General features: G+C 38.5%; 1 protein-coding gene and 1 pseudogene across 3 annotated transcripts; both read left to right on the top strand.

The window, feature by feature from the left end:
* Positions 1-2,987: 2,987 nt before the first annotated feature.
* On the top strand, positions 2,988-3,537 carry LOC110330865 (annotated as a pseudogene).
* Positions 3,538-20,130: 16,593 nt separating this feature from the next.
* On the top strand, positions 20,131-47,836 carry Vstm2a (V-set and transmembrane domain containing 2A). 3 transcript variants are annotated; one of them, XM_021210782.2, is made up of 5 exons: positions 20,131-20,490; positions 22,344-22,510; positions 23,954-24,004; positions 25,557-25,893; positions 43,493-47,836. In XM_021210782.2, the coding sequence occupies exons 1-5, from the start codon at positions 20,412-20,414 to the stop codon at positions 43,567-43,569; spliced, it is 711 nt and encodes a 236-aa protein (XP_021066441.1). In that variant the 5' UTR covers positions 20,131-20,411; the 3' UTR covers positions 43,570-47,836. The 3 variants fall into 3 exon arrangements, with proteins under 3 accessions (XP_021066441.1, XP_029401212.1, XP_021066440.1); XM_029545352.1 differs by having other exon boundaries at positions 43,355-47,836; XM_021210781.2 differs by having other exon boundaries at positions 20,132-20,490; positions 43,615-47,836.
* Positions 47,837-56,861: the final 9,025 nt, after the last annotated feature.

Below are 56,861 nucleotides of genomic sequence, written 5' to 3'. Positions count from 1 at the left end.
AATTCCCTAATTCCCTGTTTACAACAGAAAAAAATTTTCTCATTTTGTAGACTGCTGCTTTGTACAAATGATGATGTCCTTCATCTTACAAAAGATGTTGAGCTTCAGGAAGTCCCACTTATTGATTGTTGGTCTTAGTGCCAGTGAGGATGGTGTTCTGTTTAGAAGTCTTCTTCTGTGCCAAAACATTAAGATTATTCTTTTCTTTCATCCCTATCATATTCACTGGTTTTATATTGAAGTCTTTCATCCACTGGGACTTGAGTTTTGTGTAGAGTAAGTATGGATCCTTTCTAATTTGTGGTATTGTAATTTCCTTTAATTTTCTCATTGTTCTAGCTAGTATTTCAAGTTCTATATTGAGTAGATTTGTAAAGAATGAGCAACCTCATCTTGACTCTGATTTTAATATTGGTTATATGCTATATTAAAGTATGTTTAGACATACTTTTTGTTTGTTTGTTTGTTTGTTTGTTTTGTTTTTCGAGACAAGGTTTCTCTGTATAGCCCTGGCTGTCCTGGAACACACTTTGTAGATCAGGGTGGCCTCAAACTCAGAAATCCACCTGCCTCTGCCTCCTGGGATTGAAGGCGTGCGCCATCATGCTCAGCTCTAGACATACTTCTTGAGTACCTAATTTCTCCAGATTTTTTTTTATCTTGAAAAGGTGCTGAAATTTTTTCACAGACCTTTTTGGCATCTAATGAGATAATTAGGTGGATTTTTTTTCTTCTAGCTTCTTAATATGATAGATTGCATTTGTTGATTTACATAATATTGAACAATCATCTTTTTTTATATGTTCTTAGATGTAGTTTGAAAGTATTTTAAGTATTTTTATACCTATATTCCTTGGGGAATCTGGTGTGTATCTCTTCATTTGTCTTTATGTTGTTTGGGTATAAGGATAGGTGACTGAGTCTCACAAAATGAGTTGTGCAATGTTCTTTCTGTTTCTATTTTGTGGAATAGTTGAAGGAATATTTGTGTTAATTCTTCTTTGAAAGACTGGTAGAATTAATGCTGTGCTAAAACCATCTTACCACAGGCTATGAAGGGTGGGAGAACTTTTAATAACTGCTTCTCTTTCATTAGAAGCTATGGGTCTATTTAAATTATTTATCTGAACATAATTTAATTTTGGTAGGTGGTACCTAAAAATAAAATTATCTAACTTTTTTAGATATTCAAATGTGGTTGTGTATAGGTTTTTTAAGTATGATTCTGGATTTCAGAGTCTTCGTTGAGAAGTCAAGAGTAAGTCTAATGTGTCTGCCTTTGTATGTTACTTGGCCGCTCATAATTTTTAATACTCTTTCTTTGTTCTGCATGTTTAGTAGTTTTGGTTATTATGCGGTGAAATAGGTTTCTTTTCTGACAGTCTACCTGGTTTTCTGAAAGGCCAAGTATTATACTTTTTGAGTCAACTTTTGAGAGTGGTTAGATAGATAGACAGATAGATAGATAGATAGATAGATAGATAGATAGATTTCTACTGTTAATCATAGGAATACTACTTTTCTGTTGAATTCCTTTTGCATAGTTATATCTTTTAATGCTGCAAGATATATTCTAAAATTTCTTGAAGCAACAATATTAGATTTAAACAAGTTTAATTATTTAGGCAAGCAGGTTTTTGTTTCACCAATGGTAGAAAAATTGAACAAAATTATATTCAGGTTCTCAGTGCTCAGTTTTAATGTGTTATATGCATTAATACTTCATAGGTACAAGTTTTAAAACTGACAGACACAGCATTAGATATCGCAATTAATGCAACTCAACTTGTAAATAAACAAATCAAAAAGAGTGTCATGAAAGACAAAAATTTAATAACCAATTAACAAACATAACTAAGTTTTATTAATTATAAACAGTACAATTGTTTGATCATGGAACGGACATATTTAATACAATGGATTAGTGAGGATTTCCTGACAAGAAATTAACATAACTTTACACTGAATTAGTATAACCTTGTAAAATCTACAAAAGAGGAATGAGATAACATGGTGCTCAGAAAGAGGAAAACATCCTATACACTAACAAGAAATAGTTGTTTTATAGACATGAAAGAGAAACATAACATAAACTTCTATGGCAGTACAACAGATAAGACTAATGAAACAAGCAGGAACCTACTTACAAAGTATCCTTCCCATACTGTTAGAAAAATTATTTTAATGACCTTGTGGAAAGAATAAAAAAATACAGTTTGTACTTTTGAAAATAGCTTATTACTGATTAGTGGGAAGGACAGTGAGTAGCTTCATCAAGACTGATGAAACAAAAGTATGTCCAAAGGCTATGCTGCCATCCAGGTAAAAGATGTAAGCAAACTGGTGATGATGCACAAGAAAGGTACTGAAATCCAAAGTAGGATAAACACTAACTTGGGAAAGAGGTAAAACAAACAGAAGGTGCTAGGATTTTTTTTCCAGCAATTGGAAGATGGACAAATGCCACAAAGTCACATGAGGTAACAGACCTCAGTGGAGAGATTTATTGAGTGTTGAGATGGATATAGAAAAGGCTTCCTATGGAAGATAAAGAGAGAGTAACCCATGAACGCAGGGACTTTAAAAGATATGGCACATATACATCGGGAGCATATGCAATGCACAATGACAGTGGAATTATGCTGCATTTAGCAGCTGGTGATGATGAGACTGCTGATGCTGGATCACTAGGGAATAGGGGAAGCACCTGATTCTGGAATGTGGGTGGTTCTCAGTTTGCAAACAGGAGGATTCAAAAGTTTCCTTACTGAAAAGAAAAAAAGAATTGACAATAGCTCAAATGAATTAGGACGTAAAAAATGAGTACTGCTTTGCTAAGGTTGTAAGAAAAGGAAAAAAAAAACCGTATATTTAGTTTGGTGTGTCTAGGAGATATTAATGTAATAAATTTTTACCTGACAGCTCTAGACTTCAAGAATGATATTTTGTCCTTTCTGTTCAGCCATTCTCTAGTACAGGAGGCAACCATGGCACCCAGCCAGAATGGCATGATCTTGAAACCCCACTTTCACAAGGCTTGGCAGCTGCAAGAAGACAATTGGTTCAACCAGCCGGCACACAAGTTCTGCAGGTGCAAGGCCCGGCAGGCGAAAGCACACCACATTGTCCCTCGTCCCACATCCGGTCCCATCAGGCCCATCGTGAGGTACCCTACAGTTAGATATTACAACAAGATCCGGGTAGGCAGAGGCTTAAGCCTAAAGAAACTCAGGGTGGCTGGTATCCACAAGAAAATAACTCGCACCATCAGCACCCAAGGAGGCGAATCAAATCCGTTGACTCACTACAGGTCAACTTGTATGCCTGAAGGAGTACTGCTCCAAGCTCATACTTTTCCCCAGGAAGCCTTCTGCTCCAAAGAAGGGAGATAGTTCTGCTGAAGAACTTAAATTGGCCACCCAGCTAACAGGAAAAAGGAAAAAGGAAAAGGCCAGAGGCATCACAGAAGAGAAGAACTTCAAGGCTTTTTCCAGGGCGAAGGAACCTGCAGAGCAAGATGTTGAAAAGAAAAAATAATGCAGCCGGGCATGGTGGTGCACGCCTTTAATCCCAGCCCTCGGGAGGCAGAGGCAGGTGGATTTCTGAGTTCGAGGCCAGCCTGGTCTACAAAGTGAGTTCCAGGACAGCCAGGGCTAAACAGAGAAACCTTCTCTCTCGAAAAACCAAGAGAGAGAGAGAGGGGGGGGGGAGAGAGAGAGAGAGAGAGAGAGAGAGAGAGAGAGAGAGAGAGAGAGAATAATGTGTGGTTAGAGAGTTGCAACAAATTTTCCATAAAGCAAAAAAAAAAAAAAAAAAGTGTTTTGTATTGTATGGAGGACGCTGTGTCTGTGCGTTGTCAATGGTGTGACTGGAACCATAAGGGCCGAGATTGTTCAGAACTGAATAAAAAATGGAGAGAAGATGGCAAGGAATAGAGTTTGTAACAGTGCTTGCACTGAATGGAGGACATAAAGAGAGAATTTGCAAAAAGTGAGTATGAGGGCAGACAAAGAAGCAGGAGGGAAATGGCAGACCCTGACTGTTATTGATCAAGGGGAAAATGGGCAAGTGGGAGGTGACCATCACAGTCACTTATATCGAAAGGTCAGGTCAGATAAGGCATTGAAAGAAAACCCACTCATTTTATTTTGGAAGAAAACTTTCTGGTCACCTTTTTTGAAAATTTTGTCAGTAAAATTTGTTGGCCCTGTCCAGACTGTGTTGAATGAATAGTGATGTTTTTGTGGTCCTTTGCTGGATGCAGGCATTGACTGCAGTGAAGAGGGCTGCCCATCCAGTAAGGCACATTGCAAGGGAGAGAGAAAAAAAGCTTTAAAAGATGTTATTTATGTGTTTGTTTGTTTGTGTGTTTGTTTAATATTATATTTGAGAAAGGGTTTTTCTGTATAGGCTTGTGTGTCCTAGAACTCATTCTATAAACCAGAATGGCCTTGACTCAGAGATCCACCTTCCTATGATGGAACTAAAGGCATGTGCCAGCACAACTGGTTGTTTAAATCTATTATTCTATCTTGTCCCAGGAGGACAGATGGGAAGAAAAATGTGGCCAGAACATTATCTGTGTAGCATGTATTATAGAAAATTAGAACATCTCAAATCCTATCTAGAGGACACGCTTGCATACATAACACAAGCCTGCTGCTTGCCTCTGGGTTTGTCCTTTCCTCTTACATGTGTCTGGTACAGTGGCCTCCCTGAGACAAGAGGACAAGGGACACACTCACCCACTCTAGTGCTTAATGAGCAGACTTTCATGTTAACTTTCACCATGGACCTCACGTACTATATATGTGGAAGATAGATAGAGGACAAAGAAAAGCACCCCCTTGCTTGAGACACTGTTATCAGTGGGTTTTATCACACATAAAATTTAGTCATTACTAATAAGATTGCCTTCTAAAAATAAGAGCTTCAACTATGTAGGTAAGTTTGTGCATTTTGTGACAAAGTGAAAGAACTTTTCCTGCAGTTGCCGCTACTTAACATTCGCTATGTCAGCAGAAGGTATTTGTACACACAAAGGAAGAAGCCTGTGCACGGAGATTTCAGGCAACTGACAAGTGTTAGAAATAGTAACAATGGAAACTATGAAGTGACCCAAGCAGAAACAGGGAAGGTCCTCTTTTATTACTGTGAAAAGAACAGTTGTAAGTATGACTGAGGGAATTAGTTAAAATCACTTTTTAGTAATATAAGCTTAATAATGCTGATTTGTAACTTCTTCCCATATATTTTATTTTTAAATATCTGAAAAATTGATGTCCACATCAATAGATCACCATGTAGAACACACCCACATCAAAATTAGAATAAGGTCATCTTTATTTAAGCCTTGTACCATATAACCTTCTTCTCTTTCCCAACACTAGTTTCTAACACAGATCAACCAGTTATTGAAATTTTATTGAATACTACTATCCATTTTACAGCCTTCTGTGTCTGACTCACAATGTTCAATATGCTTACATGCTTTATTCATTTTGTAGTTAAATTTCTTAATTTTCTTTGCTATTTCATAATTTATTGTATTAATGCACAGTAATCCATTTGATATTCTACTATAGATAGACTTCGATTTTATTTTCTACTTTGAGCTATTAAAATTTCTACTGTGAATTCTTAAATTCTTATTAAATTCTTATGATTATTATTAAATTAATTGTGATTAAAAACTGGCACCAAATCTGTACTATTCCCACCAGGTTGCTTAAGAGCCCCCAAATTACTTCAGATACAGACTAACTCGATATTAAATGAGGTATTTAGATTATCTGTCAACTTGACACTTTTAGCAATCAAGCATCTCCACCACCTGCCCCAGGGACCTGGCAACAGCAAGGTTATTACTAGCTGCCAAGATATATAATATATAATATAATAATACAATATATTCCCACTGTCGCCTAGGGTTGCATAGCCTCCCTGCTCATGTGCTACACCCCCTTATAAAAGGCCAGCCCCTCCTCTCCACACTCTCTTCTTCCCTCTATCCTCATCCAGAGGTATGGATCCTCTGTATACCCCTGCACCAAGAAATCCCTCACATGAGATTTGTCACATGGTGTGACTTTATGGCATTGGTTGCATAGACCATACAGACACAACCACGAATCACTTGAAAAGAGAGTCTCAATGAGACAATCGACATTGCATCAGCCTGTGGGCATATCTATATAAGAGTGTTTTAAACTAATGATGTGAGAAAACCTAACTCATTATGGGTGGCACCGTTTTCTAGGCAGGGGCATCCTGACTGTGTCAGTACAGAAACTGACCTAAGCACAAGCAAGCAAGCAACAAAAAGTATGTAAGCATTTGCTTGTGATCTTGAATATGGATGGGACCTGGCTAAAGCCTTTAAAATTCTTCCCACCTTGATTTCTCTGCTACCATAGACCATCACCTGAACTTGTGAGCTACATTAAACCCTTTCTTGCATAAGGGGGCCTTCAGGAGGCAGAAGCAAAGGAATCTCCGTGAGTTCAAAGCTAGCCTGGTTTCAGGATAGGAGGGCTACATAGAGAAACCCTGTCTCAGATCAGATAGATTAGATAGATAGATAGATAGATAGATAGATAGATAGATAGATAGATAGATAGATAGATAGATAGATAGATAGATAATGATAGGTAGATAATAATAGATAGATAGATAGATAGATAGATAGATAGATGATAGATAGATAGATAATGACAGATAGATAGATAGATAGATAGATAGATAGATAGATAGATAGATAGATAGATGATAGATAATTTGACCGTTATAAAGTGCTCTGACATATCACTGTATTTTTATTTGCATTTAGTAATTAACAAAATGACAAAACACCTTTTAAGGTATTCATTGACTAAAAGATAAGATCTTGTAAAATAATGAAAGTAATTGTTTTATTAATCATTTTATTGATTTACATTAACCCCTTCCCAGTTACCCCTCCACAACCCCCTCATCCCATCCTGCCTCTCTCCTCTCCTCTTTTTCTCTACGAAGGTGTTCCTATGTGGGGCAGTGGGCTATAAAAGGTAGTCTGGTTGCAGTTGAGCTAAGACTCGAAACAGTCAAAGACCCTGAAGGGGTACTCTGTTCCTGGGCACCAGGCCCCTGTCACATAGGTAGAGTCACCATATCCCCCCATAGATAGGTTTGTGGCCTTCAGTCACATAGGAACAGTTCTCCAAGCCCTCCCACATGTAGATAAGGTATCCCCAAGCCCTCAGACCAAACCAATAGGAAGTACCTATTGTCAGACGGTGACCCACCCCAAAACTGTATGTAAGGAGCCTGTCCAGAGGGAATAAAGTGTGTGAGAGTTACTCTGTCTCTGAGAGCTTCTGTCACAAGCGCTGTAACTCTGACAGCGCCTGGGGAAGAGATCTGCTCTCCCCAAAACTGCCACCAGAAGCTCCCCACACTCCTCTCTGGCTAGTCAGCCTGGTACCAGCTCAGCCTGGCCCGACTCAGCACAGAGGGACTGGTGCAGCTTCTTGGAGCAACTGAAGCTGAAGCAGCAGTGGAGACTGAGGTGGAGGCAGCTGCAGCAGCTGAGGCGGCGGAGGCGATTCCCTCTCCCTGCTCATGTTCTCTCTCCTTTGCCTGAACCCTCACACCTGGCCTGGCCAGAGATCTCTGTGGACAACCTCTATTACACAAGCCCATACTCCTCCAACCACTTACCCACTCCTGCCTTACCATTCCCCTACACTGGGGCATTGAGCCTCCACAGGACCAAGGGGCTCCCCTCTCATTGATGTCAGACAGGCCATTCTCTGCTACATATGTATCTGGAGCCATGGATCCCTCTTTGTACACTCTTTGGTTGGTGGTTTAGTCCCTGGGAGCTCTGGGTGTCCAGCCAGTTGATAGTGTTCTCCTGTGGGGCTGCAATCCCCTTCAGCTCCTTCAGCCCTTCCCCTAGCTCTTCCATTATGGTCCCTGGGCTGTTAGATGATTGGATGTAGGATCTGCATCTGTATTGGTCAGGTCCTGGTAGCACCTCTCTGGAAACAGCCATACAAGGTTCCTGTTGCCAAGTGCTTCTTGGCATCAGCAGTAGTGTAGGGTTTGGTGTCTGCAGATGGGATGGATTGCTAGGTGGGGTGGTCTCTTGGATGGCCTTTCCTGCAGTCTCTGTTCCATTTTTTTTTTTTTGTCCCTGTCTTTCCTTTTGACAGGAGCATTTCAGGGGGCCATGCCTATCTACTGGAGGTGGTCTCTACAGGTTGTATCTCCCCATCGTTGGGTAATTTGGCTAAAGTCATCACTGTTGGGTCCTGGGAGCCTCTTGCTTCCCTGGAGTCTGGGAATGAAAGTAATTTTTTTAAGTTGTCTTCTTTTGTTATTAACATTAATACTTTTTGTATTGAATATGAAATATTTATCGGTTATTGGTGTTTCAGACACTAAACTCCTATCATTATTACTTAATTAATGGTGTCTTTAGGTGAATAGAATAAACTAAATGGAGTTCAAATGTATTAATCCTTCTCTTTATGAATGGTGATTTTTGCACCATGTTAAGTAGTGTTTTTCTCTGCTAAAATGAAGGCTATTTTAGCTAGCATTATTGTTTTTAGAAATGTTAATGTCTTCCATCGGTATTAAATAACAGTCTACCTGAGTCATTTCCCTGTATATCATAATTTAATGGACAGATATTCTTTTATTCTTTTATTTCCATAAGGCATCATATTGATCAATTACCAATTAATCAAAAGCTCTTCAACTGATCATTTACATAAAATCTAGCCTTTTTTTTTTTTTTTTTTTTTTTGAGACAGGGTTTCTCTGTATAGCCCTGGCTATCCTGGAACTCANTTTTACATAAATAGTTTGGTTTTGGCTATTTTTTTTTTTTTTTTTTTTTTTAGATCCCAAACATTGCACTTCCAACATGTCCCTATCTCCCAAAGTCCAAAGTCCCTTTCCCCATCTCTCCACCTCTTCTCCTCCCAGGATATCCCCAAGCCCCAATCCTGAACCATCAATTCTCCACCAGATTAGCTACATCTCCTCCCACTGAGGCCAGACAAGGAAGACATGGAGACTGAGCTCTGTGTCTGCCATGTATGTGCCAGGGGTCTCCTTCCAGACTATGCATGTTCTTTGGTTGGTGGTTGAGTCTCTGATAGCTCCCTGGGGTACAGATTAGTTGATTCTGTTGGTCTTCCTGTGGGGTTCCCATCCATTTCTGGGTGTTCAATTCTTCTCCCTACTCTTCCATAAGTGTCTCAACCTCCATCCATTGTTTGGCTGTGGGTATCTGCATCTGTTTCAGTCTGCTGCTGGGTAGAGCCTCTCATAGGACAATTATGCTAGGATCATGTCCACAAGCATAACAGAGTATCATCGATAAAATCAGGGACTGGTGCTTGTCCATGGGATAGGTTGGGCAGGTTAATGTTTAACCTTTCCTTCAGTCTCTGCTCCATCACTGCATTTCTTTTAGACAGGACAAATTTTCAGTCGAAAACTTTCTAAGTGTGTTAGTATCTTATCCCCCCACTGGACATGCTACCTTGCCACAGGTGGTGTCATCTTCAGGTTCCATTTCCCCTTTGTTAGACATCTTGGCTAAGGTAATCTGCATTGACTCCTGGGAGCCTCCCCTATTCCAGGCCTCTGCGGTTTCCTTGAGATTCTCCCCTTACACTCCTGGCAACTGCAGATTTCCATTCTCTGACCCTCTTGGTCTCTCTCCAGTCTTTCCCAATTTCTGATCCTGACTTCCCTTTCCATCCCCTCCTCTCTTCCACCTAGTTTCCTCCCTCCTTTTGCCTCCTATGACTATTTTGATTCCTTTTCTAAGTGGGATTCAAGCATTCCCACTTGGGCCTTTCTTTTTATTTCTTTGGGTCTGTGGGTTTTATCATAGATATTCTGTACTTTATGGCTAATATCCACTTACCAGTGTAAATACCATGCATGTTTTTTTTGCATCTGAGTTACCATACTCAGGATGATTTTTTTTTCTGCTTCTATCCACTTCCATGCAAAATTAATAATGTCATTGTTTTTAATAGCTGAATACTATTCCATTGTGTAAATAAACCATGTTTTCTGTATCCATTCTCCACTTTAGGAACATCTGGGTTGTTTCCAGTTTCTGGATATTATGAATAAAGCTGCTTTGAACATAGTGGGGCACATACCCTTGGGATATAGAGGTATGTCTTGTGGGTATATATCACTGAGAAGCAATATAGCTGGATCTTCAGTAAGAAATATTTCCAATTTCTGAGAAACCACCAGATTGATTACCAGAGTGACTGTCTTTTGCAATCCGTCTAGCCATGGAGGAGTGTTCTTGTTCTCTAATCCTTTCCAACATGTGCTGTCCCTTGAGTTTTTGATCTTAGCTATTCTGATTGGCATGAGGTAGAATATCAGAGTCCATTTGATTTGAATATTCCTAATGGCTTTAAGTGCTTCCCATTCAAGATTCCTCTGTTGAGAATTCTCTATTCAGTTCTGTACCCCCCCCCCCTTATTTTTTCTTATAAAGGCAAACATCTAACTGAGGTTGGCTTACAGTTTCAGAGGCTTATCAGCATGGTGGGAAGCATAGCTGCCTGCAGGCAAATATGGTGCTGGAGGAGCCAAGAGTCCTTTATCATGATTTGAAGGCAGCCAGAAAGATACTGTCCTGTGTACTGGGTGGAGCTTTAGTACAGGACCTCAAAGCTAACCCCAACAGTGATGCACTCCCTCCAACAAGGCCACACCTACTCCAACAAGGTCACATTTTACTAATAGTGGCACTTCCCATGGGTCAACTGGGTTATTTGTGTTGGTAGAGTTTAACTTCTTAGTGGAAAGGTATTGTTTAAACTTGGTTTTATCTTGGAATACCTTGGTTTATCCATCTATGGTGGTTGGAAGTTTTGCTGGGTAGTCTGGGCTGGCATCTGTGGTCTCTTTGGGTCTGTAAGACATCTATCAAGGATCTTCTGGCTCTTAGAGTATCTGTTGGGAAGTCAGGTGTAATTCTGATAGGTCTGCATTTATGTTCCTTGGCCTTTTTCACTTAGAGCTTTTAATACTCTTACTTTGTTCTATATACTTAGTGTTTTGATTATTATGTGGCAGAGTAATTCCTTTTCTGGTCTAATCTGTTTGGTGTTTTGTAATCTTCTTGTAAGTTTATGCCCATCTCTTTCTTTAAGTTAGGGACATTTCCTTCTATGGTTTTGTTAAATATGTTTTCTGGCCCTTTGAACTCAGAATCTTCACCCTCTTCTATTCCTATTATTCTTATGTATATTCTTTTCATGGTGTCCCAAATATCCTGGATGTTTTGAGTTAGGAACCTTTTAAATTTTGCATTTTCCTTGATTGATGTATCTATTTCTTCTATGGCATCTTCTATGCCTGAGATTGTCCTTCCTTATTCTGTTGGTAATGCTTGTGTCTGTAGTTCTTGTTCTTTTCCCTTGGTTTTACATCTCCACGGTTATCTCCATTTGTGTTTTCTTTATTACATCTAGTTCCATTTTTTTTTTTTAGGTCTTAGACTGCTTTATTCATTTCCTTTACCTATTTTATTGTATTGTTTTTCTGTATTTTTTAAAGGGATTTGTTTGTTTCCTCTTTAAGGGTTTCTACCTGTTTGCCTGTGTTTTCCTGTATTTTGTTAAAGGAATTATTTATATTCTCTTTAAAGGCCTCTATCATCTTCATGATTTGGGAATTTAAGGCCAGAATCTTGCTCTTCAAATGTGTTAGAGTATTCAGACCTTGCTGTAGTAGGAGAGCTGGGATCCGATGGTGCCAAATTGCATTGGCTTCTGTTGATTGTATTCTTTGGCTTGCCTTTTTCTATCTGGTAGCCTGTGATTTCAGCTGGGTTGAAGTATGCCTCTTGGGAGGAAGGTGAAGTCGTATGTGACAGGTTGGAGCAGGCCTCTTTGGAGGCAAGCAGTGCTGTGGGGGTTGTTCTGTGCACCTATTCACAACTGCTACTGGTGTAGGTGTGGATATGAAGACACTAGAAATTGAATGGATGATTATTTTTTAAAGTAACAGCAGTCTACACAAGTAGAGAACACAAAGAAAACATTCATTCTTGCATGACTTAAGGCATTAAACACACCCAAAAGAACATCCTTTCACCATGCTCAGATACAGTAGAACCAAAAATAGGGCCGCCACATACCCTGGAACTACTCTAAGCCAATTTACCTGTGTATGTTTATTAGAACATACCTAAATCAAACACAAAAGTCCAACTGTTGCTTTTATCTTCTTCTCATACATATATCATGAATGCTGTGTCAAGAATTTTTATTTAGGCTTATTTAAACAGACTCTGGTTTGTCTACAGATGTTCTTTTTGCCTCTGATACTAAAAAGATGCAGTTGTCCAGAAAGCATTTTTTTGAAAGAGTATACATGTGCACAGGCAAACACACACACACACACACACACACACACACACACACTTGAAATTCTCCAACCAGCTAATGCATAAGGCATAGAAGAGTCACCTTCATTCCTCATGATGAAAGTGTACAGAGAACAATTCATAGTCAAAATTTAGATCACCCAGGATGATTAAACATTTTCACGTCCCCTACAGTATATTTCCAGTTATTTCCACTAAGGTAAACTAGATTCTCTACATCATTACGTTTGTTCTCTTGCATGCCTATGTACACATGTACACCCACCCACACTCACATGCATGCATACATACATACATACATACATATTCCATCCTTATGACATGGCACCCTTAGGACTTTTACTCACTATGGCTGAATTCTCACTTCAAAATTCTAAAAATTAGAACTTCAAAATATTCTAACTTCAAAATACTAGATTAAATATTTGAAACATGGAATGGAGTGACCTAAGCCACATGTGGTTGTTTGAAACCCATATAGTTCAGTCTCAAACATAACAGTCTTTATTTTCAGATGGTCCTTCTAATTTTTGGTACCTTGTCGCTGAACAAAATACCCATTGTCTCACTATCCTCACTTAGTTACCTCAGCCTTCAGATGAGGATGATACTTTTAAAATTCTGAAATTGGAGCAAACTGGAATTTGTTGGTTGGTTGGTTGATTGGTTCATTTGTTTTTATCTAAGGTTGATATATTTCAGCTGTTGACTTCATTGTCTCCTAAAGTTGTTGCACCACAGAAATAACTCACTTGGACACTACACCCCACCACTTTGTATTTTAAAGCTGTTTTACTCCACCACTCCCACGACAGTAGTCTATCCGCTCCTTCACAAGCTCCATCCTGTCTTCTCTTCTGACCCTGGTTTAGCCCCTTCTTCTCTTCCACCTTCTCAAACTTAGAGTAGCTGTGTTTTCACTTTAATTCATCTTACTCTTATCTTACATCCTTACTCAGCATGATTCCCCAAGCTTCTAAGCACGTCCATCCTAAAACTTACTCAGAAACACCAAAATGTTCACCCATATTCCTATTACCTGTGCACCAGTGATCCTCGGAAAGCATCTGTTGGCAGAATACCTACCATGCTTCTTCATTGTCATTTTTCCATATCCTTTGTTTACTCCTCTCTCCCCACTTCCACATGTGAAATTGTGGCACAATGTGCTCCCTTTCTCTCCTTCTCCCTCTCCTCTTACCTCTTCCTCTCTCTTCTCACAATGAAAGAGAAACAGGCATAATTTCCACTGTTAGCAATCAAGCCCTCCAAATTCAGAGCAGACGCACTTCCCCGACATTGTTTATTTTTTTCCCTCACCTCCTTAAATTGCAATGCAGATCCCCCAAGTTTGAGTACCTTGTGTTCACATTTCCCTAAATTCAATGTGCTTTTGCTCCTTCTTTGCAATTATGAAGACTAATTGATGATTCAGCTCAGACAGCCACAGTTACTCCCACATGGCCTAGGGGGCTCTCCAAAGAGAAGGTGAGCTGACTCCTACTGTCTGAATATAGAATAGGCTTCCTGGGATCAATCTTTTCTTTCATCCAACCTCAAATAGCCTCACACTGCTGAATCCTGACCTCTCAAAGCAGCCTTACTTCGTCTTTCAGCTTGGACCTTGCAAGTTTCCCAGTCATGATCCTTAATTCATCTAGGCCCTCCCATTCTGCTTAAACTAGCACAGTTATACTATTTTCATCAAAAACACATTAAGCTCTGAGGCTAAGGTGCCACTTCAGTGCCTATACAGGGGCAGGTGCCAGGAGTCAGGACTGTTCCACTGGATTCACAATATTTTAATCACCCTAAGACTTCAATGATATTCACCTAGCTCATGGACTTTTGGGAGTTCTAGCAGTCAAAGTTTTATGAAGTGTAGACCCCTTATCTGAGTCACTGTTTTTCCCTCTTGGTGGCCATTTTAACTTTAATAAAGTACATTATCAAACAGAATCACTTAACAGTTATTTAGTACATTTCTGGCTTGACTTACCTGGGGATGGGAGCAGGTGTTGTGACATTTATACTAAAGTCACATAAGCATCCCTTTCCCAGTATAATTCTATTTTTGAATATGTCTAAGTTAAACTTAAGGGTCCTTTTTTATGTATGTCTCTTGAATACAGTCTCAAGTTCCTAGCACATTTTATTTAGTCTACTTTTTTTGACCTAATTTCTGGGGATTTTTCTTCATATTATGAAAATTCTTAGTTACTTCAGTACCAATAGAATATAATTTTTCCAGTGTGCTTCTGGGGTATTTCAGATTGTGCCTATAAAACACTCCTAAATAGAGCCCTGTATAGTATATTGGGACTTCTTTCATTTCACATGAGTTTTATAAAACTTCAGTCATGAGTATTTACCAGAAATTTGACATTTTGTTTTAATTATTTAAATTAGAATGTAATGTGTTAGCTATCATTTAAGTATCTTTGAACCAAGTCTGTTTTATTGTACCCACCACCTTCTACTAAAAGACCTTAATTTGAAACATTAAATGCTAAAACCAGTAGAGGAAACGATGAGATATGAATGTTAAGATATAGGTTTAGGCAAGAACATTCTGATCAGTATGCCAATAGCTCATGAACTAATTAGCTTCAAGGACGAACAAATGGGAGAAAGAAGCTGAGTGGAACAACCCACCCAGCACACAGAGTGCTGGAAAAGCTTTACCAACTATACTTCAGACACACCATTAGTAACCAGAATTTATAAAGCACTGGAAAGCACACACACACTCACACAAACACACACACACACACACACACACACACACACACACACACTCACCAAAAACTGTCCTTCAACAAATACATTAATAAAATGAACATGCAATTCTCAAAAGAGGACATATAAATAACCAAGGACTGTTTTTAAAGTGAGCAACATTTCTAGTAATTGGATAAATAAAATTAAAAGTACTATACTCCTATAGTATAGCATCTCACCTGGGTTTGAATGGCCATCATCAGAAAATCTAGCATTGTAAGGTGTACATTGTAATAATTAATGGCATGCCCTATTCCACTGCATCAGCACAGTCTGAAGCAGGGATCTTTATTTGCAGGGAAATTGAATAAGGTTGAAGGAGTTTAAAATACCTGTTAAGGTTATAAACTAATACATATATAGGAAAAAACTAATGCCAGGTCTCTGATATGCAAAATGTACATTTAATTCGATAAAATATATACTCAGAGTGTTAGACTGATTAAATGTCTACAAATTGCTTTGTTTCTTAAAAAAAATCAGAAGCATAATGAAAAGTTATTCAAAAATAGATATATTCTGGTTACTTGTATCTAATCAAACCTAATAAATTTGAAACAAAAAACAAAAAATATTGGAGCTAGTAACTATCAGTTAATTTCTAGAGAGAGCAGCTTCACACACAAAATCCTAACCTTTCCTCTTGGCTAGCTAAAGATGCTTTCAAGAGATGCTAATTATTTGCTAATGAAATTAACAGACATATCTTCATATAAGACAATTTTAAGGGAAAGAGAGAGAATGGGAGGGGCTGTACATTTTGTACAGGGCAGCTAAGGTTTTGATATTAACTTTTAAAGAAAATGTGACTCTGTTCTTTGCTTTCTCCAGAGGTCGCCTGTAGGCCAGACATTACAGTTCTAAAATGACATAAGACGGCCTCATGAATAATTTGTATTCTAACTTTATGAACTTCAATTGCAAAGTTACACAGAATTTCCCAGCATAAAAGGCAGATCTAAGTAATTTACATTTTTGTCATGTACAAGAGGAAGAGATAAAGGGGTGTGTGTTATGTGGGGGATTTAAGTGAACCGTAGCTGTGCAGTGGGCAGTTGACATCCGTGCCCTGCTTAGTCTCGCTCAGATTACACCAGTTAGTCTCTCTGCATAAACTGTTTACTTTGCAAAGCACAACCCAAGAGGCAACATGAAGTATGTTAAAGAAAACTATCACTGTCTTGAATGCCAAGTGACTTGTTAACCTTGTCTCAGAAAGAATCATGATGTTTATATGGGTCTTTTCTCAGATGACTTGTAGAATCAAACCCATTTTAGATCTTAGCATCTTGGAGAAGTAAAGTATGAGTTTGCCATACTTTACAGCCATGTGCTCTCACTGGTCCAGCATGAAGCATTTGAAATCTGTAAAATTTCAGAAGTGGACTCTGTTTCTAATGATGTGAGCTGCACGTGTGCAAGAGACAGTCACATTTCTTCTGACATTACCATCCAGCCTTAACTTTAGCATATTTTTCCATTTCCACATGCCAAGAAAACTTAAATGTTATAGCTCTTGGCTTGTATAATTCCGTAGAAAACAAAATTTTATTGTCCATTTTTGATAACTCTAAGTAGCGACTTTCCTGTTGACTCTATTTTCTTCATTTGAAATAAAAATTTCTCTGTAGAATTTTATATCACTGTAACATTTAAGCTTTGCAATACTTCCTTTATTTTCCCAAGTAAGAAATAAATTAATCCAGGCATGAAATTGTGAGTGAAAATGTTTCTTAATACCCTGGAATATTCTTCCTTATGCAGTTTCTATTATCTCCAAAGAAGGTGTTCAAAAACACCATAGTGAACACCCTCAGGGTTGCAGATGGGAAAGCATCTGAACCCAGCTCAATGAATCTGGGAGATGTCAGCAAGGCCCATAAAGGAAGGAGGCTTATCTTCTTGCATCCATGGGGATTAACCTTTGGTTCTGCACATAGATATTTTAAACGTTTTAAAAACTATTCGTGAAGAAAATGTCTATTTTTATGTCTTTAAATTATTCTGAAAATTTTTCCAAATTTCAGTTTAAAAAGAACTGATAATGTAAAATATAAAGTAAACACATTCTGTGCATATGAGAGCAGAAAGTGAGGAATCCTTTCAAGTTCACTATGGGAAAATACCCCCTGCGTACCTCTTAGGGTAAAGAGATTACATGGTCCCTAGCCAGAGGGCTCTTAGTCCTTCCTCTCCCTTTGACTCAGTGATCAATAGATCTCAAAGCTTATGCAAAAGCCTGCAAAGAAACTGTTTGAAAGACAAAGTTAAGGAACTTTGAGTTTGCAAAAACTGCATAAATGCAACCTACATAGAAGCCAGATGGAAAACAATGGAAAGACTCAAAGGGAATAAAAGATGTTTGAGGAGAAAGACATTCAGATAATCCTCTCTAGCAGGAGCTTGGGAGAAAAGAACTGTGGAAACACAATGCTTACATTTTTAGAAATCAAAATAGAAAATATTAAGTGGCATTAAGAAGTTTGAGTCATTTTTATAAGACTACACATTACCCATCTTTTGGGAGAAAGAAGGAAGGAAATGTTTGTTGCACATCTTGATGCAGAAAGCTGGCCTTTACAATCACTTCACCACCGATCTTGGAAATCACAACATACTACAAGGGACTGTTTCAGAAAACTTCTCATTTTTAATTGTTAACATATACTTTGTCTTCAGTAAAGTAAAGGTTTCATATTGAATGAAGGTGTTTGCCAGCATTGTTTATCTTATTTAAGAAGTAGGAACTGATATTTAAGAAAAAGCATTGATCTACACTGGAAAAATTGAAAACAAGGTATCTATGAGACTTTTTTTTTTTTTTGGAAGAATCAAATGGTTTTTTTTTTTTTTTTTTTTTTCAGTTTTTCTTTCCTTCTGCTCTTCCCAACTCCTCCTTTCCCTCCTTCCCTCTTTATATAATCTGGATGCTATCACTTCTTGTTTATGAATTTTGATGGTGTGTCTAATAATCGCTCTTTTCTTTCTTTGCACTTTCAAACTTGTCCCATTGAACTTATCCAGTTCCCGGATTCAATTTGCCCATCTACTGCCATCTGCCTTGCTAAACGGACTCACACAGACCTCTTGTTTATGATGGATCCCTTCCTCCTTACTGGAAACTATCTGGACAGCAGATAATCATGAAGTCAGGCATTAAGCTAGTCTTTACGCGGAATGATGTAAAGAAAGCTAGAACCCTGTAATCTCTTCCCACATGTCAAGTTAGGCATAGCATTTAAATGAGAAGATGACCTGCCAAATGAGCATTTAATGCCTGCAATATGTTGCTTGGTTTTTGAAGAAGTATTGGTTGCTGTGGAGCGTTTGCCTGCACTGTGCTTCTATGCACTGAACAGCTTCTCCAAGACAAAATGTTAGAACAGAAGAAAGACTTTTTTTTAAAGTATGACAAACTTCAAAATCCTTTTTCTATATTGGTTGCAAAGAAGACGCAAGATATGCTTAGCTTAAACATGAACAGATGTAAAATATTCCCCATGCCTGTCTGTAATGGGAGTAACTATATTTTCACAAAATAAAATGTTTTGCCATGAAGTTCATGTACCTTCATTTTTATTTTTATTTTTTTGATAATTTAAATTTCTGATGCATTCAACTGTAGCAGACAAGTGCTTTAAAATACTATGGCCGTGGTAGGGTTAAGTTTTTTTATGACAGGAAAGCCATCAGCCAAGCACAAACTCTTAACTTCAAAGATAGAAATATTTAAACATCATTGGTTTCTGGTAGCATTATTAAGACTAATGCACCTTTCCAATGACTAAAGAAGACTTTCTGTCTATCTACATAGGAAAATATAATAAACATACTTTAAATTATTCTGTGCTTTTTGATGAAAATAAATTTTAAAATGCAAGCTCATTGACTCAGGGTTGAGTTGGACAAGAACTGATAGGAGTTTCTGAGTGTATTTGCTTTTCTAAGATTCTTCATTTTAAAAATGCAGTAGACAACTCAAGCTTTTCCAAAGTAAATGACTAGGCTTATTCCAAGTCCTGAAACTTACTGGAGGTGTGTGTGTGTGTGTGTGTGTGTGTGTGTGTGTGTATGCGTGTGCGTGTGTGTGTGATAGAGAGCAAGCCTGCTAAAATATTGTCTATTCACATAATCCTAAAGACTATTATGTAATTAATGTTATGCAAAAGGAACTGAACAAAACAAAAATAGATCTTGTAAAGAGGCCCTTAATGATTTGCAAAACCCCTCCCCCACCCAGAATACTGTGAGAGGGAGGCAACACAGGCAATGGGTATAAGCATGAAAAAGATGAGACGCATAGCGTTATGGACTTTTCCTTCTGGAGCATTCTCTAATGCATGACTTTTGTACTTTTTGTGCCTTCCATTCGCCAGCTGGAGTGATCTGGTGCCTGCATGAATGGCCTCTCCTGGGCTGTAAGCTGCTCACAATACATTTTGGTGAAATAATAGCATAAGATCATTTTAGCTGGAGCAGTTAATAACTGGTTAAGCGCCTTTTTCCTCCGTGGGCTGTTTTCATCTCCCCAAAGAAGTCACTCCCAACCCATCCCACTCTTCCTCCGTCTTTAACAATGCCTCAACTTCCTCCTGAAATCCCTAACCCCTACCCCAGAGCAAATGCCGAGACCCTAAATCTGTCCTTCTCTCTTTGCAAAACGCCATCTGATCCAGCTAAACCCGAGCTGACTGATGGGGGTAAAAGCGGACTGGAGAGCAGAGATGTGGCAGGGCCCCGCACCCCACCCCCGGCCGGCAGGTGCGCAGTCCCGGCACTCAGAGAGTTAAAGGCATCATTGCAGCCATTAGAGGCAAAGTTGGGCGCCGCGCGAGCCCAGTCCGCGCCGCCCTGCGCCCGCTCCACTCGCCGCGGGCTCGCTGGGCGTGGGGAGGGCGGCGAGCACGCAAGCCGAGCGACTGACGTGGGACGAACTGCCAGGTAGCGGAAGCAGCCAGCCGGCGGCGGAGACACTTCACGCGGCGTGGCAGCCCGGGTCTGTGCCTGAAGCCTCCGGATCGCAGCCAGATCGGTCCAACCCTCGCCGGTCGCAATCCCCTGTGTCCAAGCCACTCTTTGCTCTGAGAGGCAGCATGCGTGCAGTATCGCGCCCCAGGCTCTGAGAGCAGCCTGCGGACACGCTTGCCTGCCTGTCTTTTTAGGTTTGGGGGCTTTGGGCTACACGGATGTGCCCCACTCCCTTGGCATGATGGGGATCTTTTTAGCGTCTGTTGGATTTATGTTCTTTTCCGTGTTATATGTACAACAAGGGCTTTCTTCTCAAGGTAAGTCGGTTGCTTGTAATGTGTTTGTGGTGATGCGTGTGTGTGTGTGTGTGTGTGTGTGTGTGTGTGTGTGTGTGTGTGTGTGTNGTGTGTGTGTGTGTGTGTGTGTGTGTGTGTGTGTGTGTGTGTGTGTGTGCTGAACCAACTCGAAGAATGGACAGACAGCTGGAGAGTGACTCAAACCAAGCCAATAGTGGGTTTAGGTAGTATCAATAGTGTTCATCTGGGCTTTTTCTCCCAAAGTTTATTAATTGCAAGCAAGCCAGGTTTCCAAGAAAAATCTAGTAAATGCCAGCCAGGTAATGGGTGAGTTCCTCAGTGAGCTCATACACAGGTGTGTGTGTGTGTGTGTGTGTGTGTGTGTGTGTTTTCACTGTGCAGGAACAAGGCAGCACTCAGGAATACAAAGCTGCTCTTTGGAAGGGGCTTCTCCTGCCAGTACTCTCTGGAGGCAGAAAGCTTTAGTCCCCTTCTCTGGTCCCTGTGACTTCTTCCCCATGGGTTTACCAGAGGACCCACAAGGAGCTATGAATTGCATCATAAGAGGCAGCAGCCTGCTGGGCCCAGTTGTTCAGGACTTTGCAGGCTGCAGTGGTTGCTTCAACACCATGAGCAAATCACAGTTTTTGCCTGCTGAAGACTACATCACTTCTGCCAGCAGAAATGCCCGGTCCACTAGCTAATGTAAGCAGAAAAGCCTTTTCAGACACTACCTTTGGAATAGTGTCCATTTCTATAAAAACATGAGATGTTCACTCTAATTATTGCTCAATTTGGGGTTTCATAAAACAGTGAAAAGAGACACCCAGATTCACTGTCTTTAAGAAAAGAGGAGACAGTGGCTGTGATCGTTGCTGCCAGCCCTTCAATCACCCTCCTTTCATATGTGTGCCTGTGGTTGTCCCCTTCTCTCTGCCACACATAAAAGGCTCCTTCTAGACAGACATCAGCTCTTTGCAAAGTACCCCTTGGATAAGCTAAGAACAATCGTCTTCTTAATAAGAAAACAAAAATTCCATGTTCAAGGATCCCTCTAGGGAGGGAGGGGATTTTATTTTTGTGACTTTCACATAGACCTATTAATCTTACAAGCTGGCAGTGTCAAGGTTGGTTGCCAAGGGGCCTGACAGGGTCTCTGTGGTGTCTTCCAAATAACCTTTGATCTGATCTAAACACGAGATGTATGATTGTTCTATCTCCTGACACATTGCAATTTACAATGGCTTGAAGGGAACAAATGTGAAGGTTAACTTGTGGAGATGAAACGTATGCCTCTTAGATAGTGTGCAACTTGTTTCACTACTGTGGGCTCCAGAACAAAATTGCTAACCACTGTTTTGAGAGATTAAGAATGGGCATTTTGACATACACTTATAACCCACTTCTAACAGGAAACATCCCAGTTAGTCATAGATTTTTGAGAAACTTAAGAATCTAGAGGCTTCCTCATAGATCATTCTGACAGATGGTCCAAATTGCACCTCCCTGGGTCTCTCAGTAAGTTTTAGGGAATGCTGCAATCTGACAAAAGATGTTTGGATCTAACTCTGGGCAGCTTGGCTAACAGAGAGAGCCATTGGCAAGCTCATTAACCTTTCCATTATCTGGACCTGATCAACAACAAAGTGATTTAGGCACTACACCAAGAAGAAGACATGCAGAGGCAGAGCAGTGGGGATGGGGAACCCCACAGGGGTGTGCTAAGGGCTTGTTGTTGCTGTTTTTCTTTTCTTTTTTCAAGGCCCACGAAAAAGAAAGGCCAAGCAAACAAAAACTTGTGTTGAGTTCTCCAAGAAAGAGACATTAGCAAAGCTGGTGTAGATACACCAAAACGGTGCATTTCTGTCTTGCAGCAAAATTTACCGAATTGCCGCGAAATGTGACTGCAACCGAAGGGCAAAATGTGGAGATGTCCTGCGCTTTCCAAAGTGGCTCTGCTTCAGTGTACCTGGAGATCCAGTGGTGGTTCCTTCGGGGGCCAGAGGACCTGGAGCAAGGCACCGAGGCTGCAGGCTCGCAGGTAGCCATAGCTCAAAGCCCACAGAGCCCTCCCCCGCGCCCCCCCCCCCGTCACTTTGTTAGTTCTGTGCAGGTCTATCTAATCATCAGCCAGGGACCAAGGCACTGCCCATGTGGCTTCCTTGTGCTAGGAGAGTGAGCAAGGCTGAATTTGTCCTAGTGACAGTAAGTGTAAAACACCTAGGAAGTCCCAGGATCTGAGAGAGACTTTCCCAATTTAGACTGGAATTAAAAGGCTCTTAGTAACCGGTATTATGGAGCTGTCCAAACAGGCAATTGTGTCTCTGATACAGCTCAGGACATCCTCCCACCCTCCACCAGCCTTCTGTTTTCCCAACATCAAGAGGGATGTTCCTCCTCTCCCCTCTATTTTCTTCTAGATTCGTTCTCTTTCGTTCTCTCTCTCTCTCTCTCTCTCTCTCTCTCTCTCTCTCTCTCTCTCTCTCTCTCTCTCTCTCTCTCTCTCTCTCTCGGAGGGAGAGAGATGGGCAGGAAGGAAGGAAGGAAGGAAGGAGGAGGTGGGGAGGGGGAGGAGAAAGAGGAGGGGAGGTAGGGGATGGGGTAGGCAGCAGAAAATCAGGGAGAGGCCCTGAACTGGAGAGGAAAGTAGAGCAGGCGAAGAGTAAATGAGGAGGGAGAATGAAAGAAGAGGAGGAAGGAAAATCTAAAGAGAAGCTAGAAGAGTCGTGGTATGAGCGGGAACCCGGAGGCCCACGAAGCTAAAGGGACTCGGACCTGAGACCTAGAGGATGAGAAAGTCTGTAGAAGAGAGCTGCGGACTGGTCACCAGCGAGGGCAGAGATACAGAAATTCTTCCGGAAAACTTCTATCCCACTCCTGTCCGAACCTGGGTTCTCTGAACCCGCAGGCCAGGCAGACTGAACTGCGAGGGACAAGACCTGGCAGCGCTTTGACGCTAGCACCGGGGCAGCCAAGGGGAACACAGTCTTCAGGGATGCAGGGGATCACAGGGACTCTCCAGAGTGTCTCTAGGATAGAGGAAGCCGCCAGAACCTCGGTTACCCTTGGTGAACGGGAACCGCAGAGACCATGGGAATGCTTGGGGACGACAGGAACTCTTCAGGGTGTCACTAGGACAGAGGGGACCACAGAGACCTTAGGGATTCTTGGGGAGAGCCGAGGTCTTAGTGATGCCCAGGGAAGACATGGAGACCCCGGGAACTGCTTGGGATCTGGCGCGGGGACGGGGAAATTCAGGGATTGTTCCAGGGAGCGACAAGGGAGGCAATCCAGCCACTAGCCTGGCCTCGGGACTGAGTGCGGTGGGACCTGGGTCGTTCTTCCGTCTCTTAAATTGCTTGGTCTGAAGCGTTTCAAGAACGGAAGGAGGTGATTTCTTCTAGCAGTTGGGGCGCTGCAGTATCGCGGCGACTGGGACTGAAGAATTCGGGCGAGGTTGAACATTTGCACCCTTGTCCTACAGGTGGAGCTCTTACCCGACAGAGACCTGGACAACGATGGGACCAAGATTAGTGTGAGTGTCACGGGGACCAGCGACAGGGGGGCACATCCTTTAGTAAACTGCCAAGCAGGCCCAAGATGGACATTAGTAGAAACGGCTTTAGATGTAAAACCGTTTAATTCATTGAACTTGAAGAGGTAACTTTACAAATTTAGAATGAAAGGCAGTTCTCTCTTTATACCTCATTAAATCCCTAAAAAATGAGTCAAATTTCGAGTCCATAAATAAAATTGCATGTTTTAACCATGTAAATAATTACAAATTGGCTATAGTATTTTTTTGTTAGCTAGTAGGATGATTGCACTGTTTTTTTTTATTAATCTTGTTCGCACTCACCTAACAATGAAGGCCTGCAATACTTCAACATTAATAATTTTAATAATTCAAAGTAATAGAAGTACCTACTCTCAATATAAAATAAAAATCTCAAGAAAACAAAAATGAAACCATCCACTAGGACTTTGAAAAGTAATGAAGTGGTGTAACTCAATTTGGATATTATTCATAATTCATGTAAAGTACTTCTGAGCCGGGCGTGGTGGCACACGCCTTTAGTCCCAGCACCCGGGAGGCAAAGGCAGGCAGATTTCTGAGTTCAAAGCCAGCCTGGTCTACAAAGTGAGTTCCAGGGCAGCCAGAGCTGTACAGAGAAACCTTGTCTCGAAAAACCAAAAAAAAAAAAAAAAAAAAGTACTTCTGAATACTGTATTCAAATAAACCACAAAACTATAAAACCAAAGTAAATATACACCTATTGTCTGCCGATAATATAAAGATGTGGATTATTTGTAATAATTACAATAGCCATGGCTAGAATATCCTCCATCATCCTTCATTTCTATGTTTGTAAAAGTCAATCATATCCTTAAACCTGACATATGTAATCTTTGAGTCTGTCGGTCATGGATTGACATATAATAAATATCAAATTTAACTGCACATATTTATATAATACACAGTATATATTTAATATTATATTTTAGACATATGATCTTATTATTAATCTGGATAAAATTATTGGAGTAAGTGGGGTTGACTTCAGTTTTGAAAATCAAATCAGTGTTCCATTAACAGCATCACAAGTTTATATAATGACTGGAGCATATTACTGAGCCTTATTCTGTAGCCTGAGTCCTGCTACCCTCTGTTAGTAGGCAATTGGGAAAAAATATTACTAAGTCTATAAGTATTGTCTTCAGCAAAGTGCACCGTCTTTTAAACTATTATGACCAACACTCCCCTACCTCTTGCCCCATATTTGAGGGAGTTGGCATATAGCTGTAAAGAAGAAAAATCTATGCAGTGTCTCATCCAGCAGAGTCAACCAGGCAGAGATCAGTCTGGGAAATGAGGACAGTAGAGAGTCACTCTGGCACTGCCAAAATTGCACTTCTGACCTCTCAAGTCTTTGAAAAGGCTTGCTCATAGAGCAGGATAAATAATGACCTCCAGGTTTGTGCTACGAAGCCAGTAAGATGCTTAAGTCTCCCAACATTAGTACATTTAAAGAGTGGGAATAAAACCTTTTGATGTGAAACTTTGTTTTTCGCCTGCAATTTTTCAGACAGTGAAAGTCCAAGGCAATGATATCTCCCACAAGCTTCAGATATCCAAAGTGAGAAAAAAGGATGAAGGTTTATACGAGTGCAGGGTGACTGATGCCAACTACGGGGAGCTTCAGGAACACAAGGCCCAGGCCTACCTGAAAGTCAATGCCAACAGCCATGCTCGGAGGATGCAGGCCTTTGAAGCCTCACCTATGTGGCTACAAGACACGAAGCCTCGAAAGAACACGTCATCGGTGGTTCCCAGCAGTGTTCACAGCTCTGCCAACCAACGAATGCACTCCACCTCCAGCCCTCAAGCGGTAGCCAAAATCCCCAAGCAAAGTCCACAATCAGGTATGAAAACGCATTCTGAGCCTTTCATTTTATCACTCACAACCCTGCTACCCAGAGCTCAGTTCAGTAGCATAGAGGGATTAATATTAAATGGCTTTTCAAATAGGAGACTGAGTTCGATTGAAATAAGGAGACATGAGCCATTGAGAGCAGGAGGCTGGACGTTCAGGATGAGTTTGCTCCATTAATCCCTGGCACTGTTTCATATCCAGGGATCTGAGAGCTGCACCTTTTTTATTCTCCCCCTTCTTTCTGTATTTACACACTATAAGAACAATAAATCATGTAATGTTGGCTACATTATAAATGCATGTTCATTTTCTCTACAGATTTATGTATCAATAATGACCCAAATTAAGAGGCTTTCACTTAATCAAAATGGAAATGAAAAAGACTCACCATAATCATCCATATATTTAGTGACCTCTGGCTTTAAGCAGAGCTATTCTCCAAGGGCTTTTGATTTTGAAGGAGAAACTTCAGCTGCCTGAGATGAAATTGATGGTGATAATGGCAGGAAGTTAGGAGGGGGGCCAAGGAAGCAGTGCAGAGATAAGGCAGCTCCTACAATGTGCCTTGGATGCCAATTTGGAAACTTAGTCACACATCTCTCGAGTCAGCTGTGCAAGTTAAAGTAATTCTGAACGGCATTAACTTATGCAATCGTTCCACCAATGGAAACTCACTCTACTTCTAACCTTGATGTGGGATAAAGGCTGGCTGGGTTGAGCAGGCTTGTACAAGACCCCTGGCTGTTCTATTTTCTCAAATGCTTTGCCTAACACAGGATAAGGGGAGCATCCTGCTCAAGCACATACCTAATATACATGGAATCACTTGTGATTTATTGCTTCTTTCTTTCCACTTGCAATTTTTCTGGAAGTGAAGTCTAAGATAATACTATCCACCGAAAGCTTGAGATTTCCAAGTGGGGTTTATGCGATGAGTCCTTACAGAAGTGCAGGGTGAGTGAAGTCAGCTATAGGGAGCTATAGCAACACAAGCCCAGGTCTACCTGAAGGTCATTAGCAATAGCCAATGCACACCTCTAAATTCTAGCTTGTTCATATGGTTAAGAAATATATGTGCCAGGTCTGGGGTATAGCTCAGTTATACAGCACTTTATTAATTTGTGTAAAGCCCTGGATTCAGCCTCCAGCATCTTAGAAAAAAAAAATCAATCAATCAATAAAAACTAATAAAATTACGTATGCCAACATGCATCTCCTCTTTATGCTTCTTGTTTGAGTAGACATGATGTAGATTCATCAGGGAGCTCAGATGGGGTCCTGTTCATTCTCTTTGCTTTAGATGCTGATGAGACTCCTGTTACGTTTTAATCACATTAACATAGCCATGTGCTGAATGATGGCTGAACCTTTCTGGAAACCAGTTTTTCTGGCTTCGTTTAATTTTTCTTGTGATCTCTTTTGTTTCACAAATTCAAAAACAAAGCCCGTAGAGCTACTAATGGTTTCATTGTGAGAGTACACAAATGGCTATATCTCAATTACATTTCTTAACTATTATTTTCCAATGATGAAGCTGTGATCTTTTCATCTTCTTTTATATTATAACTCCAAGAGGCTAAACTCTACCTGCAGAATTACAACAGTCCTGGACAGTCAATTTACAATAAAATTAATGAGAACTCTAAACCCTAAAGAGAAGTTATTAGCATATATAGAATATTCCAAGCTAGACACCATAAATCTGTGTGATAAAGTCAAATGGAGCAAATATTACATGTGAGAAACTAAAAAGAATGAAGTGTTCTCTTTCTAAAATATCCTATCCACTTTATGATATAAATTAATGTACTCTAAAAATATGTACTTTATTTTGCTATCTCTCTTGGAGCTGTGATTGGAACTAAATTATGAACTGAATATCTTCAAACAATTTTCAAGTAAAATTACTGCTCATTTTGCATCTTCCCATCAGCCCTGTCCTTAATGCAAAATTGCTTTCCTAAAGGTTAAAGGAGAGAAGGGTGTTCTCTTCTGGAATTCTTTATCCAGTAAAAGCTTTGTGTCACTCCCTTCCTGGCTGTAGCAAAGAGGAACCTAAATTTTCTCAAAACGTTCAGTATTCCTTCTTCTACCAGTCGATAAGGGAAAAATCTCATGTACTTTTATCCACAGCCTCTAATCATCTTGTTCAGAAGCCAAGGCTTTCCAGCCACTCTAATGTGTTGTCTAAGCTTCATACCTGCAAGATTGTCTCATACCATACAGTAATTGAGATGAATATTTACACATTACATAGACATTATACATGTGACACTCCTGTCCCAGTTAGTAATTTTGCTTTGCAGCTTTCACAAAAGACTCAAGTACATCTTATTACCCCACCTCCTTTATTTACTCATTTACCTTCCATGTATGGAAGGCGTGACAAACACAGAAACACAAAAGTGAAAGGCACACTTACTCCTTCTGCAGGACTTGTTTAGTTTCCCATTTGGAAAAAAAAATAAAATGAAATAAATTTTTTTTAATTTAAAAAAATTGTTTAAAAAAGGATATCCATAGATTCCATAGAGTGTGAAGTTTTTTTATGGTGAAGACATAAAATGAAAATCTTTCTGTGAGTGGCAAAGGTCTATAGTAGCCTTTTATAGTTTATCAACAGATATAAAGAGGCTTACATCATCTATAGCACTGGTTCTCAGCCTTCCTAATGCTGTAATCCTTTAATACAGACCCTCAGGTGGTGATGACACGAAACCATAAATTTATTCTGGTGCTACTTCATAATTAAATTCTGCTACTCTTGTGAATTATAATGTAAATATCTAATATGTAGGATATATGATATGTGTCCTCTGTGCAAATGTAGTCAGGCTACTGGAGAGGTCATGACCCTCAGGTTGGAAATTACTTTTCTCTAGCATCATCATATTAACCTGTGCCACAATAAACTAGTTTCTTTGGCTCTTTGTTTTTATTACACTCTTTGGCTTGTCTATTTAGATTCACATGCTTAACTCTAAATTCATACAATTTTCCTGTCAAGTAATTCCTGCATCTTTACAAAGGACATTAACTATAGATAAGATCTTCAAATTGTTTTACAAGTTAATTTAGCTTTAAAGCAAAATTAAGATGAAAAGGAAGAGAGAAAGCTGTCTTGTGACCTACTATACATCCTGTGACCTTCCATATTCCACCAGACATAATAGTGCAACTAGTCCTAGGTTTTTTTCCCCAACAATTTCATCAAAGCTGGGGTGTATATGTGTTCCTTTCTTTCTTGTAATTATTTTCTTTCTCTCTATAAAATCTTTCATAAATGACAAAGTTATAAATTCTTAACTTTTAAAACATTTAAATTTTATTTTTATTTTATAACCAGAACGAAATTTGAAATAATAAGAAAAATATAATGCAAACAGGTAGTCAAAACTTTCTTACTACTTTCTTTTAATCTTCAGTTCTTTAAAGCTCGCTCCAGTTCTGTGTACCTGGGACAGAATTTGTTCATATCAAACCCAGGTTCCCATCATATTTTGATCTACTATGTTTTATTTTTATAATGCACAAAGCTTAGAGAGAAAAAAATGCCATCAGATTTAATGCATGAGCCAATCAGGGCATGAAAATAGAAGTTAATGAAATGTTCTAATGGTGCTCCAAGGAGGAAGAAACATCCTCCCTGTTTGATTCAATAAAGTCTCCTTAGGAGAGGGGGCTCAATAACAGGAGTGCAGTTTATACCTTTCCAGCAGAGACAGTGAAGGAAGACTTCTCTGAGAGGAAAGTGGGGTGACCACGATGTGAAATGTCAGGGTGGAATCTTGTAGCTAACTTTCCAGAAAGTTGGAGACTTCCTCTAGCTCCTTCCTACCCTCCCCCATATCCCTGAATGACCAAGCTAACCTGCCTTTGCTTTTGCTTCCTGTCTCCTCCATTCCCCGTCTGCAATCATTCAGCAGCTATGTTTCTCCTACACTGACCGAGCCTGCTTGCCTCCTTTCTTCTCTTTCCTTCTCCTTCACTGATCATTCCAACCCACCTGACTAATAGACAAATAAAACCCAACGGAAGTCATCCCCTCACCCTCAGTTCTCACTGGGCAAAGCCAGGTCTTTGTGAGTGTTTGCCCAGCTGAAGCCAGTTCCTCCCAGAAGAGTGGTATCATGCTCTCTCCTCTTTCTACCTCAGTCCCTCAGGGTGCTGCTCACTTCTTAAGAGTACTGCTGATGCCTCTGTCATGTCCCTGATGTCCATGGCACGTTCTCTTATAACTTATCCTTTCCAACATCTAGGCAACACTGGTTTCCTTATGGCCCACTTCTGAGATTCTGACCTCTGTTGCATGTGAAGGCTGGTCCCCTGTTCTTTGTCTCTTTCTGATTTATTTTCTCCTTGACATCACTTTCTTCTATGATGCTATTCTTCTGTTATTCATAACTTCTTGATGTTATCCTGTAGTTCTGACTGCTAATTTCATTAGAAAATGTTTTCATTCACAATTCTAATTTCCCTCAGGAGATCCAGACTGGGGTTCATATTTTTCCTTTTAAACATCTCTGAATGTGGATACTCAAAGCCTTGTGACAAAAAGGAGCACATTTGTTGGTGCTCTAAGTAGAGTCTGTTTTCCTTCAGCTTGAGATTTAGTTGGCCTGGGACCAAATGCCTAGTAAATTTTGGGAAAGTTATGCAATTCCAATTCTAGGCCTTATAAGAACTCAAAGGCATCCTTACCTCTTGGGGGGCAGTCACCATGAAGAAGCCATCTTGAACACCCATCATTCCCAGCCAGCTTCTAACCTCAGCCCCAAGTTCATCTCCTACAAGCAATGCTCCCTAATCAGGAAATAAAATCCACTGTTTCTTCAGCAAGATCTCCTTCATCAGTGTGGTCATAGCTTCTCTGAAGCCAGTGTTGTCCCTTGTGTTGTGAAAAATGCCTCTTTTCACTCTGCAAACCTTACGTTCAGGCCAACCTAGGACTGCACTAACTCTTCCTTGGAAACAGATAGTAGATAGTGTAAGAAGTTAAGACGGCCCTACATGCCTAGAAGTGAATATTTATGCCACAATCTCCCAAATGATGTAAACTATGGACAGGGATTCTTGAAGTGAATCCTCCACACTGGCTATGCAAGAGAGCATGCGCCACTTTTCTATTCTAACACCCCATCCAACACCTACTCAGTTATAGCCTCTGAAGACAAAAGGGACATCTGTATGTTTGTAAACTATGAGAATGACTAGTTTTCGAAAGTCATATGGAGCAAGAAAAGAATAAGAGATCTGTTCACAAGGTTGCCAGCACCTCAAAATACTCATAAAGACTTTTCTGTGACTACTGTATTTTTCTAGTATCCAGAAGGACTTGCAAAGCTTTTTTTGCTTCACTCCAGGGATGAACAGCTGTGAGTGGAGAAAGCTGGCGGTGGTTAAGGATGTCTTTAGTATTGTTGCTACGTGTGGAGCCTCTGGTCACTCAGTGGGAATGCTGGTTCTCTGAACTCTGAAACATAATTTTTTGTTTTTCTACCATGATATTATCCTTAGAGCTGAGAGTCAGCTGCTGGCAAAGCTGCCAGAAGCCCAGGGCTCACTGGAGCTCCTCGGCTGCTGATAAACATGGCAGCTCTCCAAGCGTGGCTCGGTACAAAACTCCTTAAATCAGAATCGCAGAATAATTGGAAAAGTGGGCTGAGGAGCTCAGGTCCTTTCATGAAGAGTAATGTGGTATATAAGCAAGAGCCGTTCCTCACTGAGGTACAGAGCTATTGTACAACTCAGATATTAACGTCGATATTTAGGATAAGTTAATTTGACCACTGTTGAGCCAAAAGGCAGCTGCGTAAGTGGATGGCCAGTGAATAAGGAGAAAAACAGAGGAGAGGCAATGAATTGGATATCACAGACCAAAGAATGTACCAGAGCTGCTAAAGTAGGAATTACGTAGATCAGGAGTCCAGACAGGTTAACTTTTCCAGAAACCATTAGCAAATTTTACTAACTGAAGCCAGTTATCTTCTCCCTGAGTAGGTTTCTCAGATCACAGTGAAGGTTCTCTTGAGGTTTTTAAGCCCCCTATTAGAAGAAGCAGAATCTGTCGTACTCTAAACTGGGTTTCAAATGGTGTGTCTTGTGATAGGCTGTGGAAGTGCAAGAAGCTGCTGCTGTGATATAAACATCTTACTGGGTAGATGACAAAAGGATTAGAAGGCTACTAGACATATTTTACCCTTTGGATCAAAAGACCACACATCTTGAAAGAGAAAGGAACGGCAGCATTCCTTCTCCAAGAGAGGAAGATAATCCACACCTAGTTCATGTCTTGGTTGAGAAGCCCAGGGGGCTGGACTCCTTGCCCTGCCTCTGATACCAGCAGAGGAATAGAGTACTACAGTAAAGAAAATGGAGCCATGATCAAAACTGTATAGCTCTGTGGTTTTACTTCTCCATTCTCTAACAGCAAACTAAAGCAAAAGTCCTCAGACTTCTGAGAATTATGTATTAAAGGCTTGGCACTCAATAACATCTTAATAGTAAATGGTAACCAGTTACAATGTAACCACTGCCCTCATTGCACAGGCTTGCATGTTATTACCAGCACAAAGTGATGAGAGTACACTTGATCATCCTAATCTACAGGGCATGTATTTCAGGACCCATGAAATTTTAGATAACACGACCCTACGGATACTGTTCTCTGCTTTTGTGCACATGCTGATAACCCAGTTTAAACTATAAATATGGCATAGGAAAAGATTAGCAAAAGCAATCACAAAGTTAGAAGTGCAATTTAAAAAGCCAAGACAATGTGGTTTCTTTAGAAAAAATATCAAGACAAATATTTTTTAATATTTTTCATTTATTTTTGTTTTGTGTATATGGGTATTTTAACTCCATATATGTCTATGTAACATATGAATGCAGTATCTGCAGAGGCCATACAAGGGTACTGAATTCTCCTAGGCCTGGAGTTTCAGATGTTTGGGAACTGCTATGTGGATGCTAGAAATCAAACCCTGAAAGGGCAACCAATGGTTTTAACCACTGAGCAATCTCTCCAGGCACATAAGACAAATATAATTTTTGGAGAGCAGTTGACCATAGATAAGTGAGACAAGAGAAAGAGAAAACTGTCGCTTAGGAGGAAAGCTGTAAATGGCTGGGTCCACCTGTTGTATGAGACAGATATTTCCCTTTGGGGAATGGAGATGTGATAAGTTAAAGTCTTCTAGGTTTGTCTCTTGTTATTTCAAAGCTTTCTTCCTCCTTCTGTCACAGTGCCATTAGTAAGTGGTAGGTTTCCATCTATACAACCACATCATATTGGCCAGAAGCTATTTTGCTCAAAGTTGTGATTATATCTTTAATGTAAAGTGCAATAAAATTTCAGAGAATTTTAAGAAATGGATCTGAATAAGCAGCAAGGCTTCGAAAGCTATACATATACAGACCTTCTCTCATCTAAATTAGATTCAAGCCTTCAACAAAGTCTTTGAAAAATCTCAAATGATTAGAGATACAGCTAAAATAATACAGAAATGAAAATATTTTCTAAACCCTTAACAGTAAAGAAAAGATTAAGTAGGAAAAGAAAGAGAGGTAAAGCCAATAATGGAAGATGATGAAGGTCTAGTTTGTAATTCCAGATGAATACAGACTGATTCCTCGACTGTCTTCCAGCCTTTTATTGTGGGTGACCTTCCCTCAGAATCACGCTGAGGGATTTATGCTTTTATCATAAATACTGATATGATAATGCTCATGTTCTACGTCATTTCTCAGTTTTGAATAAAATAGTAGATTTTACAGTCTAACAACCAAACTTAGCACGTAGGTGAGGTCAGTACTTCCCACCCTCTTCCTCCTCCCCAAAAGCCTGTACCAGGTGGCCATCTTTTAACCCTCAAGAAACTTGAGACCCAAGGGAGTGGAGAGATGTGGTGGGGTGGAGTAGGGGTATGGGGAAATCCTCTTGGAGACAGGGAGTGGGGGGGAGGTATGGGATGTGGAACAGTCAGAGGGCAGACCTGGAGGGGGATAAAGATTGGACTGTAAGAAAAAGATTAAAGAAAAAATAAAATAAAATAAAAATGAAGAAATCAAAGGAATACAAATGAGAGTAGAGTGAACAAGATAGGAAAATTCTGAAATCTTGTGAAATGATATAAGTTAGAAACAAAAATAGAGGAGAAATTAAAAGAAGCAAATTAGATTCTATTTCCAAATGAAAATAAAATCAAAAATTGAAAGGTCAAGTAAGAAAGCCGAGGCTCTGAAATAGTTAGCAGGTGAAAATGACATTTTACTGTAAGGAATTTAAATGTTTAATTAAGTTTAATGGAAACTTGGAACTTGAAACAATATTTTTGTATAACTCTTAGAAAATGAGGTAAGCATGCCAATAGTAAAATGTGCTGTGATTATGTAAGCTTCTGAGCGGAGGAAGTCATGTGATAAGAAGAAAAACTAAACTAACATACAAACTCAATTCAATCCTGTATCTAAGTATGATGCCGAGGGAGGAAAAAGTCAGAACATAATGGAGACTCCTCAATCGTGCTCAAAAGAAAAGGATGTAAAGGACCCATTTTTTTAAAAAGATAATAAATAACAGGTCACCTATATGTGAATGGAGCAACTTACTGAGATAATTTAAAGCCAAATAAATAAACACTGTGTGCATTTAGATGGCTAGATGCAGTACTTCAGTTGTCAGACTCTTTGCAGTTATCCATATGTTTAATGAAGTTAAAATCCTAAGTAATTTTTCTAAAATTGGACAGGCATGATTGTAGCCAATGCTGCCTACGGTCATGAGATTATCAAGGTCCTAGTGAATTGGACAGAACAACTCTTCCTAAGGACAATTTGATTTGACAAGGAAGGTCAAATGTGGGGCTTTAAATTTGTGTTCTCTGAAATTGTATTTGTGGGAAGTAAGTTCTAGATCAGTAGTGAATCAGATGCCAACTTCTGACCATTCACACTCATGACAAGTTTTCTTATAACAAAAAATGCTCAGTGACTAAAACCAGAGAAGCCAACTGATGAATGTATTAAACTATACGTTAAGAATTATGACGCTTTTAAATCTAAATTTTATAGAAAATTTAATGACAATAGGAAGATTATACACATATATATTATATATATTATTATATATATTATATAATCTAGCATGAGAAACTACAGGTAACAAAGCCCTTAAATGAAACCATATCATATGTAAAACTTTAAACGAATCTGATATATGTGTTAGTATTTCTTCTAGGCTCCACCCAACAGTTACCTGGCAATAGCCAAGTAGGAACCTGGCTTGCTATAAAAGGATTGTTTGGCCTCTCTTAATCTCTCTCTCTCTGACCTCCCCCTCTGGTGTCTCTCTCTCTCTCTCTCTCTCTCTCTCTCTCTCCTTTTCTGCCTCCTCTCTTTCTCTAATAAACTTCATTTCATATTAGACCTGTTTTGTGGCACTGCCTCGGGGGAGAGAAGGATTGCCTCAGCATGGGTCCACTACAGAGCCCCCTCCCGCTGATCTACCACGTTTTACAAAACATCATTATGTTTATAGAAAACTAATAAAACAATACATGAAAATGTATATTAAAAAGTAGAGATGTTAATATTTGATGTTCATATTTATACTGTCAGTACAATAACTTGCTTCTTTGCTATAAATAAAAGTAAAACAATTTAATGATTAAACTGTGCCAGGTGGAAAAACAAAAGTAGGCATCTCATGACAGTGCCATAAGAAAATTAAAGCAATACAGCTATGTGACATCAAGCTCATGACAAAATTAAAATAGATGCATGTTATATATGTTCACATGTTTATAGTGAAGAACTGTTATGAAAGTATTATACTGAGAATTTCATGTAGGATATAAAATTAGGAATATTTTATCCACATGCACATATGCAACACCATACTTTCTGGACGCTGAATACAAAATTTGTCTATCAAAACATTGTTTCTAAGCGGAAAGATTTGAGCTTGATGAATTTGTAAGTCGAGCACACATAATAGCCATAAATAAAATATTCAATCTGTTGCCCTCTCAATGAAGTGGCTCAGCCTCACAATTCAAAGAAATACTAAGAAGATGGGTGTGTGTCAGCACAGGGAATGTCAAGTAAATCCATACACAGGAAGATTTATAAACAAGAGGCATTAGTATTTAATCTGACTATGTTTGACCCAAAGCAAACTGTGAAACCAGAATTTCCAAGTCCTGGTTTCATTGAGCACACAATTATGGAACTATTGGGAAGATAAAGACAGAAGGTAAAATTAAATAAAGCAATTTTATCTTCAAAGTCATAAACATTTTAGTGAACATTAAATAATTCAGTCAGATACTCAAAAGTTTTGCTGTATAAATGTGTAGATAAAGCTCTGACAGAATCTATGGTAATATCAGTTCATTTCTTGTATCATTGATATGTCATATGAACAAATATGCAAAGGCATCTTTTGTAGTCAATTGTAAAATATTTCATTTATAAATTTTCTGATTATGGCTTGAAGGCAACTTTCCCATTTCTAGCCTTAATTAATGTGGAAAGATGCTGCATTAAAGGAGCAATCAATAGAATTACAACTCCTAAATGTAGTAAAAAAAAAAAATGGACAGAACCTGAAAACTCTATTTCAAACCATCTAAAATATTATAGAAGATTTAGAGCTATGAATTATATCTTGGTGTTTTTCACTTTATTTTAGGGCCTCACAGTGTTTAGCTAATAAAATTAGGGTAAAAAGAATGTTTAGGATTTGAAGATTTATGTTTTAATTTATCTGAATGAAAACAACCAGGATACATCATTCTTAAAAAAGATTCATACATTTTTTATATAAATTGGCCACTATTTAAGAAAATAGCTTCTGGCCACTTATATAATAATGGCCAGAGAAAACTGGAAAATAGCACTGGGACCACTCCATTACAGGTTTAATGATAAACACCATGCTGGTATCTCAAGTGATACTTACTGATGAGTTGTATCTAGAAGGTTAGAGGAACATTCTCTGACACCAAGTTTTCTTGATCCTTTGATTTGCATGTCTTTTTTTATTAATCATTTTATTCATTTACATTTAAAATGATACCCCCTTCTCAGTTACCCTATCAAAACCCCCCATCCTATCCCCTCTACCCTTTGCCTCTATGAGGGTGCTCCTCCACTCACTTACCCCCTCCTGCCTCACCAAACTATCATCTCCCTAAGCCTCATTGAGTCTCCAGAGGACTAAGGGCTTCCCCCTCCCATTGATGCCAGATAAGGTCATCCTCTGCTATATATGTATCTGGATTGTTTGCATGTCTTGATAAGGTGACATTTTTAAAATTATTCATAATAGAATTTCTAATTATTTAATGCTGATAGCCAAGAAGATAATCTCTCTTATATAAATATCTTATAAAAAAGTATCATAATTCAGAAAAAATTAAAACAGCTAGATTTATAGAAAAAGAAAAGAGGGTGTGGGTGGGTAAAAACCATAGCACTAAGTTAGTAAAAGCACACATAGAATCTTACCCCTTTGCTTTATATTGAAGGACAGTATTGTTAAAGCCATAGCACTAATGGTTTCTTTGTTTTGTTGGCATTCAGTGCTCCAATAGTTGCCACCTCAAAAAGCAAAAATGTGCTGAACAGCAAAAGCTAAATTGTAAGTTCTGTGAAATTATCATTTTACAAATCGTGGTGACATCATTTCAATTTCTTTAAGAAGACTGTGAAATTTGAAGTTATGTCTTAATAACTGCTGCTCTTCTTCCTTTCACAATTTCATTCTGAATTCCTCCACTGTCTTTTTTTTTAACATGAGATATTTTCCTTCTTTGGTAAGGAATTTCCCTTGACAGTCTTGAGGATTGAGGTCTGTACAAAAACAGGAAATGAATGAGAAGTTCTTTATTTTACCAGTTAGTGAGTAATTACCTAAATATATTTGCTGACTTCTATTTCATCAATGCAGGTATCATTAAAACACATTTCTATGTCTGCTACATTTAGCATTCAACAATTCTAGCTGTGGTGCACTTTGTATTGGCTTCTTAACTCATGGTCAGTCTTCATGCTGCTCTTAGGTAGACAGATCATGTGCAAAGCTCCTGTCGTCACACTCCAGTGCCATTCTATTTTTCTCCCATTGTCTTCTTCATTCCCCAAATACATAAAGGTCTCTTATAAACCCAACACATTAGAAATGGAGACAGAGAAAACTTAGGTCTAAATGGCAAGGCTTTTAGATAATACCCCAATCAATACAGAATGTTCCAGGTTTTCTCTTTGCCTAAAATCAGTCACTTCAAAGTTTAGGTATCTACAGTCTAAGGAAGACTGGATCTGTAAGAGGAATGTTGCTTCCTTCCAACTAAAATCATTGTAAAATTACATCTTTTATAACGTTTATAAATTTATTCATTTTTCCCTGTGTGTCATGTGCTCATGAACACACATGCATAGACACTGGGCATATTCCTCGATCACTTTCCACCTTATTTATTGAGCCAAGGTCTCTCAATTGAGCCCACAATGCATTGATTCATCATGTCATTTAGACCTAGAATAGAAAGACAATTAAACTTTCTCTTTGATCCTCAGTAGAAAGCTCTCTAATTAGAAAAGGCTGTGGTTTACCATCCAAAGGAAAGCAAGGAAAGAATCTTAAGTTGCCAACAAGCCAGCATACAGCAAAGTCAGTAATTTAAGTATTAAGTCAAAATGATACTCACTTCTTCATAAAAGCTAAATTTCTCAAAGAAATTGTCACTGGACCCTTAGGATTTTGAATAAAAAGCTATCATTCTTAAAAATATTTTAGGATAAAAATCATACTATTATTTGATATTTCCCCTTAGTAGTGATTTATTACAAGCTATTTGGAATAAAGTTGTCTTCAAAAGTTAGCTCAATTCGTTCCCACAGTCATTTTCACTTCTTAAAGCTGGCATCTGTAATAAAGAAAAGTATCTCAGAAGGACTGGTCTTTTCTGGGGCTATAAGAACAGAGACAGACTTCTCAGACGACAAAATATCAGACTACTGCTATGTTTATCTTGGAGGAATTCTGGTTATATGATGAGTATCTCTGACATTCATTCTTGCAAAATAAATATTCTATATTTGGACTAGTGGAGCCATATAGGCAGAGAATAGCCTTCCTTCTCCTTTTTTTCTTGTTCCTGTTTATGATATTAGGTAGTCAGGGAGGAGAAGAAGAGGAGGTTCTCAGGCAGCACATGTAGAGAGCCTTGTTACTACACCGAGTAAAAGTTGTATGTGCGTAGGAAAGTCATGCATAAAAAAATTCTAGGTCAAAAGAGAGTAGATATTTAAATGACCTTTGCATGAGTTCAAGTTTGAAGTACATCTTTTCACTTCTCACTTGGTCATTTGATACGTGTTCCTGGTGGTAACTCTTCCAAACCATGAGCTATGTTATTCCTTCCATCCCATAGCTAATTAATAATGGCATATTCAAAACCTACCCTGTCTTTTTTTTTTGTCTTGGGTCAAAACCTTGGAAAAAGAAATTCTTAGCCGAGTTCGGTCCAAATAATGGTGAACCCACACCTCACTTAAACACTTAAGAGACTTTGAAGAAACTAAACTCTAAAAGTTTACTTTTTGAAAAGTTAAAAACAATGTGCCATGTGTTACCTGAAACATTATAAAGCCATAGCTAAAATTCACTTGGGCATGGGGATGAATCCATATCCAATATGTATCAAGTCGTAGCAAAAAAAAAAAAAAAAAAAAAAAAAAAAAAAAAAAAAAAAAAAGAAAGAAAAGTATGTGAAATAGGTTTATCTCTTGAGCATACTCTTCAAATGATGCCCTAACAAAGTTGAGGCTCTTGAATCACTGCCACTAACCCCAGAGCTCAGTCAGGAGCTTGTCATGGCTCTTAGCTGAGTCTACTCAGACTTCTTGTATGTGATTTTGCCCTAATCTGTTTTCTGTGTATCTCAGACTGAATGACTTTCTGTCACTGAGGATTGTGTTCTTAATCTGAGCATTAAGCATCTGCTATTGCTCTGAGGAAGAAGACTCTGTCTATAAATGTTTACTGTCTTGATACATCCAGCTCTTACATACATCTCACCTGTTTTGTAGATCATAACTTTGTGCAGTTCAAATAAATGCTAATGGAAAGTATGATGTGGGGCGGGGAAGCTAAATTCTTCCATCTGGCAGAGGAGAGTAGCTTGGGGTAAGAGGAAAGAAACAATTTACCTGCTGGCACAGACTCAACAACTAAGGAGAAGATGGAATATAACCCTCTATAGAATGTGATCTCTGTTGATGACCTGGGACAAAGCATAGCTGTTGGAACATTTGATATCAGAAGGCTATGCAACACATACCATTGCTGGCTCAGTTGAGGAAATTGCCAAGTCTTGACTGTTGAGCTTGGGTCATTTTTGAATTTATTTAAAAACAAACAAGTTAACTATTCTATTATTTAACAATAACGACAATGGTGGTGGTGATGATGATGATGGTGGTGGTGGTGGTGGTGATAGTGATGATGATGATGATGATGATGATGAAGGAATTGCTAAGACTTTTTCTTCATTGCTCCTTGATAAGACTCATTTCTCACACCACAGAGGATTGCATGTTTGTCTGCATCTTTGGAGACAATGCAAAATTCATGAGACCTCAAAGAAATGGGAGCTAGGCTTCTGCATTTCACAGACTTTTAAGACGTCTTGTACATCTCTTTTCTGTTTACAGTAGAGAAAATATCTCCAGCAGGTTTCACAGACATGGGAATAACACCCGAAAGTGCCCTAGAAATGTGATTAAGGACAGTAGAGTGTGGAGCAGGTGCCATTATTGGCTAGCTACATTCTAAGGGGCATAACTTCTAAAAGTGTAAGAAAGCTCTTTGTCAGATCTGGCCTCTCCTAGCCCAGACTTACTACCTGCACATTTTCTTCCAACAGTTTCTTACATAATGTCTTTCCTCTTCACAGAATATTTTATATTAGAGATGAAAGTTTAAAACTTCTAAAGGCATTTATATATATATATATATATGTATATATATATAGTGAATATTTAACACCTGCTTAAACAAATTCTGGTCTTTGTTTTTAATGGATCAGTGAGATAATATGTAAAGAAAATTAATTGAAAACAATGTTAACTATATGACAAGGCAGCAGAAGAAGAGTCAAAATACTTGCAAAGTTCAGAGGCCAACATGTCCAGTCCTGTGGAGAAAAAAGATACAGAGGACAACAGGTCACCTGAGGGCAATGACTGTCTAAATGTATAATAATTTAGGGCAAATAATAGGTTACACAGTTGACCTGGGAATAGAGGAATGAACACTAAATGAAATAAAGCAGGTGACTCTTTTCTAAGGCAGATCTGGCTTAATAATGTGAAGAAGGCCAAAAGAAAAAAATATAATACATGTGTAGTTAGGGTAATTTTAGAAGACATATAATAAGTAAATGTCTCATATGAAATCTCAGAAGTGAACAATAGAAGTTGGAATTCGGGGCTTCTGACTTCAGCTTGGCTTATTGTCCCACAAAAGTGAAATGTTTCTGTATGGGAAAATAAGAGTATCAGCGGGGTTGCTATGTTCTTCTTGATAAAACCAAACAAAAAATTTAAAAATAAAAAAGTAAGAAACAACCAAACAAAAAACCAGTACTTTTAATATTTCTATGTAACAAACAAGAGTATGTTGGCTGACAGTATTGTGTTCTGAAACCAGTATGAATATTAATGAAAACAGTGATGTTGGTAACTTGTTCCAATCATATAAGTCAGATTACAGCAGTTTAGAGTCTCAAATGTCATTGAGGAGTCCATCTCCATGCAAGACACAAAAAGAAGTGACAACCACTCCATGATGTGATGAAACAGGATATAGAATGTACCACATAGAACAAAGTCTTAGGATTGTGCAGCAGAATTAAACTCATCTAGTGTGCTAGTGAGCACAGACACCTAGAATGAATGAAAGATTCAAGTTCTGTGTTCCAGTGGTGGATTGTGTTTCCAGAGGCAATTCAGACTTCCAGTGGCCTTCAGATATTTTCAACCATGTACAACTGGCTTATCTATTTTCCATTAAAACATTCATGTAAATTATGCTTTAACTTGCACATGCTAGACATATGATAGGAAATGCCAAGTGTAAATGAAGCAGCTGTTCTTTTATTAATGTGCTAGAGGGATGATGGACCAGGCATGCTGCGGAAAGAGCAGATCTAAGAAATGAGCATCAGAAAACTGCAATTTCAGTTAGAACCCAACATCTAACACTCACCCCGGGCAGGGAACTGCTAATTCACAAAATAACTCCCAGAATGAATCCTTTTCTCAAGATGTGCTACTTTCGTCCTTTTAAAAATTTCTCTTGGTTGAATATACTTGCGTCCAATCAACTTCAATCAGCTATTAAGAGAACTGTTCATAATTTGTCGTTTTCTTTCTGTCAAATATCTTTCTTCAAAATCTAACATGAATACACTTAGTTGCAAACAGTGAATTAGGATACATGGGGGGGGTGGTATTTTTGGTTTTTGTTTTCGTTTTTGTTTTTGTTTTTTCATGATTTCTGTACTTAGAGCCACATGGGGAATGAGGGTAACTTTTGGGTCTCTGAACTTTTTCACACAAGTTGAATTCAGAGCACTTACACAGTCTCCAGTCCTTAAGCTGATGGAAGGAGATACCAGGTACCATACACAGGCTACCGTGTAGACCAGCAAATTAGAGTCAGCATCAGAGAAGCCTGGCAAAAACCTCCAAAATGTGGGTCTTTCAAGGGCCATCCCAAACCTCCACATGGTTACTCAGTAGCAGCTCTTTGAATGAATCAGTTTCTGTCATTACAATTAAAGAACCGAGATGTTTTCACTGAAATGTCAAAAAATTTGAATTCTCACCCTTTTTCAATTCCTTATAACCATTCCCTAACTAAACAAACAAAGAAGGAAGCATGTTTTTTGCCCCTCATCGCTCTAATATGTTTGCTTTACTCATATGTCTTAAAGTTGACTGGATAAAGAAGGATTGTGACAGTACAATTTAATACCCTCCCTACTGTACCCAACTAGTTTCAGAGCTTGTTCATTACTGATGTCACTAGCTCTTCCCTAGACTTGAGGAATAAAGATTGAGAAAGGTCATACTTTAAGTTGTTACTAAGAGGCTGTATCCTCCACCACAGTCCTCAGCATTGATCAGCACAGAGCTCTTAAGCTTTGGATTTCTCCTGCACTTTCACATTAACAAACTAGTGAAATACCTTGTCTCAGGGACAAGGGTAGGAATAACCAAATGACCATAAGAAGTGATACTCACACAATTTCTTAAGGGAAAAGTGTTCGGATTCGTTCGTTCTCAGAGTTCCCAGCCGCGGGATGGCATTGTTTGAAAACAGACACCACCAGCTTCTTGGGACTGAAATGTTTTGTATGTGTTGTTGTTTGCAGTGCATGCCAAGACATTCATGAGCACCAGAGCCAAGCTGGCGAGCTAATTAAATATATATATGTATATGTTTAAAACAGCCTAATAAGGAGCATTGGAAATCTTCAAGATGAGCGAATATCTTATAACTTCTTCCGCAGGTGCGAGGATAGCTACAAGCCATGGACTTTCTGTCCTGCTTCTTGTTTGTGGCTTTGTGAAGGGTGCTTTGCTTTAATCTAAAGTGCTGACTTTTTTCCAATATCACTTTCTCTTCTTAAAGCAAAGAGCAAATCGCCTGTAAAATCTACGGAGCGGACAGCAAAGTTGACCCTATACTCCAAGCACCATTCTGCACCCCTGTACTCTAGTTATCTACACAAGGAGCATCAGCTTCTGGAAGCATAAGTGAAGACACTGTCACACGCTTTATTGATAATATTTTCTTTGGGAAGTTGCTGATCTTTTATTTCAAGAGAATTAATGTGAAGTCATAGGACATTTTCTAATTACAAGACCAATTTTTTTTTTCCTTTTATTTCGACAAAGAAAACCTGCATTTCACTGACTGCTCAGGAGTTGGCCTGAACGACATCAGTATACTAAATATTACCATGGATTCCACCAATTTCCTACCAAGGGACATCTAATCTGCAAGAAGCAAACAAAGATGGAAAAACCTAAGAAACACAAACTGTCTCAAACAGCACCCCAGCTGAGGAACAAAACAAAAAGCAAAATGCTGAACATGGCAAATCAACACCAGACAACTTTATTTTACATACGGAATAATCAAAGAAGGTTTTTCTTTTTTTTTCACTTCCTTTTTGCCCCGTGGAATTTATCTTGGAGTTTCCCTTTTTTCCTTGATTGCTGTTTTCTTTCAATGGTAGCAAGTGCCAATTATGGCCCATCCTTGTCAATCCTGGGAAGTTTATAGTCATACACATTGAGTGTGGTATCTATCAATGTATTTTAATTCATTTGGCAATTTCTGTATAGGCAAACTTGGCAAATTCTGTAAATTGCTTATAGTATGTGTGATATGACTTCAAGGTAGATAGGCTATGACGCTCATGCAAGCTGACTTTCTTCATTCTATATACAAATATATACATGAGCATATATTAGGCCACCAACTTCTTTTTTTAAAGTGTTGTTTTTCATTTGTACCTCATGTATTGTGTGAATTTTGTAGCACATTTCTCTGTTCCACTGGTTTGACCGCTACAGTTTGTCTCTGTTGTTCTCTACTTCCTTCTGGAAAAATTTAAAATTGTGTATGTCTCTGATAAATGAATTAATTTTGTTGTGTGTATGCTATGTTGGAATTTGCTGTGTTCTTTTAAACATGTATTTATTAAGGTTTAGGGATCTTGAGTTGGGTCTGAAGAATACACACCTGGTTTTTGACAGATTTCCTCATGTTCCAAATATTCTATCTCGGAGAAAGAAAGACCCCAAGTGGGAAAACTAAGAAGACATTTTGACTCCCCAAGATCCTGGAAGAGCACTTCACACTCTGACTAAATAATGTTGCTTCTTTTGTTCTTCAAGACTTTTTTTGTAGCTTTGTCTTTCTGTTATTTGCTGCTAATTATATTTTAATGTCTCCTAATTAAAAATTAAAATGTGATTGTTGGCTGAATACAATATGCAAATGACTGCAAAGCCCATACTGAAGAAGATAGGTGTTTAATCTTCACTCAATAATTATAATTTTAAATAGTCCATTATTATTTTTTGACCTTATGATATTTTGTTCAGACCTGTTCTAATTACATCTTTCTCTGGCAAAGAAAGATAGAACAATCAATAGATTCCCTCTTACAGTATGGAAGGGTTGTGGCTTAAGAAAGAATACATCCAGATGGTCTTCCAGAGAGATTATTTTATTTTTCATTATAAAACCAGAAACCATATATGTAGGAATGGTTCATTCCTAATGTAAGGCCCTAAATTGTAGCTTGAAGGCAAGGAATGCATTTGTTTTTTATGGTAAAGGACTGGCCTCTGGCATGCACATATAAGCAATGTGAATATTTTCATAACATGCTTGACATTCTCCTTTAACAAATATTGTTTTATGGTAAATCTTTCCTTGCCATTTTCTTCTTTCATTTGATTCATTATTTCATTCTAATGAAGAAAATAAAGGTTTAATTATGATACTTTATTAACATACAAATGTATTTTCTTTCTAAGTTAAATATCTGAAAGTTGTAAAAATGATGGTAGAGAAATATTACTCGTTCGGTATCTTTAAGCTTTAAGAATCCCATACATTGCAGTATATATTAGAATACTGATTTAACATCAAACTGGGGGGAAAATCATGTATTATACTTTTACTCAATGTCTAGGTAATGGATTCAGCTAATTTTACAGCAAGCAAAACATGTACCCGTATCAATAATGTTCACCATGCTTGTAATAAAAGGGCATATGCTAGTTTGGGAAGAATGCTCATTAGATTCATTGTATCAGTGTCCAAAATAATAAAGACCTGTTTATCACTGTGTGACCAAAGTTCACCCCACCCTCCACTTTGTAAAAAGAATATCAAAACCATCTGTTTGCTCCAAACTCCAAAAGAGTATGGAACTTTAAATATTAGAACAGAAAATACAGCAGATCAATGAGACATTCTAAATACTTGTGTACTATATTGTATTCCTTTGGGAATATTACTTTCTATGTATCCATGACAATGGAAGTGGATAGAAATGCGAAGGAGAAGTATCTGGCTTTCTCGACCTTGTTTCCAAGTTTATACAGTATTTTTTTATGAGAGACTTTTAGAATGCTGAAATTGCTTACTTTGTTTCTTAAAGAAATATAGATAGTCTAAAAGGCAAAGAAAGCAAATAAAAATACTCCTGAACAAAGTAAGACAATGTAATTCTTGAAAATAGGAGCTGTAATCTGTGTTAGTAGGTAGGCTTCATGGAGTCTAGAAACTGGTTCTGTTTGTAGTCAGTCCTCCATGTCCTTAAAAAGCACATTGTAGCAACTATCCATGTGGTATTTGTGCTATATTAAATCCCTGGAGATGATTTAAAGTATAGGAGGCTGTGTATGTCATAATATTATTCCATTTTATCTAAGAGACTTGAGTACTCACACAATTTGATAGCCAATGAATGGTTTATACAGTCATCTATCTACAGATGCTAGGACAAGAGCTATCTATACATGAATGTTCCAATATTCATTTTATAGAGATGATCCAGCATGCATTAATTATGAGAAGTATTTTAATCATGGTGTTCTCCCTGATAAAGAAATATATACATGATTTTGTGAACCTAAGAAGTCCTTATTACTATTTGTTTTAAGTTATTTAACTTAAAAGTTCTCAGAAGCAAGATATGTTACACACACCCACACTTGGCAAATAAAACATATTTTTAGGCCTAGAAAAAATTTTAAATTTATTACACATGGGATGGAATAATAGATAGAGTAATATTTGTTGACTTTTATAAAAGATGCTAATTTTTTTAAAAGGCAGAGTGACACATCCCTGTAATCACAGTACTCAGGAGATTGGAACAGGAAACTAGTTAGTGCACGTTCAACCTGTCTACATGGTAAAACCCTGATTCAATAAAAATTAAAAGAAAATATGCTAGTTTAATTTTTGCAAAAAGCACACAGATATTATTCCTGTATTAACCCTATTTAAAAAGCAAAATATAGAATGTACTGTTAATTTGTATAAAGAATATTCACAAAAGGTAAATGCAATCTTTCTTGGGGTAATACATATACTGATGATTGTATTTTAGATGTAAGACTATGAAGCTAAAACATCTTGAGTGCACTAAGTTTCAAGTATTGATACCAAAAAAAAAATTTATTTTAGAATTGTTCATTAGCAAAGGAAACTCTTTGCCTGCCATTCAGGAAATGTAAAATGTGAAGCACCTCAGTCATGAAATAGATAAGGTTTTTCCCTATACAAAGTGAGAAACAACGGAAAGTATTCAAAAGCAATAAAATATTTGATGTCAATAAATTTTATGAAAACCCATTAGGAGGCTACAAGGAGAGTGCTTGAGAGGTCAGTGAGGTTGCCCTGGGGATGCTGGCATGCCATTCTATGTGATAGGAAACACAGGATTTCAAAGAGGGAGCAGCAATGCCAATCTCCGGAAGCAAATGTCAGGTAGATTTGTCCAAGACCTAGGCTATGAACAAGGGCATCCAGAAAAAGAGAGAGTGGCAGGGGAGGAACATGAGAGAGAGTATGAGGTAGAACTAGTCAAGGGATCTTCAGAGGGTCCTGAGACCAGACACAAAGCCAAGCTGGAGCTTGCAAAAAGCTGTTAGAAGTTTTATTCTTTTCCTAGGAGACAGGCCTTTCCTGCCATCCTGAAGCTTTTCTGATGTTTACTGTCTTAGCAACTCTTTTTGGTTACAACATTGAAGTTTCCAAATTGATTGTGATGTGTATATGAGAGAGAGAGAGAGAGAGAGAGAGAGAGAGAGAGAGAGAGAGAGAGAGAGAGAGAATTTGTATGTACGTGTGACCATGTGTCTTTGTGTGTTTGTATGTTTTTGTGTGTCTTCGTGCATTTTATGTGTGTCTGTGTGTGAGAGAGAGAGGTGTATAGGCTTCTGTGTGCGGTGTGTGTTTGTGCGTGCATGTTGTGTACAGAGGAGGATGTCAGGTGTCTTGCTCTCTCTTTCTTTATCTCATTCCCTTTAGACAGAGTTTCTCACTGAACCTGGGACCATGCTAGAAGATGGCAGGTCCAGGAATTTCCCATCTCTTGTGTTTACTTGCATTTTCATCCTTGCCCGTACTGTGTACCACATGATTTTACCCACTGAATCATCCCCCTAGACCTAAACGGGTCATACTTTCATGCTGATACTGTGGGACAGTATCAGTATGCAAGTATTCAGGATATGTAGGACATTAATAGGTTTGAATGCTAATACACAGTTGATACTCTTCAGGTGCAAAAGAGGAGACTGAAAGAAATTTGGGACTGTTTGAAATCTGGCAATGAACTAGTTACTGTAACTGCATAGATGATTTAAAATAAAGGTATGGGTACATTTGCTCCCTCTCTAGTTCAAGTTACCTGCTGTTAACCATAGTTTGAAAATAGTAAATGGAAAACTCAAGTGTATGTTATGTTCAGTAGTGTAATAAAATGCACCTCACCCTGTGAATCAATCTTTTATTAAAGAAATACACACTATATACCCATTATGCACTTGGCACCTATCTAAGTCAGCAAGTGCATTGCAATGATACCCTGGGTCTTACCTTCAACTAACTACTGTCACAAGAGAAGTGGTGGTAGCAGTTCAGTTAGGAAAAAGACAAGCTGTGAAATGCTTACTTTAAGAAAAATGATGAATGTTCTCAACTACATTGAAGTTGAGTACATATAGAAAAAGTGAGTATACAGAATATGCTGTACTACCTGTGGCATTTGGCACCTACAGGGGATCTTGGAACACATCCCTTTCTGCAATGAGTAAGAGGGCAGGAATTTCTTTATTCAAATAGAAAGGGAGTACAGATTGGAAGAATAGACACACATTCTTACATATTTATTGGAAAGACTTTTTCAAAGGTAGAGAATTGATTCTATGATGTAACCACAAATACATAGAAAATTATTTTTAAAAATCAGAAATTAAGATTGTGGCACTCTCCATAATATTATCTTAGAATACAGTAGATTAAACACTTAGGTGGTTTGAGCCCAAGCCAGGTGTGGCATTACATACCTGTAGGCTGAGGCAAGAAGAAAGGCTGACCTAGACTTCAGAATGAGAGCTTTGTCTAAACAAATGAAATGAAAGATTACAGTGTTTTCAGGGGAAATTTGACTCCAAATCATCTTAAATAAATTCTGTTATATTTTCACTGTTAAAATAATAAAAACACCCTGTAATAGACAAGATTCTTTGAACAATGCTATATTTTGCCTCTTTTAAGATGTTTTTAAGACTGTGTAAGTATGTGTGTGTGCATGAGATGAAGATGCCCGTGAAGGGCAGAAAGAGGTCTTTGTGTCTTCTGGAGCTCCAGTGACAGGTCACTGCTTGCTGCTCTACAAGGGTATTGAGCCCCAAACTCAGGTACTCTGTAGAGCAGGATCCATTCTTAACTATTGAATCATCTTGCCAACCCCAGATGTGGGGACATTTATAAGCAATGCTTCCCTGTGTGTCCCAGCTACAGCTATAAATAATCATGGAGCTATTAAGTACATAAGCATAACAAACTACATACCATATGAAATTTAAAATTGTGTTAAATGTAAAAAATAGTAAAGTAGGTTATTATATTTCACTATACATGAAAAGATTTGCAAAATTATCCCATTATTTTGTTCAAGCATGTTAGTACATTCATTTTATTCTTTTTTTAATCCATGCTGATTGTAACACATTAATTTGACTTTACAAATACACTTTAAAGCAATCAGAGATATCTTTTATTCCAAAGAACAATTAAATGCCAAGTAAATTTGCATTGTGTTATTGAAAAATGGACAGTCAAAGATGAACCAGAGACAAAGAAACATGCTCTGTCCTCTGTTGGTGGCTGTGACCAGGCTTGGCATTCCTCTTTCTGCCTTCTATAACTGGCTGCCAAGCTAAGTTTAATTGGCGACAGACATTTCTTCTCTGAAGATTTGAGGAGCACCTGGGTGAGTAATACCTCAGCACTCAAGCAAGGATCCACGCTGCCCCTGTTGCCCAAGGACAAGGAAAGAGTCACGGAAGTTAGTGACCTAGTTTGAATGGTAGATTGATTGTGGAGTCTTGAAGGAAGCAGAAGGATGTCTTTCCTCAATTCTCAGCTGATTTTGATTTACATGGCCTAATAAAAATCCTCCATTCCTTGAGAGCAGAGATCTAAACATTATAATAAAATTATTGTCCACAACCAAAGTCATAATAAAGTCAGAGCCTACCAGTCTACTACCAAAGTCATTTAATGAAGCTAGGGCATTATCTAAAAGAAAGCACCTATCCTAAAAATATTTTGGGCATCCTAGCAGGAATACTTCTCTTATCCTTACTCAGAATTGAAGCTTTTTGAAAAAATTATGAGAAAAAGAGAAATACCTACATCTGATTGGGTTCTCAGACTATGGCTCAGGACAACTGTTACATTCTGAGACTCTGGGACATATGACCAGCAGAATGTGAGAGTCCTTACAGGCCTGATGAGGCCACTGTTTCTACCAGAAGTCATTTCCCTGGCTTGCAATGCAACATACAATTGAAATGCGTAGCTTTAGCAATGGGGTGGGGGTGGGGGAGGGAACAGTCCACTATGATTTTTCTGACCTGCCAGGCAGTTGCTATATATATGGAAAGGGTCCTGAAATTTCTCCTCTGTACCAAAACAGTCAACAGAAACAATTAGTTTTCTCTTGGAAAATGAAGGAACGATGATACTATCAGCTACAAGGATAAAGCCTGTATATCTGGTTTTGGTGATATGAAAGGCAGCTGAGTCTTGAGTATGGATAATCATAGCATAATCATATGCGGCATACAATTAAAGCTGCTGGTCCAGGTGCAGCTTACTTCCTGGGGAGAAATGAGCAGCATTCTCAACACCTGCCACAAAGTCAATCCTTGAGTAACCTTCTATTTTATTGTAATTAGAATTCCTTAAAACAAGATATTTTTAAACCTGGAAGGTATATCATTATTGCCTCTTTATCTTTTGTTTCATCTCAAGGTTGCACTGAGTCTCCAGGTCTTAACCACACTCTGCTTGGCCAGATCCTATGGTAGCGTTCTAAAAAGGTCCAGACAGCAGGAAAATATAGTACCCTACAGATCTGAGACTAGAAATACAGTCTATATGGTGGTAGATAAACTCTATAAAAGTATAGACAAGATTTGTCTTCAAAATCTTTAAATACCCAACAAAGTATTACTTCTAGTCTTTCACAGTAAATAAAAATTTATGGTACACTCCTCAGTTCATTTGTGAGACTAATATTACCTTGCTAGAAAATTTGACAACGACATGTAAAAGAAATGGAAATGTACAAATCACTCTAGTTCATGACGACAGTTAATCAAGCAAACCCAGCAAAATATAACACAACATATGAAATGAACATGATGTATTCTAGAAGAGTAAATTGGAAAAGCCACCAATGACATTCGCAGTAGTCTTATAAAAGAGTACTTCACAGTAGGCACCAGATGAGGGCTTGTTTACAATTACTTTATTTATTCAGGACCATGAATAGTAGAAGAAGAAATCCAAAGACAAATATGAATTAGCAAAGGGTATTTCACCTCATGAAGTACCCCAGATAGTATAAAATCCACCATCCCTGAAGAGAACACAGCAAGCCCTGTGCAGCTTCCAAGACTATAGTAAGTAAAAGAAGTACAGGTTTTGACAGCTGGGGATGTTTGCACATAATGAACTGCTACTGTAACTATGGGCCATGAAAGTTCCTGCTATAGCAAGTGTTTTCACACCCAAAGAGAACAAGCCTACATATATTGCATGGGAGGAAACAAAACACATTTGATGAAACTAAATATTTGTTCTTGATTAGACACTTGCCCTTTATAGACAAAAGTGGAGAAGGCTTGTATGGGAAACATTTAATGATCTCTAGTTAAGGTAAACATAAAGGGCCAATATAGAAAAGCATGTAAACCACAGGTTTGTTTACCAAAGATAAACTGGAGAAAAGAATTAACTATCTCTTTCTACAATAGCATTCATTATGGATGAATCTTAAAGTCATCTTGACTGATTAAAGCCATAAAGGGATGTGTGTGCTATATATTATCTACATTCTATATAGATATATATTCTGTGTGTATACACATGTGTATATGTACATATGATCATGTAAGTATACATACATATGTACATTATATTCCTGTTTTGGGGCATTTTGTTTATTTTCTAAGCAAAATAGGACTTGGGAGAGGAATCCATTGATAAAGTACCTACCAAGCAACACAAAGACCTGACTTCAGACCCTCATAATCCACATTAAAAGACAGGCAAGGTGCTGCATTCCTATAAATCCTTCCCTGAGAGGGCAGGGCAGAGCAGTAGATTCTTTAGGCTCATTGGTCACACTGCCTGACTGAATCCATGAGTTGGGGGTTCAAATAGTGACATTGTCTCAAAACATAAAGAGAAAATGCAAGCAAGTAATGTATGGACTTTTACACACAGTCCAAATGTTTGGGTATACACCCACACGTGCACATGCATGCACGCACACACACACCGAGAGAGAGAGAGAGAGAGAGAGAGAGAGAGAGAGAGAGAGAGAGAGAGAGAGAGAGGATCATGCAAATTAAATCAGATACTGGAGCATGTCTGAAAATTCCTTTACAAAGAAGAGTCGCTGGCACCTTATGTACCCAACACTAAGAATAGACATGTGTTTAGTGCTTCCCTTTGGATTCTGGAAGAACACATGCTACCACCAGGTCAATGATTGATTTGTTTTCTGCAGACCTGGAAGCTTGCCAATTTTCACTGTAAAACAAGGGAAAAGGGATCTTAAGCCAGGACCAGGCAATGATAAAAATAGCTTCCTTTAACCAATATGATAATGTAGGTTGCTCTGGAGTGCAAGGTGTCTCATGATCAACAATGACAAATTATTGACGGCCACTGAAATCTTCATAAGAACATGGTGGTGAAGACAAGCAGACATTTTAGCACAGTCTTGTGTTCTGTAGCAAGTTACTGATCTAACAACAGACAAGAACAACAATAACACCACAGCAAGGTCATTAGTTAGGAAGTTGTCTTAGCCAGGGTTCCTATTGCTACAATAAAAATACCATGGTCAAAAAGAAAGTTGGGGAGGAAAGAGTTTATTTGGCTGACACTTCCAATCATAAACTATCACTAGAAAATGTCAGGACAGAAAGTAAAGCAGAGCTGTACCCCTGGAGGTACAAACTGATGCAGAAGCCATGGAGGAGTGCTGCTTACTGGTTTGATTTTAAATGGCTTGCTCTGCCTGCCTTCTTATACAGCCCAGAACCACTAGCTCAGGGATGGCACCACCCACAATGGGACGGGTACTCCCGCATTGATCACTAATTGAGAAAATGCTTTATAACTGGATCTCCCGGAGGCATTTCAACAGAGGCTCCTTCCTCTCTGTTGCCTCTACATTTTGTCAAGATGTCACACAAAACCAGCCAGTACAGAACTAAATAGGGAAAAGTGAATAGGATGTACACAATTTTCACAAACATATCATAAGCCTAAGTATCTGTTTCTATCACACTGTCAGTCCTATATATAGGATGTCCACCCTTTACCACCATATGCATTTGCCATTTATAAGGAAAAATTCTAAACCTGACCAATGGACTTGCAATCAGAAAATTATCTTGTTTTAAAATATCTAGAGTACATATAAAATATGACAAAATGCCAAACAGATCTTAAACGGCAAAAAAATGGAGTGTGAGGACAAGAGAAAAAAAGAGGAAAGAATAAAGAGAATAATAAGACCATCTCAAATGACTGATGGAACTTATAAGTAACCCTGTAGTAATAGATAATTGCAGGGAAGAGGCCAAAGAAAGTGAACAGCAAGTAAGAAAAGATTTACAGGTTCTGATACCTTACCACAACTGACGCTGAGTCTGAGGCACCATTCTGAAGTTAGAACCTGGCAGGTAGGCCCCAACATCTGCCAAAACAGGAACAAAAGCCTAATCTATCAAAGACCTAGGTAGTAGTTCCAAAATCCAGGAAAGTTCTGAAATCTCTAATCTTGTTTTTTGGTTTCTGTAGTTTTTGCTTCTGGATAACTTTTCTCTCTAACTGAAGTATGTCAAACCGGGATGTAAGTTTTGCTCATAAAAGTACAAGAGAGGCTCAGGACTGGGTGAATTGGGCAAGTTCCCTATGCAGTCGCCAGTCAGTAAGAAAGATTTTCTATTCCACTTTAGGAGTGTCTGTGAGTGTCCTATTTCTCAATAGTGAGGAACTTTAATTATAGGTAATTGTATTAGTCAGGGTTCTCTAGAGTCACAGAACTTACGGATAGTCTCTATATAGTAAAGGAACTTATTGATGACTTACAGTCTGCAGTCCAATTCCCAACAATGGTTCAGTAGTAGCTGTGAATGGAAGTCCAAGGATCTAGCACTTGCTCAGTCCCACAAGGCAATCAGGCAGAAGAGCGAGAACCAGACTCCCTTCTTCCAATGTCCTTATATGGTCTCCAGCAGAAGGTGTAGCCCAGATTAAAGGTGTGTGCCACCACACCTTTAATCCCAAATGACCTTGAACTCAGAGATTTCCCTGTCTTAATCTTCTAGAATCCATANCCACTGTGTCTCAAGATCTCCACACCAAAATCCAGATCAGAAACTTCTATCTCCCAGTCTCCAGATTAGGGTCACTGGTGAGCCTTCNAATTCTGGATTGTAGTTCATTCCAAATATAGTCAACTTGACAACCAGGAATAGCCACTGCAGTAATTTTTCAAATTCACTGGTGAACTGAAGAGAAAACTCCTCTTCAATTCATATGATGATCCCAAACTCAATATCGAGCATATTTTTAATGTAATGTAGAGAAAATCACCTCAGTAATATAAAAAAAATCAACAAATGATTATGATTTTTAAGAAGCGAAAATAAACAACATAGATGAACATAAAAATGTCCAATTGTTTAAACAAAGGAAACCCACTATACCTTGATTGTGGTGGTCTAAGCATTTGGTTTTTTCCACATTCTAACTCCAGTACGAGATCAGGAAACCAGAACCCCATGGTTAGTGCCCTTTATACAGGAGACCTGCTAGAGTATGTTCTTCCCCTTCCTCACTAACCCTCCACACCAGCACCCCACACGCACTGAGGTCACAGCAAGAAGATAATCATGTCAGAGTTAGGAAAGTATCCTCCAAAAATGTCATTTTTGATGCTGCTTCCTCCAGAACTATGAAACATAAACGTGTATGGTTAAACACATTCAGTCTAGCATTTTTAGCAGCCCAAATGGAGTGAGAAAAGACTGTTTTTCATATAGAAATTGGAATTTCAGAAAAATATGTATTCCAAAGTGTTTTGGAATCAAATTTTAAAAACTGCATAAGCAGCATTTCTATCCAAGAAGTTTAAAAGAACCAGGTAAGTGAAACAAAATATAAGAAGAAATAATAATAATAAATAAAGACAAAATAGTTCATTGTGTTACAGAAAACTTCAAAGAGTAAATATAAGATAAATTTTCTCAAATAAGTAATAAAGCAAGTGTATTTTCCTGCAATATAATATACTACAGAAGAAAGTGGATTAAAAAATGTGTAAATCAATAAGGAATACAAATACCACAAATACCACAAAATTATGTACAAACATATCATGATAACCTACAATAGATTCTATGGTGTGAGGAGCTCAAAGGACAGATGGTAATCATAAGCTGTGATATAGTGAATTTCTTTTCACCTGGTGGAGGCATATGTGTCTGTCTGGTAAGACCTGTCTCTAAGCCTACACACTTGTAAGATTTTAAGATGAGGAAAGATGTTAAGTAGACTAAAATATAGCCATCACTTTTATAAACAACACATAGAACTTATTCAGTTCAAAATTTCCCAAATACACACACACACACACACACACACTTTTTAATTTGAATTTAAAATTCAAGTTCTAACCAAAGCAAAAGAAATGTGTCTTAAGCTAACATTTAAACTATATGAACACTTTCATTTAGCTTAGAAACATACACAAGATCTCCAGTACTATTTAAAATATAATAGTTACTTGATCATTGAACCAGTAAAAATGGTAAAATTAAGGGAAAACCCTGAAAGAATATAACTATCACAAATTAAAGGAGGTGTAGCGACAGCTGCAAAACATAAACAGACAACTTTTTAACTAGTAGTTGCTGACATGGGGAAAGATGGTATATTCACACACCAAGCATGTTGTTCCTCCATTAAAGACAATTGATGGATATAAAAACGTATACATGAACAAGCAGCAATAACAATACCAAGAGTAACAGTTATTCATAGATCCTCTGCTAGGGGTGGAATGTGAAGAGCTGCTTCTCCCACTCTGAGAGACAGACCCAGAATTAGTTCTGGAATGTGATCCCTGAGAGGCTGCACATGATCCAGTAGGTGGTCCTACTCCAGTGCCCGTAGAGGAGGCTGTACTAAGTGGACTCACTGGGTTTGAAATCAGAGTCCATGAAATGGTGAGTAGGAGCAGTTGGATGGACAGAGAAAGAAAGAAATAGGAAAGAATAGGGAGTAGATTTGATGAAAATAGAGTCCCCCCAATGCATGAAACTCTCAAATAATAGAAAAGAATAAAAGTATCAAGAAACATGCCAGGCTGACCTAAAAGAAGAAAATGTCCACCACAAAAAGAGAACATAGAAAAGTATTAGTTACTAGAAAATTTATACCATTCTCCATAATAAGTCTTTATTAAGACAGCAATCCGGCACCGCTGCACTGCCGGGGAAAGAGCGGACTGGTGAGGGGACCCGCAG

The sequence above is a fragment of the Mus pahari genome, chromosome 13, assembly GCF_900095145.1.
Source record: "Mus pahari chromosome 13, PAHARI_EIJ_v1.1, whole genome shotgun sequence".
Lineage (NCBI taxonomy): Eukaryota > Metazoa > Chordata > Mammalia > Rodentia > Muridae > Mus > Mus pahari.
The sequence above is the reverse complement of the archived record's forward strand: the minus strand, read 5'-3'. Positions and strand labels throughout refer to the sequence as shown.

Coding starts and splice junctions, on each gene's coding strand:
- Vstm2a (XM_021210781.2), top strand. CDS start 20,412: ATGATGGGGATCTTTTTAGCGTCTGTTGGATTTATGTTCTTTTCCGTG. Junction 22,511..23,953: donor CCGAGGCTGCAGGCTCGCAG/GTAGCCATAGCT, acceptor CTTGTCCTACAG/GTGGAGCTCTTACCCGACAG. Junction 24,005..25,556: donor ACGATGGGACCAAGATTAGT/GTGAGTGTCACG, acceptor GCAATTTTTCAG/ACAGTGAAAGTCCAAGGCAA.